General features: G+C 46.2%; 3 protein-coding genes across 7 annotated transcripts; 2 read left to right on the plus strand and 1 right to left on the minus strand.

Moving 5' to 3' along the window:
- The first annotated feature begins 133 nt into the window (after positions 1–133).
- Positions 134–9380, plus strand: ZNF551 (zinc finger protein 551). Of its 2 annotated transcripts, none has more exons than XM_086688472.1 (3): positions 134–357; positions 3130–3253; positions 4801–9380. In XM_086688472.1, the coding sequence occupies exons 1-3, from the start codon at positions 325–327 to the stop codon at positions 6468–6470; spliced, it is 1827 nt and encodes a 608-aa protein (XP_086544598.1). In that variant the 5' UTR covers positions 134–324; the 3' UTR covers positions 6471–9380. The 2 variants fall into 2 exon arrangements, with proteins under 2 accessions (XP_086544598.1, XP_086544599.1); XM_086688473.1 differs by lacking the exon at positions 4801–9380 and adding an exon at positions 4407–4765.
- Positions 9381–24817: 15437 nt separating this feature from the next.
- LOC147573902 (uncharacterized) lies at positions 24818–31376 on the minus strand. Of its 3 annotated transcripts, none has more exons than XM_086688500.1 (3): positions 31128–31376; positions 28365–28486; positions 24818–27041 (listed from the first exon to the last, which is right to left on the minus strand). In XM_086688500.1, the coding sequence occupies exons 2-3, from the start codon at positions 28396–28398 to the stop codon at positions 25654–25656; spliced, it is 1422 nt and encodes a 473-aa protein (XP_086544626.1). In that variant the 5' UTR covers positions 28399–28486; positions 31128–31376; the 3' UTR covers positions 24818–25653. The 3 variants fall into 3 exon arrangements, with proteins under 3 accessions (XP_086544626.1, XP_086544624.1, XP_086544623.1); XM_086688498.1 differs by having other exon boundaries at positions 28365–28491; XM_086688497.1 differs by lacking the exon at positions 31128–31376 and having other exon boundaries at positions 28365–29138.
- An 8833-nt stretch (positions 31377–40209) lies between these two features.
- LOC112851359 (uncharacterized) lies at positions 40210–49810 on the plus strand. Of its 2 annotated transcripts, XM_025914886.2 has the most exons (3): positions 40210–40458; positions 44336–44462; positions 45758–49810. In XM_025914886.2, the coding sequence occupies exons 1-3, from the start codon at positions 40426–40428 to the stop codon at positions 47239–47241; spliced, it is 1644 nt and encodes a 547-aa protein (XP_025770671.2). In that variant the 5' UTR covers positions 40210–40425; the 3' UTR covers positions 47242–49810. The 2 variants fall into 2 exon arrangements, with proteins under 2 accessions (XP_025770671.2, XP_086544611.1); XM_086688485.1 differs by lacking the exon at positions 40210–40458 and having other exon boundaries at positions 44104–44462.
- The last annotated feature ends 11138 nt before the right edge of the window (positions 49811–60948 follow it).

Below are 60948 nucleotides of genomic sequence, written 5' to 3' on the forward strand. Positions count from 1 at the left end.
AAACTCCATTACCCAAACGGCAATGCGCATAAGAGTTGCGGAGTTGACCCAATGAAAGCCCAGAACAGGTGCATTTCCGTGCGACGCATCAGATTAGGGCGGGACTTCCGGCGTCTGCCTCTTGGCGGTCATTTTGGCTTCCTTCGAGTCTGTTCACGCAGAGGCTCCGGAGAACTGGGTCGGCGCCTCATAAGGCAAGGAAGACGTTCTCCCGGCTGCAGAGACGCGGCTCTGAGCCTTGGAGGCGGCGGCCTCGGGGTGACCCGCAACGGCCTGGGATCGAGATCTCCGCGCCCCACAGCTGCGCTCCGCCTGCAGAGTCCGATGGCGGCGGCCGAGCGTAGGGACCCGGCTGAGGTAAACGCGCGACGCCCGGGCCCTCTCCGCCCTCCCCCACCGAGCGCTGGGCGCCTGGTGGCGTCCCAGCGGCCCAGGTCCCGGTGTCCGGGCCGGGAGGCTCTCGCGGGCGGGGATCCCGTGTCTGAGCGCCGGCGTGACGGGGTGCGGGAGCGGGCTGAAGGGGAGGGGCCGCTCGGTGCAGAGACTTAGAGGTGCGACCGGGCCGGGAGCACTGGGGAAGCCCAGGGTCTGTTTTGTGTCTTCAGGCAACAGAGTGTGAGGCGAAGGCCTTAGGAGTTGTACCTTCTTTCTCGGGACGCTGGGAGCCACGAAGAGTTGGGGACAATAGAGGGACGGTGTCCGAGATCGGGTTCTAACAGGTTTCCTGCAGCTGCTCACAGGAGGGACAGACGGGAAGAGGGGTGATGATAGGAGTAGGAAAGTTGAGTTCTGTAAAGATCGCCTAAGTGGCGACAGTGCGCTGAGAACAGGAGCCCAGAAGTAGCGCGTTCGTCTTGTCTCCGGATCCTGCGCTGGGCTAAGGTACTTAGCCGCCTGAGCCCGTGGATCCTGGCTTAGGGGTGCTGGGTTGTGGAGCTTATTCTAGGGCGTCCCTAGACCCCACCCCCGCACGTGCTTTGGGATAATGGTGTGCTGTGACTCTTCTGCCAGTCCTCCAGTCGCAGGGTCTGGGAACTTGGAGGAGACATCAAGCGCAGGGTCCTAACTCCAGGCCCAGAGTTACAGAGTGGTTCCTATTTTTGGCAACCAGTGCAGTGAGATATGGAAGGGGTCCCAGGCATAGGTACTAGGACGTGCAAAGGCTTGGAGAGTTCGGGAACCTGCGGGTAACCTTTGTTTCTCATGGGAGCTGGGAGGAGTCAGGTCTGGACACCCAGGTGTCCGGTGCTGTGGGAGGGATTGGAGCAGTGAAGGCAGGTGATCTCCCTGCGGCTGCAGCATGGAGAGGAGTGCAGTTGTGATGGTGGTGCTGGGAAGGTAAGGGAGGAGGCTACTGCAGTAGTCTGGGCCGGTGTGATGGTAGCCAGAGCAGGGTGGTGGCTGTGGAGGTGGGAGAAGTGGCTGGATTCTGTGTCAGTGTTTGAGGTGTGGCTGCCTGGGTTTTCTAATTTTGAGGTACGGACAGAGAGGTAGGGCTCAGAGGTGACGAAGTTTTGGCTTTGGCAGCTGGGAGAATGGAAGCTCCATCAGCTGAGATGGAGAAGCTAGTAAGAGTAATTTTCATTGGGGACATCAGAAGATTTCTTTTCGGTCTTTTAAGGGTATGAGATGTTTCAGGACAGGTCAGGATGTAGGCTTCTCCAAAAGGTGGTGGAGAGTGCGGACCAGGGAGGAGCTGTAGGTTACTTAATAGGAGGAATCCTGGGGCACCCGGGTGACTCAGTCGGTTAAGCACCTGATTTAGGCTCAGGTCATGATCTCGCAGTTCACGAGTTCCAGCCCCGCGTCAGGCTCTGTGCTGATGGCTCAGAGCCTGGAGCCTGCTTCGCATTCTGTGTCTCCCTCTCTCTCTGCCCCTCCCCCCCCCCCCCCCCCCCCCCCCAGCGCTCTGTCTCTCTCTCTCTCTCAAAAATAAATTTAAAAATCATTAAAAAAAATATGGGGATTCCTGGTCAGGATGACAGTGGTAATAGTAGCCCAGGAAGAAGAGGGTAGGCCTGAGGACCAGGTTTCCTGCCTGGCTCACTGGTTGTGGGATGTGGGTGCCACAACACAGATCGGGGAGAGAAGCGATCATAGAGAGGGCAGGGGAGACTGCATGGTTTGGGATGTGGCCAGGGACTCCAGGGGAAAAGTGGACATGAGATAGATGTGGAGGCATAGGAGTAATTCAAACAAAGTGACATTGAGATGGGGGCTGGTGCTTATTCACGTCTGCAGACTCACCAGGATTTCGTTGTGTCTGGTGGGGGCTTAGGTGTTCAGGTGAGGCTGGTGTATTTGCTTAGGAGCACAAGTGGTCATTTATGAGACTTACTGGGCAGCTGAGTCTTGAACGCAGGTTAGACGGAGAGAAGAAACATGTGACTGGAGAGGGGACATAAAGCGCATGCAGGACAAGTAGGGGAGAGCCATGGGTATCTGAAATCTGCTTTCATTTTTAGGTAGTGGGGTTGGAGCAAGGAACAGGGAGGGAGGCCTTCGCAGTAGGACTCAAGGCTGTGTCTGTCAGTGGGGACCATCAGAGTCTGGAGTAGTATTTGATCCTGTTTGAAACTGGGCCACATATGCTGAGTGACAAGTAGAGGCCAAGGAGATGACTATAGTGATGGGTAGGAGTTGTGGGAGTGCAGTTGTGAGAGGTGTGCCAAGAGTGACGTGCACATGGAGAGGGAGTGTGGACGCATGACCCCAGGGCCTGGAATTGAGGTCGTAAGGATGAAGGATAATGCCACAATTTTTCTGTCTTGGAGGGATGATCCAGAGGACTTCAGCGGTATTGCCAGATAAGACCAGAGTCACAGCATTCACACCCTCCTTGTATAGCCAACTTCTCTCCCTAACCTGTGTTCATTTGACACCAACTACTTTGACAAGAGGCAAGGTGGCTACCATGCCAGGTCCACAGTTCAGATATCCTCTCTCTGCCCATCTGCCTGTTGTCATGAGAAGACATAGTATCAGTGGGAACGTGAGCAGAGGCCTGATATTTCCTCTGAGGCGTGGAGTAGAGTGAGCCAAGGATGGATGTGGAGGGCGGGGGGCATGATGAACTAGGACTCCTAGGAGAGATGTTGATCATTGAGTGAACTGTCCACATTATGACAGGATGTGAACTTTGAGGATGTGGCCATTGACTTCTCCCAGGAGGAATGGGGGCTCCTTGACGAGACTCAGAGACTCCTGTACTGCGACGTGATGCTGGAGACCTTTGCACTTGTAGCATCTCTGGGTAAGACTGTTACATTGCTCCTGGTGTTCTGAGGTGATGTCGTGCCTCCCCCGCCCTCCGCCCCCCCCCCCCCCCCGAGTTAGCTCTGTCTTTCCCACAGCTGGATCATGGGATCTGATTTCCACACTTTCTTGTTATGTGTGTGGTGGGTGCCAGCGCTGAGCTGTGTATAGTGACCAGAGCAATGGACTCCCTAATCATCCCTCACACCTGTAGCCTCAGAAAGTGCAGAGGAGGGTCTGGGAGTCTGGAGTCTTGCAGTCAACTTAATGGATTCCACCTTGCTTGTCCTGTCCCTGGCAGGTGACTGTTTCCAGATCCATGGCCTCCAGTTTTGCCCCCTTTCTCTAGCTAACAGTTCTGTGTGACTGCCTGTGCCAGGTCATGGCCGTTACATGAACCATGGGCTATTCTTGGTTACATGAACCATGAGCTGAGACCCTCCTTCAGCTGTATTTTGTAGTATTTTTCTCCTGAATATTACTGCATGACAAGTTGCCTGGGGCCAGTGGTGGCCACTCACCGTGCGTCTTTCATTAAGACTTGCATCATTCAGGTTCTAAGGAATTACACAGTGGAGAGTGCAGGAAAAACACTGCTTGTTTCACAGGGTGGACATGGCAAGATGGTCTCACAAGACCCCTGGCCCTGGTGTGTGGCAACCGGGGGTGGGCATGACCTCAGGGCTGTGTTCAGATCATACCAGGAACCTGCCGTGTGTTCAATGGTATTTTGGTACAAGTACCACTAGCCACATATTGTTTCTACCTTTTCTTCTACATACTTAACACTTTGCTGACTTGTCATTTCATCTGAGACTTCTGGCTCCTGGCTCCTTCCACCTTTGTGGCCTCCATGGGCCACCAGTTCCTCTGCACTGCTCCCTCTACAATATTCTCCAACATTGACCTGCACATGGTGTCATGAGGTGTGCACATATCCTTACATAGTCCTTGAAACAGCTACTTCGTTCCAGTTGAATTTGGGGGGGGGGGGGGGGGGGGACAGGACACAACCAGCCTTCCCACACAGCATGCCCACGTCTCCAGCAGACAAGGTCCTACTGAAGGAGGAGTGAGGAGGCAGGAGTTTCTCCTCCATGTGGTGCACCCTGTGCTTCTGTGCTTTGTCTGTTGAGGTTTCTTCTGTTCAGGTTTCTTCAGAGGCCCAGTACTGTCAAGCCGCCCCTACCTCAGCCTGCCTCCAGCTCCCTTGTTCTCACAGCAATTTCATGGACCCATCTTGTGTCTGGTACACCTTGGTAATGGAGCTCTCTCCTCTTACCGAGTCAGCATCTCGTCAGCACCTCTGTGCTTTCAGGTTGTCGGCATGGGACGGAAGATGAAGGGGCCCCTTCTGAGCAGACTGTGTCTGTAGGAGAGTCCCAGTTCAGGGCTTCTCAGGCAGGTCCATCCACCCATCCACCTGTGAGATGTGTATCCCAGCCTCGAAGGATATCTTGCACCATGCTGAGCCCCAAGCAAGATGTCCTTGGCAGAAGCCATGCTTGGGTGGCACGTGTGTGAGATGTTTCTCTTTCCATGCAGACCTTCACCAGCAACAGAGGCATGGCAGTGGGGAGAAGCCCTGGAAAAGGGATGTGGACAGAGCCTCATGTTTGAAGAGCTGCAACATCTTTGTGTCAGGACAGCCTTTCACCTGTAGGAAGGTTGGCGAGGACTTCCCAGCCACCTCGGGACTTCTGCAGCACCAGACCACTCCCAACAGTGAGGAGCCACACAGGGGCAACCAGAGTGGGCAGGCCTTTCACAGTGGAAAAAGTCACTACAGCTGTTGTGAATGTGAAAAAGCTGTCCGCCACAACCATGCACTGGGTCAGCATCAGAGTGTCTGCTCTGGAGAAGGGCTGTATGAGTGTGGCAGATGTGGGAAAACCTTCAGCTGCAACTACAGATTGGTGTGGCATCAACAAATTGACAGTGGACAAAGGCCATATGAGTGTGGTGAATGTGGGAAATGCTTTAGCCAGACTTCTGACCTCGTTAAAGACTGGAGAATTCATAGTGGTACAAAGCCCTATGGATGCAGAGAATGTGGACAACTAATTACCCATAACTTCAGTCTCAGAAAACACTGGAGAATTCACACTGGAGAAAGGACTTATGAATGCAGTGAATGTGGAAAAGTCTTTATCCACAAATCCAAACTCATTCACCACCAGAGACTACACACTAGAGGAATACATTATGGGTGTGGTGAATGTGGGAAATCGTTTAGCTACAAATCCAACTTCATCGAGCACCATAGAGTTCACACTAGAGAAAGGCCTTATAAATGCAGTGAATGTGGGAAATCCTTTAGACAAAGCTCTAGCCTTTTCCGACACCAGAGAGTTCACACTGGAGAAAAGCCATATAATTGCAGCAAATGTGGGAAATCCTTTAGACAAATCTTTAACCTCATTCGGCATAGGAGAGTTCACACTAGAGAAATGCCTTATGAGTGTAGTGACTGTGGGAAATCTTTTAGCTGCAAATCTGAACTCGTTCAACATCAGAGAATTCACAGTGGAGAAAGACCTTATGAGTGCAGTGAATGTGGGAAGTCCTTTAGACAGTTTTCTAACCTCATTCGACACCGGAGTGTTCATACTGGAGAAAGGCCTTATGGGTGCAATGTTTGTGGGAAATACTTTAGCCGCAAATTTATCCTTATTCAACATCAGAGAGTTCACACTGGAGAAAGACCTTATGAGTGCAGTGAATGTGGAAAATCCTTTACCCGCAAATCTGACCTCATTCAACATCAGAGGATTCATACTGGCACAAGACCTTATGAGTGCAATGAATGTGAGAAATCTTTTAGGCAACGCTCTGGTCTTATTCAACACCGGAGAGTTCATTCTGGAGAAAAGCCATATGAGTGTGGGGAATGTGGGAAATCCTTTAGCCAAAGTGCAAGCCTTATTCAGCACCAGAGAGTTCACACTGGAGAGAAGCCTTATGTGTGTATCGAATGTGGGAAAACCTTTAGCCAAAGCTCTAGCCTCATTCAACACCAGAGAGGTCACACTGGTGAAAGGCCTTATGAGTGCAATGAATGTAGGAAACCCTTTACCCACAAATCTGACCTCATTCAACATCAGAGAGTTCACACTGGAGAAAGGCCTTATGAATGCAATGAATGTGGGAAATCATTTAGCCGCAAATCTAACCTCCTTAGACACCGGAGAGTGCATACTGGAGAAAACCCTTAATTGTGCTGGTTATGTTTTATTTCTCCATTCAGTGTACAACACTAAAGGAGACTGTGTGTGAGAGACATTTTCCTGAATTTAAACATCTTTTATCTCAACATAAACTTTGTGAGATTCCTCCTAAATCTGAGGTACATGCAAGACTTTAGGAGGATGCATTGTACGGTTTCACCTGTCCAGCGCTACTGCCGTATTTATGTCACCGCCAGCTTCTGTGGCCGAGGGCATTCACCTCTACTACCTGGCCCATCTGCACAATGTAGGTCAGTCATCATCCAGAGTACGCAGAGAAGCTAGCCTCTTCTGTTTTCCCATTTGCCTGAGGAAACTGTGAATAGCCTGAGCGCTTAGGGAGAGCCTCATTCCTTTCTCTCTGACTTTAAGGAGCGGACCTGACCCAGTTTTGGTCCAGAGGACCCATCCTCACCTTGCTAAGAAGGACCTATTTCTTTTCTGGAATGCTGTTCTCACATTATGCTTGTGATGAATTCTTCCCGGTTCTAATTCACCAGCATGGGAACTGCTTGCTACACATTGGGTTGGTTTATGTTCTTTTGGTCAAGGTCTTTGTTTCTGCACCTTTGATTTTGGTGGTTGTATTCACTGTGTGAGGTGATTTGAAAGCAGAATTGTGATCTATCAGCAGGTAGAGACCAGCAAATTTTGTGGGGATCCCATACTTCCTGTGTTTCAGGAAGGACGGTATGATGGTGGAAAATAGCAGTTGTCCAATATTGGTCTAGTTTGCATTGGTGCCCAGTGCTTTGAAAGAAAGACTGCAGGACTTTATGGTGCTTAGCAACTTGGTGCCAAGATTTGGGGGGAGGTCAGAGGTCACCCAAAAGAGGAGACCTTTGTGGTAACAACCTCCCTGTGCTTCTTTGAACAACGTAAATTATATTCTCTTGTTTGCTGTATATATCACATAATTCCCACCAATATTCAGGGGACTTCTTCCCCAGGTCCTGCAAAGGAGCCATGTGCCACGATGTACAAAATTTCAGTGTCATTTGCTGTAAGACTAGAAATACAGGTGGAACTGTAATTGGAACAAAAACATGGATTCATAGGGCATAAAGGAGACTGCAGTAAATTAGATGGAATGTGCCTTACCTAAAAGTTCATTTCTAAACATTCCAGAACTGTGACTTATATGATTGATGTATACAGAAATTCTCAGGACCTCCATAACTATTTCTTGTAGCCAAGGTCATTGATGAACTAAATATTCTAAAGGTTTTGTGGATTCTCATAGCCTCTCTGGGCTGTTCAACAGGTCATTGCTCTAGAGTCAGAAAAACAAGGATAGAGAGAAGGCTGAGCCTGCTGTCCAAGGATGTGTCTTTCGTGACCCAGCCATCATTCTTGTAGATTCAGGTGGGAGCAGTCTTCATGCTACCAATATTTGCTACCACTGAGGGAAGGCTGCCCCTCCCCGGGCATGAGGGTACAGATGGTGGAGTCCATATAGGGTTGCCAACCTAATTTCCTAAAAAAGGATATCTGGGCTTGTATTTTGGACCACTTCTTAAAGCTCTGTTAAGGTATAATTTGTATAGTTGACACTCAAAAAAATACACTTATCTAATGTTATCAATTTGGTAAACTCTGACATATGTATAAAGTAATGAAACCATATTACTCATGAAAATGCACATATTTGTCATGAGATATTTACTTTGTGCTCATATAGTGTCTCTCCCTGCCTTATCCAGCCTTCCAGGCAACCATCAATTCCCTTTCCTTTACATTAGGTTAGTTTGTATTTTCTATAATTTAAATAGGCATTATTAAGTATATGCATATTTTTTGTACTAGTTTCCTTCATTCTGCATACTTATTGAAATTCAACAATGATGCTTATTTCTTATTGCTGAGTAGCGTTCTGTTCTATGAATAATGACTTTATCCATTTATCTGTTCTGGACAGATAGGTTATTTCTGGGCGTGGGGTGTTTACAAAAAACGCTGCTATGAATATTTACATTCAGTTCTTTATGTGGATATATGTTTTATTTCTCTTGTTATAACTCTTGTTATAGTAACTAAAACTGTTACCGTGTAGGTGAACGCTTCGTGTTTTAAGAAATTGAAACCGTGATCTATAATGGTTACTCTCTTTTGCCTTCCCGCCAGTAGTACATGAGAATTCTAGTTCTCTGGGAACCTTGACACTAGATATGGTCTATCTTTTTAAATTTTAGCCCTTGAGATAAGTGTGTAGCCATAAACCACTTTGGTTTTAATTCCATTTCCCAAAGTATTTCATGATGTTGAACATTTGTCACGCATTCTTTTTATCATCTGTTTATCTTCTTTGGTAAAATGTGTGCTTGTAACCTCTTAATCTATTTTCTTTTCATGTACTTATGTATTTATTACATGGAACAATTGTTTTTGAATACCAGATTTTTCTCCCTCAACTTTTTGTCCTCATAATTGAAAAGCCACATGCACTAGATTTATACGTTTAGTCTGCATTAATACATCTCTGCTTTCTTAACTCAGTGACACATTAAATCAAGCCTAGGTTTTAGTCTTTGGCAATCCCTGGCGTAGACACTCCCGTTATGGTAAATGCAAATCGCCAAAGTGGTGTCACTGAACATGGAGTTGGTAAGATATTCCTAGTAACCTCTCATTATATTCTGTTCCCAAAGTACTGATACAGTACCCACTAATCTCTTCAGGAACATAGGTAATAAAACAATAAGAATGACTAGTAAGTGGCAAGTTTTAAACACATGTTTTGCAAAAAGAGTTTAAGTATGATTAACTTAAACTGCACATATTTTAAATGTACATTTTGATATTTTCATACATACTTACATCCCATTGTAAATGGCTGTTTACAATATGTCCATGGATAAGACTGTTAAGTCCCATTAAACCTGTCACAATCCTCCATCATTATTTATCATTTTCATGGTCGTTCTTCTATTTATCCCCATGCATACTAGTGGGTTATTTTACTTGTAATCCTAACAAGTCAGTGCATAACCTCTTAAGAATTTCCCAAATCTAAGGACTCTCATGACTCTGATAACTTGAATACACAAAACATATTTTTGAATATATATGTTAATGCTGAATTTTATTAATTGAGTTATTGAAGGCAGTTTGAATGCAGTTAGGATATTATGGCTCTTATTACATGTGTTTTTTTAAGTCTGTTCACTTAACCTCTTTTATTTTGTTTGCTGAAAAATTAGTCACGGTGTTAATATTTTTACATAGTTGAATATTACTTCCATAATTAAAAATCATGAGTTGCCCTTGAATAATCCAGATGTGTACAGTACAGACATGAATATAAACTATACTTCTTGATGCTTAACACAATTAGACTTCTCTAACTTCCATCTGTCAAAACATTGTTTCAAAGTTATTTCTTCAGCAGTTTACAAATTCACATGTCTCTGTTTTTAAAAATTTTAAACTTTTCTAATAGGAAGTTGAAATCTGCAAATCAAAAGCCTCAGTCTTCCCTTGTCAGTGTGTACATATATCAGATCATCACTTTAAATATAATTTTATTTGCCAGTTGTACTTCTATACAGGTAAAAAAAAAAAAAAAAAAAAGATTGAAATCATGCAAAAAGCCTTATGAACTAACTAAAAAGCCTCTGAACTAACATTGAGAAATAGAGCAATGGAAGAGGATCTTTTAATTCATCACATGGAACAAAAATACAGAATATGTTTATTAATTTTTCTCTGAAGACAACACACTTTGTGTTTGGAGACATAAAAGATTATTGTGAGTTTCTATATTCCTTTAGAATATAAGGGTCAGATCTTGCTGCCAGGGACCATCAGGAACACACTAATCTTACCAGCTCTTTTAACTATAGTCCAACCCTTTGGTGGCCTTAATTTGAAGTGTAGCCATTGTCTTTTTATAATTTTCATGACCATCAAAGAAAGTGGGCCGTTCATCTTGATGGGTTAAACTATTGCCAGTGTTATAATACAGCCTTTTGGATTTCCTGCTAACTCAGCTTCACCAATGAATACATTCACTGAAGTTATGCCAGTTCCTACTGGAATCCCAGTCACAAAATACAGAATGTCACTACATTAAAAAAGTGCATGTTGTAGGGACACCTGGGTGACTCAGTCGGCTAAGCCTCTGACTTCAGCTCAGGTCATGATCTCCTGGTTCATGAGTTCGAGCCCTGTGCCAGGCTCTGTGCTGACAGCTTGGAGCCTAGAGCCTGGAGCCTGTTTCGGATTCTGTCTCCCTCTCTTTCTGCCCCTCCCCCGCTCGCACTCTGTCTCTGTCTCTCAAAAGTAAATAAACATTAAAAAAAAAAAAAAAAGATAAGGGGCACTTGAGTGACTCAGTCGGTTAAGCGTCCAACTTTGGCCCAGGTCATGATCTCACAGTCCATGGGGTCAAGCCCCGTGTCAGGCTCTGTGCTGACAGCTCAGAGCCTCTAGCATGCTTTAGATTCTGTGTCTCCCTCTCTCTCTGCCCCTCCCCTGTTCGTTCTCTGTCACTCTCTCTCAAAAATAAATAAACGTTGGGGCGCCTGGGTGGCGCAGTCGGTTAAGCGTCCGACTTCAGCCAGGTCACAATCTCGCGGTCCGTGAGTTCGAGCCCCGCGTCAGGCTCTGGGCTGATGGCTCAGAGCCTGGAGCCTGTTTCCGATTCTGTGTCTCCCTCTCTCTCTGCCCCTCCCCCGTTCATGCTCTGTCTCTCTCTGTCCCAAAAATAAATAAAAAACGTTGAAAAAAAAATTAAAAAAAAATAAATAAATAAACGTTAAAAAATTTAAAAATCTATCCCAAATACATCGTAGCTTTGGCATAATTTTAAAAAATAGTTTATCTAGTACAGAGCCTATAAGCATACATCTATACAAATTATTACAAAATGTAAATTAATATAACTGCTGGAAGGTCGACTGGGTGAATATGATAAAGTACACCCAGTGGAAGACCAGGTCTCAAAGCTCAAGGAAACATTCCTTGAGAATATATTTTTATGTCTGGAATGAATACTGTGCAGTGACTTACTAAGTGTAGAGTGTTGGGAAGAATATTCCAAAGAGAAAGTAGGTGAGAAGGGATCATGCTTGTCTAGACCTAGAAGTCAAGGCCATGGTTCAGAATCACAGTTTAACAATTTTGGGGTTTTGTTTGTTTGTTGGTTTGTATTTGGTAAAACAACTATGAGCATGATTCTGTTTGTCAGGGTAAAGAGCTCATCCCTTGTAAAGCATGACAAAATTAATACTTCCCTTTCTGTTACGCTATGTTAAGACAAATCATTTCTTTTATATCCTATAGTATCAGTAAGCAGACTTTTGAAATGTATTATAGTCTTCATTTCTTCTTAAGCCTTAAATTTTCCATATTTTTATATCCTTTTCAGATCAGGTCTTTCAATTTATTCCAACCATGTTTTTGCATCTCTTGGTTCAATCAAAGATGGAGAGATTGATTCTGTAGTATGTGTGTAGAGCACAAGAATGAATGATTTACAAAGTTTTCCCACATGGTATTTGAGAAGTCATTGACAATGGCACAGATTTCTTTTAATTTTTTTTATTATTATTATTTTAAAATGTTTTATTTATTTTTGAGAGTAAGAGAGACACAGCACAAGCAGGGAAGGGGCAGAGAGAGAGGGAGACACAGAATCCGAAGTGGGCTCCAGGCTCTGAGCTGTTAGCACAGGGCTTGAACACATGAACACATGACCTGAGCTGATGTTGGCCACTTCCCAGGCACCCCTATTTATTTTTTATTCTCAAGTTAGTTAACATACAGTGTAGTTTTGGCTTCAGGAGTAGAAACCAGTGATTCAACACTTACATATAACACCCAGTGCTCATCCCAGCAAGTGCCCTTCTTAATGGTCATTACCCATTTAATCCAGTCCACCCACCCCATCACCCCTCAGTTTCTTCTCTGTATTTAAGAGTTTTATGGTTTGCCTCCCTGTGTTTTTATTTTTCTTTCTTTCCCTTCCCTTATGTTCATCTGTTAAGTTTCTCAAATTCTACATGAGTGAAGTCATATGATATTTGTCTTTCTCTGATTGACTTATTTCACTTAGCATAGTACCCTCCACTTCCATCCACATTGCAAATGGCAAGATTTCTTTCTTTTTTGTCACAGAGTAGACAAAACTGTCATCGGTTGATGGACAGTTGGGCTCTTTCCATACTTTGGCTGTTGTTGATACTGCTGCTATAAAGGATATAGTGTATGTGCCCCTTCAAATCAGCATTTTTATATCCTTTGGATAAATCCCTAGTAGCGCAGTTTCTGGGTTGTAGGATGGTTCTGGTTTTATTTTTTGAGGAACATCCACAGTTTTCCAGAGTGGCTGCACTAGTTTTCATTCCAACCAACACTTCAATAGGGTTCCCCTTTCTCCTAATGTTCGTTTATTTTGCAGGGGGGCGGGGGGAACAGAGGATCTGAAGCTGGCTCCACATTGACACCTTTGGTGCTGACAGCAGCGAGCCCAGTGTCAGGGTCGAACTTATGAACTGTGAGATCATGACCTGAGCCGAAGTCAGAGGCTCAACCGACTGAGCCACCCAGGCGCCCTGACAGTGCCACAGACTTTAACAAAGCCAGGTTGAATGTCTATTTTCCAGAAGTGTATCTCCTGCACAAAAATCTATAAACTCCAGGAACACTGAGGAATTTTAGCCAGCTTAGAATTCTGCCGATGGAAGAAAAAGTAAAGAAAGGAGGTCTACAAATAGGATACTGAGGGACAGGGTTGAGAAGGATATGCCAGGGAGGAAGTTTTAAGCTTATCATAAAGTACCTAATGTCAGAGTTCAAAGGGGACCTTTCAAAACTGTTTATATACAAGACAGAAAGGAAATAAAATATTGGTTAACGAATAACCTTTCTATACTTATTATGAACAAATATCCTAGTACTATTTAGACTCTTATGTTGCCTCCCTGAATGATTATTTAGGTACGGTATCTTTTTTAGGTAGATCCATCAGTTGCTAGAATGTCATCTATATTCTTGTGATTTCAGGTGTCTGAAATACAGATTAGATAGAAGAGGCGTAATTCTCCCTGTTGAAATTGTGGAGACACTCTCCCCTTCCCTTTTCTCATAGCATCTAGCTTAGAGAACTTGTAAGAACTACGTCATCCCAACAACCCATCCCTTTGAGGACCACACAGGCCTTTTACCACCTGGGCTCCCTCATACCTGCATTCCTGACTTATATTATTTAATTTCAAAAAGAACTTCCTGTCATACAAACAAGTTTGTTTTTCCTCTGGTGAAGTCAAGAAACAAACACAGATGTTTACCCCAACTACAAAGGTAAAGTTAGGACAAACTATATGTAACAAATGGTGCTGTCAAGTGCCCTTACGTGAAGATGAGTTCTATTTACCTTGAAAACATCTATGTAATGGGTTCTGTCTGCTTCTCTGTATGACATTGAGATTTTTTCTGCAAGTCTTTGCATATTTTGTAGCTGATTACTCCTGGTGCACATCACATTCCAGTTTAAAGTATTAAACACATTACTCAGTAATGTGGTATATGAAGAAATCTATTTGGTCTTGGTTCCCTGCGCACTGTTCCTGGCACAGAGCTCCTACAACACTTGTTATCTCCTTAGTAATAGAAGTATCTTGTGTCATTCATAACGAGCCCCCTTGTGAACACCCCTTAATTTATGCTAAAGACTTGTGTTGGGGTGGGGGCCCTAAATACAGTCAGAATGGGGAATGGTCATCAGAAACGAGAATTAGAGGGTTAGAATTTGCAGCCCCACCCACCAATCTCCAGGAGAGTGTGCTGGAGGATAAAAAAGATCTATACATCCTTTTTGATATAGAGGTCTGTAAAAACTCTTGAAAAGGAGACGCGAGGAGCCTCCAGGTCTGTAAACATGCCTGGAGGAGGGCACACCTCAGTTCCATGAGGACAAAAGCTCCTGCACTGGGGACCCTACTGCACCTCCCCTATGAGTCCCCCTAGAGCGACTATAGGATATCGGGATACGTTCTGGGTCCCCCTATGTACTTCATCTGCCTCTAAACATATTTCCCTGAGTTCTGTGAGCCACCCTGGCAAGACAATCCAGCAAGAGGAGGGTTCAGGGGACCTGCTCATTTACAGCCAGTCACTGTGAAGCACAGGTGACAACCTGGATTTGAGACTGGCATCTGAAAGGCACAGGCCTGTGGGATCTGGTAAAATCTTCAGCTAGATAGAGACAGAATTAATTCCTTGGCAGGGTTGATGAACACACATATCAAATACGAGTGCGGAGTGGATCTGTAGGCGGGGGAAGATTGTTGTATGTCCCCACCAGTCACCATCACACATGCCTGCAGGAGAAAAGCCTCATCACCTGTGTCACCACTATCTAGTGTGCAGGATTATGGGCCAGTGTGACCGGTTGGACAGCGTCAGAGACTCACTAGGCTGCACCCAGGAGATGGCAAACTCTAATGAAGAAACCCCTCAGCAACTTCAACAATTAATAAGAAGGCAAGTGGGACCTGTGGGTTAACATAACTTTTGAGAGAGCGACTGTAGGGCATCAGGATACGTTCTGGGTCCTAGCTGCAATAAATATGGCTTAAGAAACAACATTTGTGACACAATTGAGGAAATTGACCATTAGGAATATGTCAGATTTTTTAAAAAATGTTTTATTTATTTTTGAGAGAGACAGAGAGAGAGAGACCGAGTGTGAGCGGGGGAGGGGCAGGGAGAGAGACACACACACACAGAATCCAAAGCAGGCTCTGGCTCCGAGCTGTCAGCACAGAGCCCGATGTGGGGCTTGAACTCACGAACTGTGAGATCACGACCTGAGCCAAAGTCAGACGCTTAACTGACTGACCCACCCAGACGCCCCAAGAACATATTTGCCAGATTTAAAAAAATGTGTTGTCTGATGGCTATTGGGACTATGAACCTGTTGAAAATACATCCTCCATGAGTTCTTCTGCATTAAGTGTAATGTCTAAGTAACATACCGGTATATGTGAGGACAGATCATACAAAAATGGCTATGAAATGAGAAGTAATGGTGGAAGACTGGGGAAGCTTCATTTTGCTTCATTACACAGTGTTTTCCTGTTGGTGTATGGTTGCATATCGCCAGAAGAAATGATAAAATGCGGCTTGGTCTGTTCAGACTGCTGTAAGAAATTTTCACAGACGGGGTAGCTTATACACAACATAATTTATTTCTCACAGTCTTGGAGACTGGATGTTGGAGACCACGGTGCCAGCATGGTGGGGCCAGGGCTCTCCTTGGGGTGCTGACGTTTTGTGCGTCCTCAACATGGTGGAAGGGGCCATGGGTCTCTCTGCAGCCTCCCATAGAGCACTGATCCCATTCAGGAGGGCTCCACCCTCATGACTTAAGCACCTCCCAAAGGCCTCACCCCCTAAGACCATCACCTTTCTATGATGTAGGATTTCAGCATATGAGATTTGGGGGAACACAAAGATTCAAACCCATAGCAGTGCCACTGTGTCGGTAATTTTATCTTTTCAGAAGGAAGAAATCCACAGGGTAACAGGGTACTTGTGGATCTGGCCTAGCGTGTAAGAAACTGGAAGTCGCCTCTCCATCCTAACAAGGAAAAAGCTGAACAAACTAACAGACTCTTCTTCGATTCCAAAAATAGCTGTGGTCACAGGGAAAACTGCTGTGCCCCGGTTGAGACCAGCAGATACAGAGATCACAATATACTGAAGCAGAAATGCACATGTGGAATCAGTGGGAGCCCGTGCAGGGAGAGGGAGACTGAAATGTACTTGCCCAATTGCTGGAGTCTCAGTGGAAACGAGCCTGAGAGAGAAAACTTCCTGGGGAACCCAGCCCTGTGGAGAGCTCCCACACACTTGTAGAGTTCTACCTGATTCTCGCAGTGAGCATCCCGTGATGTTCTGTGATCTTCTGTGACAGGAGAAGATCCTGTGCTCCAACAGCAGAAAGGAAAAGAAACCATTTTCTTCTTCTTTTTCTTTGAATGTTACCTGTTTTCTTTGTTTGTTTGTTTGTTTGTTTGTTTGTTTTTTGTTTGTTTGCTTTTTTAAGTAAGCCCTGTGTCCCAGGTGGGGCTTGAGCTCATGAGCCTGAGATCGAGAGCCACGTGCTCTACTGACGAAGCCGGCCAGATTCCCCCAAAGAAACCATTTTCAAATATGCCAAAGCACGGTTCTCTGCAAAGTCTGCTTGCAGAAAAAACTGTTTGTTTTGATTTGAGGCAAATTAATGCTCTGAGACTGAATTTGTCTTTATTTAACAGAGGTTCACGGTGGGAATTTCACGAGCTAGTGACATACGAGGTAATCTCTTAATAAGCCAAGGAAGAAAATAACATATCCAAATCAATAGTCAATTAATCACACTATTGTAGCAGGCAGAAGGAGATGAAAGGAGTAACGTCCACATGGAGTGGAGGCAAAACTTGTTCTGAGTTAGTACTATGGAGAGACGGCAAACCCATAGCTGATGTCCGGCCGCCAGCGCAAAGGGAAGTCCCCTGTTCCTAGAACATGTTGCTAGGGAACGATGATGCCAGTGTTGATGGGCTAGTGGATCTCCTTCCAGGGCCACTGTGGTCTTCCCCACTGGTGTGAAAGAGTGGCCTTTACTATGGCAGGAGCTAATGCCCTAAGGTCTTTGGAGAGCTATTCAGATGAGCAGTTAGCCTTGCCCAACCCAGCACTCTGGGATGGTCTTCGCCAACTCTCCGGAGTTTTGGTCTAAATGGCCCTTAGCCATATTGCCCCTTCCTATGTTTTTATTGCGAAGTCCCGGCAGGAACCCTCAGCACCTGGGCTACTGAGTTGTTATTGGTGAGAACAGATGAGTTGATGACGTCTTGATGCAAGTAACCTCATTCTTTTGTCAAAACACATTACTTCTAAAGGCAGATTCATTTTCGTCATCAACGAATGGCTCTAAATCATACCAAACCAATATGCACACTATTTGAGCAGAGCCTAAGTTGCTCAGGATTTACCAGAGCCTAGGTGAACAGAGGGAAGGGAAATATACCTACCTCCAGGCCACTCGAGGTGTGGGGGGGTGTGGTTGGTGTCCCAACCAAGGTGTGGGGGGACACTGACAAGGCACAGTGCAGAAGCACAAACTCACTATAAGACTTGAGACCTCTATTTTATGTCAGTAAATTCATTCCATAAAAGAAAATAAATCTTTGGGGCACTTGGGTGGCTCAGTTGTTAAGCCTCTGACTTTGGCTCAGGTCAGTATCTCATGGCTTGTGAGTTCGAGCCCCACGTCAGGCTCTGGGCTGACAGCTCAGAGCCTGGAGACTGCTTCTACGCTCTCTCTGCTCACTCCATGCTCAAACTGTGTCTCTCTGTTTCTCAAAAATAAATAAACATTAAAAATTTTTTAAAAATAATAAAATAAATCTTTAACCTACAAACAAAACCTCTTAATCTCAGAAACTGTGACGATCCACTCATAAGGAACTCAAAGGTTAAAGAGGAAATTTCTGTGCCAAACAAATCATAACACTGTTCCAGGCATAAAACAAGACAAAACCAAACAGACCCCTGGTCACAGACGACGTAACAGTCCCCTTCTCCCCACACTAATGCCGCTCCTGTCTACACCAGTCCCGTTCATGGAGTACTTCACATATAGACCTCAAGACAATATCACAAGGCGTGATGAATGTAAAAAGTCTGCAGAGACCAAGCAAGCCTTCGAACCAGGCTCACACTAGACAGGGATGTGGAAGTGGGAGACTAGGAATTTAATGTTGTTGTTGTTGTTGTTGTTGTTGTTGTTGAGACAGAGAGAGACAGAGCATGAGCAGGGGAGGGGCAGAGAGAGAGGGACACACAGAATCCGAAGCAGGCTCCAGGCTCTGAGCTGTCAGCGCAGAGCCCGACGCGGGACCCAAACTCACAAACCGCGAGATCATGACCTGAGCCGAAGTCGGACACTTAACCGACTGAGCCACCCAGGCGCCCCAGGAGACTAGGAGTTTAAAACAATTGTGATTAAGATGCTAAGGGCTGTACTGGATAAATTAGACAGCATGCAAGAACAGACGGGTTATGTAAACTGAGATGGAAATTCCAAACGAACAACCCTCCCACCCCCACCCCAAAAAACAAATACTAGAGATCAAAAGTGTAACAGAAATGAAGAATGCTCTGGTGGGCTTATCAGTAGACTGCACGTAGCTAAGCAAAGAATCTGACTTGAAGATATCTCAGAAAAACCTCTAAAACTGGGAAAAAACAAACAGAAAAGCCTGGAAGAGAAAACAGATGACACAGCTGTAGGACAACCACAGAAGCTGTCAATTACCAGTTCCAGGAATAATAGAACAAAGAGATACAGGACAGAAGAAACTGAATCAAGAATTTCAATTGAATCCAAACTGCATCAGTCTTGAAACTGAATCAGTCTCTTTTTGGAATGCTTTCCAAAACAGAACGTAGCACCCTAAAATGGCTTCACTGATGCTCTCTCCTCAGTATTTAAAGAAGAAATTGTACCAATTCTCTACAATCTCTTCAGAGGGAGAGGCAGAGGGAATGAGCCCCAACTCCTAAGAGGCTAGCATTGCCCCAGTACCCAAACCAAACAAAGCCGTGACAACGAAGAAAACTATAGACCCAGTCTCTCATGAAGACAGATGCAAAAATCCTCACCGGGATGCCACCACACACCTGTTAAGAGTGAGGAACGGGAATGCTGACGACAGCACATGCCGGTGAGGATAGGGGACACCATGAACTCTCATTCCTTGCTGGTGACAACAGCACAGCCACTTTGCAAGACGCTTGGGGCGGTTTCTTTCAGAACTAAAGTTACTCTTACCGTACAACCTGGCAACTGTGCTCCTTCGTATTTACCCAATGGAGTTGAGAACAGGACCACTCGGGGCGCCTGGGTAGCTCAGTTGCTTGAGCTTCCGACTTCAGCTCAGGTCATGATCTCTCAGTCTGTGAGTTCGAGCCCCATGTGGGGCTCTGTGCTGACAGCTCAGAGCCTGGAGCTGCTTCGGATTCTGTGTCTCCCTCTCTCTCTGCCCCTCCCCCGTTCATGCTCTGTCTCTCTCGGTCTCAAAAATAAATAAACATTTAAATAAATTAAAGAAAAAAAAAAGAAAACAGGGCCACTCAAATATCTGCCAGTAATGGTTTCTAGCATCTTATTCAAAATTGCCAAAACTTGGAAGCAATCAAGATGTCTCCTTAGTGGGTGAATGGATCACATTGATATGTGCAGACAAGGATATTATCTAGTTATGAAAGGCAATAAACTATCATGCCATGAAAAGTCATGGAGGGATCTTAAAGTGCATATTAAGTGCGTAAATGAAAACAGACATCTGAAGAGGCTTCATACTGGGGGCGCCTGGGTGGCTGAGTTGATTGAGAGTCTGATTTCAGCTCAGGTCATGATCTCACAGTTCGTGGGTTCAAGCCCCACTGTGAGGCTCTGTGCTGACAGCTCGGAGCCTGGAGCCTGGAGCCTGCTTCAGATTCTGTGTCTCACTCTCTCTCTCTCTCTCTCTCTCTCTCTCTGCCCCTCCCCCGTTCTCTCTCTCTCTCTCGCGCTCTCTCTCTCTCTCTCTCCCAAAAATAAATTTAAAGAAAACATTAAAAATAATTAAAGAGGATTCATATTGTAGGATTCCAGCTATAAGGCATTCTGAAAAGGGCAACATTATTGAGACAATAAAGGATCAGTGGTTCCTGGGCAATGCGTGAGCAAGAGAGGGATGGATAGATGGAATCAGAGAATTTTTAGGGCAGTGAAAATATTCTATGTGATACTGTGTTATATATTATGAGTTGTTCGGACTCCAATGTACACACCAAGAGTGAACCCTCATATGCACAATGGACTCTGGGTGATAATGATAATCAAAGATAACAAATGTATCACTCTGGTGGGGGACCTTGATAATGGAGGAGGAAAGGCACTGCATGTGTGGGGGCAGGGGATATGCGGGAGATGCCTACCCTCCTCCTAATTTTCCTATAAACCTAGAAGCGCTCTAAATAAATTAAAGCTTTTTTTGAAGTTAGTCATGTTTTTAAGTAATCTCTACACTCCGTGTGAGGCTCAAATACAGGAACCTGAAATCTAGTCACGTGCTCTTCCACCTGAGCCAGCCAGGCACCAGCAAAATTACAGTTATGTGTTTGCATTTACTTATTTTGAGAGAAAGAGCACGTGAGCAGGGGAGAGGGACAGAGGGAGAGAATCTTAAGCAGGCTCCACCCCGAGCACGGAGCCGGACGCAAGGCTCAGTCTCACGACAGTGAGGTCATGACTGGAGCCGAAATCAAGAGTCAGACAGTTAACTGACTGAGCCACCCAGGTGCCCCTAAAGTTTTTAAATTAAAAACAGGAACAAGTAAACATGAAACAAAACATTGAAGCGAGAGTTAGTAGCCCTGGATTTTACTTCCCATCCTGCAAGTCGCTTCCGCTTCTTGGGCCCTAATTTAATTATCTGCAAAGGAGGAAGTGGGCCTTGTGTTTTGTAAGGCTTTTTTGCGTTCCCCCTTTGTGTGGTAATACTAATTGTTTCTACTTTAAAGCTACAAAGGGCTATCTCAATCTTTGTAGGATTTGTCTACTACATCAAATAAAATGGAATAACACACACATTAATAATGGCTACTTAAGAAGACAAGAAAGGGGGCGCCTGGGTGGCGCAGTCGGTTAAGCGTCCGACTTCAGCCAGGTCACGATCTCGCGGTCCGTGAGTTCGAGCCCCGCGTCGGGCTCTGGGCTGATGGCTCAGAGCCTGGAGCCTGTTTCCGATTCTGTGTCTCCCTCTCTCTCCGCCCCTCCCCCGTTCATGCTCTGTCTCTCTCTGTCCCAAAAATAAATAAACGTTGAAAAAAAAAAAAATTTAAAAAAAAAAAAAAAAAGAAGACAAGAAAGTTTTACGTTTTAAATATCTTTTAAACAATTTAATTCAGGCATAACTGTCCTCAACTTCTCATATCTTGAACGTATGTTTTGTCCTTTTCATGCTCACGGTATTAAAAGCTTCCTTCTGTCCTTTTGAGTTTATCCTCCTCACCATATGATATTACTCATAACGTGACATATTCTACCCATTATAATGGCATTTCCAAATAAATTCCCCAAACGGAGAAGGCTATCATTTTATGGTCATTCTTCACTCATCTACCCCCATCCACTTAGGAGTTTAAATTTGATCTCAGACGTGATGTCGTTACTCACCTAATCCCTTCAGAATGTGTTTCTAAGATGGAAATGCTCTTGTATGACTCCAAAAACTTTATTACACACAATCAAATGTACTTGAACCTAATTTGATTTGAATCAAATCAAAATATTTGAACCTCTGATATATCATTTTAAGTGCTGGGGTTTGTCAGTTGTTCTCCTTATTTACTGCAGGTTGGTTCCAATCAGGATGGAAAATTTAGCCTTAGGCAAGTATTAGGTAAATCTGCAAGGCTTCTAACCATATGTACCACCGACCACTTGTTAGCTTTTATTGTTCACTTGATAAAGTGCTCGGCCTTTTGTCTATTTGAATTTGCTACAGTATAGATGCGGCTTCTTGACTCCATGACCAGCCTCCTCCCGTATCTCGTATTTTGAGCCCGAGAGCTTTGCTCAACATCATGCAACATGAGGGAAACGCACCTATACCACGGTGAGATACTGCTACGCATGTACCAACTGGGTCACATTTAAAAAGACTAACCGTACCCACTCCTAGCAGAGATACCAGAGAAATGGAACTCTCATACACTGCTAGTGGGAATACAAGAGGAAGGGTCATTTTAGATGACAATCTGGGGTCCCTTAGAGGCCCTACATTCACCCACACGCTGACTCCAGGATTAACACAACAGAGAGGACCCTGTCAGTATGAAGAACTGAATCCAATTTCTGCAGCATTTTTACTTGCAGCAGCTGAACCTGGAAACAAATATCCATTAACAGGAATAAATAAGTAAATAGCGTCGTTTCGACAGGACACACTTCTCAGCGATATAAAAATGAACTGCTCGTACAGGCACCACTGATGAATTCCAAAATAAGTGCCACATGAGGACACCTGAGGAAATGGACTAAAGACTTTAAGACTTCAATCATACAAATTCTCGAAAATGCAAACTCATCTATTATAATGACAAGTCAATGGCTGCCTCGAGGATGGATTATCAGGGAACACAAATAAATATGGGGGTGTGGGAAGGTTTATGGTCATGATCGATGGCTTCATGGGTTACATGAATGTCATAACATCAAACTGCATAATTTAATGATGGAAACTGCATGTCATTTGTACCTGACTGAAGCTTTAACAATAAGGTTCACATTAAAAGTCTGGATTGCCATGAACTACTGAACTACTGGGACCTCATGAAAATAAAAAGCCTCTGCACAGTGAAGGAAACAGTCAGCAAAACTGAAAGGCAACCGACAGAATGGGAGAAGATATTTGGAAATGACATATCAGATAAAGGGTTAGTATCCAAAATCTACAAAGAACTTATCAAACTCAACACCCAAAAACCAAGTAATCCAGTGAAGAAATGGGCAAAAGACATGAATAGACACTTCTCCAAGGAAGACATCCAGATGGCCAACCGACACATGAAAAAATGCTCAACATCACTCATCATCAGGGAAATACAAAGCAAAACCACCATGAGATACCACCTCACACCTGTCAGAATGGCTAACATTAACAACTCAGGCAACGACAGATGTTGGCGAGGATGCAGAGAAAGAGGATCTCTTTTGCTCTGCTGGTGGGAATGCAAACGGGTGCAGCCACTCTGGAAAACAGTATGGAGGTTCCTCAAAAAAATAAAAATAGAACAACCCTACGACCCACAGCAATTGCCCTACTAGGCATTTATCCACGGGATGCAGGTGTGCTGTTTCGAAGGGGCACATACACCCCATGGTTTATAGCATCACTATCAACAATAGCCGAAGTATGGAAAGAGCCCAAATGTCCATCGATGGATGAATGGATAAAGAAGATGTGGTGTATATATACAATGGAGTATTACTTGGCAATCAAAAGGAATGAAATCTTGCCATTTGCAATTACGTGGATGAAACTGGAGGGTATTATGCTAAGTGAAATTAGTCAGAGAAAGACAAAAATCATATGCGTTCACTCATATGAGAACTTTAAGAGACAAAACACATGAACATAAGGGAAGGGAGACAAAAATAATATAAAGACAGGGAGGGGGGCAAAACAGAAGAGACTCCTAAATATGGAGAACAAACTGAGGGTTGCTGGAGAGGTTGTGGGAGGGGGGATGGGCTAGATGGTAAGGGGCACTAAGGAATCTACTCCTGAAATCATTGTTGCACAATGTGCTAACTAATTTGGATGTAAATTTTTAAAAATAAAAATAAAATTAAAAAAATAAAATAAAGTAGAGGAAAGAAAAGAAAAAAAAGGTCTGGATTGCCTACACTTCAGATATCACGTTGGGCCACCATACTGACTCCACCATGTGTGTCCTCATCAGAAGACATAGGTGTCAGCGGCAGGAAAATTAGGTGAGCAATGAAGGTGTTTCCGTGTCATTCAACAAAGACACTGGCTGGGTCAAAAAGGCCTCACTGTTGAGCTAAGAGCTCTCTCCTGTCTCTGTCCTCATTTTGCTGCATCTGTAACAGACTTTGGTGAACAGCCCAGAGGGGACACAGGAATCCACAAGACCTTGAGATTATTTTTCTGACAGGCCCTCAGCTACACAAGACAGACCCTTCTGGAGGTCCTGAGATTTTCTGTACCTGCTCATCCTTCAAGGTCATAGTGCCTAAATACTGTGGATGCCCTTTTCAGAGAGGATCACTCCAGTTTGTTGGTCTCCTGCACTCTCTATTAATCCAATCTGTGTCACAGTGATCATGCCCATGGCCCTTATAGTCTTAAAACCAGTGATGCTACCTACAGAATTCAGGACGTCAAGGCCTGTGGCTGTGCTGCCAGGCCTGGGGAATAGATTTCCTTCAAGAGCACCGGGCACTCACTATACCATCAATATCCCTTGTGAACAAGACAACAACTTTATGTTGCTTAGAAGCCCTGAAGGTTGTCCTAACAGCCAACAACTGCCGCTCTTCGGGTTGAAACTCTGACCCTACAACATATCCTGGCATCCAACTATAAATTAGGATCACAGAGCCTTTCAGCCTTCCCTTAAAGTCTTCAAGCAGCCATACAAACTAAACTGACTGGAGAGCTATCTTCTGCCGTCACACTGTCCCTTCTAAGGCACACGAATCTGTCCACATGCTCATGCTAGCAAACACAGTTAACTTCATACACGCACAGTGAATGGAATCCCCACGATTAACAGTGACTTAAACAGTAAGACCTTTATTATGGTACAAACAAGAGCAATGGGAGGGTGACTGCTGGGTTGGTGACTTGGGAGGCTGGGATTTCCATCTCTAGAGCCACGAGGACAATAACAGCCCTGAGACATGCAGTCCACCTTTTCAATGCACCAACAGTCCTCTAGGCCAAAACTGGGTGAGATCCATGCCCTACCTCCTCAGGGAGGAAAAGTGGGGAAGGAGCAATACTGGGGCTGCTCATGGTCATCTGGGACCTGCCCTGACACTGGGGAAGGAGCAAGTACTTGGGCTGTTCATGGTCATCTGGGACCTGCCCTGACACTGGAGCATGGCCCTGGGCAGGTTCACAAAGTGCATTGCAGCGGCCACATCCCTGGGGTTCCTGTGGATGTTTAGATGTATGAGGTTCAACACAGGCAAATGGCACCTTCCGAAAGGCTCTCCTCCAGCGCTGTCACACCGAACACCTAAATGCTGTATACCTGCACATTTCAGGTCGGTCTCCCATTTGAAATTTGTCATCTCCGATGAGGTAAGTCCTTTGGCTGAAGGCTTTCTCACAGTCACTGCATTTCTAAGGCCATTCTTCAGTGTGAGTTCTCTGGAGTGCACCGAGGCTAGACTTCAGTCAGCCCCTTCTCCCATCGGCCACATTCCCGGGCCTTCTTCTGATGTGACACTGTGGTGTTTTAGGAGCTTGGACACGGACGTAAATATTTCCCACCTTCAAATCTCATAAAGCCTTTTTTCTGGTGTGAATATTTGAACGGTCACTGAAATGGAAGACACGTGTAAACGTTTCCCAAATTCACCGTACTCCTCAAGCCCTTACCCGGTGTGCACTTTCCGGTGCTTAATGAGGCTGGAGCTATGGCTAAAGGACTTCCCACATTCGCTGCACTCATAAGGCCTTTCTCCAGTGTGAACTCTCCTGTGTTTAATGAGGCTAGAGTTCTGAGTAAAGGATTTTCCACATTCAGCGCACTCGTAAGGCCTCGATCCAGTGTGTACTCTCTGGTGTTTTAGGAGACTGGAACTGTAAGTAAAGAATTTCCCACATTCGCTGCACTCATAAGGCCTCTCTCCAGTGTGAACTCTCCGATGTTGAAGAAGCGCAGAGCTTTGGCTAAAGGATTTCTCACATTCGCTGCACTTATAAGGCCTTTCTCCGCTGTGGACTCTTCGGTGTTCGATGAGGCTGGAATTCTGAGTAAAGGATTTTCCGCATTCGCTGCACTCGTAGGGCCTTGATCCTGAGTGAACTCTCTGGTGTTTTATGAGGCTGGAGTGGTAGGTAAAGAACTTCCCGCATTCGCTGCACTCATAAGGCCTCTCTCCAGTGTGCACACTCCGGTGTTGAAGGAGCGCAGAGCTCTCGCTGAAGGACTTCCCGCATTCGCTGCACTCGTACAGCCGTTCTCCAGTGTGAATTCTCCGATGTTTAATGAGGTTGGACTTGTTGCTAAATAATTTCCCACATTCGTCACACTCGTGAGGCCTTGCTCCAGTGTGAACCCTCCGGTGTTGAATGAGGCTGGAGCTTTGCCTAAAGGACTTCCCACATTGCCCACACTCATAAGGCTTTTCCCCAGTGTGCACTCTCCAGTGGTCACTGAGGCTGTAGCTTTTGCTAAAAGATTTCCCACATTCACTGCACATGAAGCATCTCTCTCTGCTGAGGTGTCTCTGGTGACGAACAAGGGTGTGTCTGCAAGTGAGGTCCTTGGCGCCCTCTCCCGAGGTGCACGGAGTTCTCCTTCCGTGAGAGGCCGCCCCGCACTCAGCTCTCCTGTCTGACTTCTCCCTGGTGTGTGTGGCCCGGTCCTGGAGGAATCTCGAGCTCGCCAACAAGTCCCTCACAACCTCGCCACAGGAAAAGGGCTTCCCGGACACACAGAATGTGTAGTCCTTCCAAGAAGAGGCTCCGCCCCTGTTGCTCCCGAAGCATTTCTCTCCAGTGCGCTGCTGCTGGTGCGCAAGGCGTGTGTCGAAATACACCTGCTTGTCACACGCCCCCATCTTGTGCAGTTTCTGTCCACCAGGTGTCGCGTGGTGCTCGGTCGAATGTAAAAGTTCCCTCAAGTCCGGGACACACACCTCACGAGGGGGGGCCTTCTGGGAGGACACAGCCGCCTTGGAAGTCCTGCCCCGTGACACTCCTTGTAGAGAAACGCTCTGCTCGGGTGCGTCCTCGTCCCCTGCTCCATGCCAGCAGCCTGAAAGCAGGAAATGCTGGTGAAGCGTGGGCTGACTTTGACGGGAGGGAGGCTAGTACACGAGCTACAAATGTGTGGCCAACAAACCCGGGAACCCATGCACGGGCCTGTCTGCAGGACCACAGAGTTGGCTGAGGTTGAGGATGGGGCTGCTTAGCAGTAGTGGGGTACAAAGAACACTGACTGAGAGAGGCCTTCCGAGATGAAGGCCAAGCATGTGGCGGGACAGAGAGGAGGCAAAAGGTCTACAATTCGGTCCTCTGCAAACAACTTTCCAAAGGAACTTATCGTGGTGACACCAATGCCGTGCAGAAGGGTGTGTCAAGGCTCAAGGAAACAGGACTGTGACAGGGCAGGTGGTGTTCAGGGACGGCTTAAGAACACGGCCACACCTCATGACAGAATACACAGCGGCCACTGTGCAGAGTGCTGCAGGTGGAGTGGTGAGAAAAACCGGTGCCATATGGAGCCCAGAGCTGTGACGCTCACCCAGGGCTGGAAGTTCGAGTAGAACTGACAAGTAACAGGGATGACATTCGGCAAAGCGCCATAAAAGGGCAAGGAAGGACAGAAATGAAGTACGGCCACTGGCTTCAAAGTACTAGTCAAAGAGAATAGGCTTTGGGGGCAATTTGAACCCAACACTGACGTCGTCTTCCTCCCGGTGCCACTCTGCAGGGCCTGGCTGCCTCTGAGCCATCCTGTGGGTGGGTCACCGGACCTACTGTGAACCACCACAGGCTCCCCGATCCAGCCCCACTCCCACCACGAGCAAGGATATGGCACCTTCGTGATACAGGTACTAAGGAGAAGGAGCGGACCGATGAGTGGCCACCAGCAGCCTAGAACAGCCCAGCGCATGACAGCCTATGGGAAAGAGAACTAAAGAGTCCCCGGACAACTCTGGAAGGGGGTCTCGTGAGAACAGCCCATGGTCCGTGGAAGCAGTAACTCTGGCGGAGAAAGCAACTGCGGGCACAGGCAGGCACGGCGAAGCGTCAGCTAGAGAAGGCAGCTGACCTGGAGCATGCAGATGCCTTGCACGTGGACGAAGTCACCCAGGCAGGAAGAGGGTAGTGAAGCTGGTGTCCGTTAGGTCCACCGCGAGACTCCACCCTCTTCCCTGCACGTCAGCAGGAAAGCCGGTCCCACTCCAGGAAGGAGGGCAGTGCACAGACCCCAGCCTTACCTACTACAGCCCCCACCCAGGGAACTGGGGAAGGAAGCAGTGCTCGTGGTCCCAATGTAAAGACAGACTGCTGCTGGGGACATGGGGAGGGCAGAGACTAGCCCAGGGCACAGGAGTGGGTTTGAGGGTCTTACCCAAGGAGGTTATATGGGCCAAGGTCTCCAGCATCACATCCTGGTACAGACATCTCTGAGCCTCGTCCAGGAGACCCCATTCCTCCCCGGAGAAGTACACGGCCACGTCTTCGAAGGTCACCCTACCCTGGCATGATGGGGACAGATGAAACCACAAAAAGCCCCTGTCCCAAGATCCACAATCCCTTCCCCCACCCACCCGTAATCCATGCCCATCCTCCCCCATTCTCCCAACTCAGAGGAGGAACCAGGCCCCAGTGCTGGCAGCCAAGGCGCTCTGCCCTCCTCATGGGCCCACTGATCACAGGGTTCTGCCGACACAAGAGGCACGTGGACAAGTACGTATCCAAGTTGTGGACCTGGCACAGAGGTTCCACCCACTCATGCCAGGCTATTCTTCTGTGGTGGCCACGGTCACGTAAGTCTCAGTACCAGGTCCCCAGGCCATCAGGCATATTCCCTCTCTAACTACACACAATTCTGGAAACTGGATCTCACAACCACATTCCCATGGTCAACACCGCCTCAGTGTCCCACACTGCAGAAAGGTCTCCGGCCTCCCCATATGTGACTTGTATTGTAATCACTAACTCTTCATCGCACTGGTGAGGGCGGGCGTCCCATCTTAGGGCAATGGGATGACTAAACACACGGCACCCGACCCCGTACAGAGGAGACGGACAGTACTTTATTACCCACAGGTATTCACCACCTGGGAGAGGAGGACACTGCACCCAGACGGGCCCAGAGCGTGGTTGTTGTGTTCTGAAAGAGCGAGCAACCACGAGCTGAAGGATGCAGGTTTCATTGGATAGAGAGGGTGGGGTGCCTCCTGCTTTGTCAGAGGACGTGATTGGCCCATCTGAGTCACTCCACGGGCTGGCAGGGAACTGAAACCCACACGAAGGGCTAAGCAGCACACGCACCTTCGAGGAGAAGGCTATGTGGTCCGGAAGGCTGTGTGGCACACACAGAGATAGGGCATCACAGGGGTCTTCGCTCTTGGCCTCACACCACAGTGAGCACCAGCTTCCAGAGTGTGCTCGGTAGAGACAAACAGGATCCAACGCCACTCTAGACCTGTCGTGTTTTCCACTAGTGGTGGCAGCCCCAAGATCCTTCTGTGCAGGCCACCCTGCCTCAGACCGGCAGGACCTAGTGTCTGTCACAGGTGACCAGGTCAGCAGGTCACAGGCGACCTTACCCTCCAGCATGAACGAACCCTCCCCCCTCGCCCCGGCTGCACCAACGTCCTCACACATCCTGGCAGAGTTCGCAGAGTGGAGAAGCTCCACAGGCTCAGGCCTGACTGTCGTCCTCTTGCTCTTGTCACTCCTCAGCCTCTGCATCCCTCTCGCGTCTACTCTTCTGCCAGAAACCGCGGCCACCTGCCCGCGCATCCTGTCCCCACACACTCTCCCTTCATGGCCATTACATCCCTCATCTCTCAAGTCACGCCATCACCCAGGTATCGAGCCCGAACTCCCTTTCTCCCCCCTTCTTCCTGGCACCATAATCGCTCTACCGGCATAACCAGAAGACTGCTCCTCGCAGATGTGACTCCCAGCTCACTCGCCTGGGCCCACACGGCAGCCACGATATTTTTAGAGGTCTCCCTTCTGAACCCCTCCCCAGATTTCCGGAGCTGTGTGTCGGCTGCCTACTTAATGCGTCCACTCAGTGCTCCCCAAACATCTCCTGCCCACCCATCACTCAAACTACCAGCTTCCTCATCTCCGTTTGCTGAGCTTCCTCCCCGTGTCCATGTGAACAAAACCCTGGAAGTATCCCTGAATCCTCTGTTTCACCCCGTGACAGGGTGAAACATTAGAAAATAGAGTTGTCACTTCTTAAAACACACATCCCGACTCCAACGACCTGTAAGCCAGGGCCCTGGTCCAATAACCCTCACCGAGACTATGACAGTAGCCTCCTCCCTGAACCCGCAGTCTACACTTCATGCTATAGCGGGGTGGATCCCATGAGGCCCTTGGTAATGTCACGTCCCTGCTCACATCCAAGCTTCCCATTCCCACCACAAGAGACACCCAACTTCTCAGGCAGTCGTTCCGGTCCTGACTCCTGTGCCCCTGCTCCTTGTTCCCAACCGAAACAAAGGGACCGCCCGTTTCCTGAATAGTTCCGGCTGGGTGTTAACTCCAGCGTGTGCACACCTCGCTACCAGGTCCTGGGACAACCGTCCCCACACCGATTACCACAAACGGAAACACCTTCGTGTAACTCCTGGCACGGGCCTGGGGTTTCTCCAGGGTCTCCAGACCCCAAACTTGCGGAATGGCACTTAAGAGTCCCGGGGACACAACAATCCAGGACAAGGGGGTGGGGGTCGGGGCCAATGAGGGACTGGGGCCGCGCGCACCTGTTCGTGTCGGTTCCAAAAACGCCCCTGCAGCCCCGGGAAGTGGGGGCGTGTCCAGCCGTGGACGCGGGAGGCCACGGCGGGTTCCAGGGATCAAGGCTCCCCGAACTCTTGCCGGCCCTGAAGACTACGACTCCACTCGGCTGGCAGTTCAGGCCCTGTGCCTCAGTGCTCTGCATCGCCCCTCACCACGTGCCCCTCCCCTGCAGCCCGCTCCCGCACCCCGTCACGCTGACGCTGAGACACGGGGCCCCCGCCCGCGAGCGCCTTCCCGGCCCGGACACCGGACCTGGGCCGCAGGGACGCGAGCAGGCGCCCCGCGTTCGGGCCTCGAGGGTCTGGGTGGGGGAGGGCGGGGAGGGCCCTTGGGGCCGCGCGGTTACCTCAGCCGGGTCCCTGGGCGCGGCCACCGCCATCGGACTCTGTGGGTGGGCGGTGGTCACCCGGGCGGGCGGTCCCTGTCCCTCTCGGCTCGGGGTAGCCCGGGAGACGTGGCGACCCCGACCCCTAACGGTTCAGCAGGGTTGGCGCCTCCCCTCGCACCTTCTCGGTCCCGTTATGTCAGTGTGGAAGCGGAACTCCGGAACCTGTTACCAGGTGAGCAAAACTAAGAGCGCCAACATGGCCCCTCTCAGGAGACAGTCGCCACGTGCCGCCCCTCGGTATTGTCTACACGGAAGTCTGTCCTCTAGCTCTCACTGGAGGACGACGCAGCCCCTCGGCTCAGGGCTTTCTGGATCAAGCAGTCTCCACAATTCCGTTGCGGCGGACAGGGGCCTCTTGCATTAAGGAGCCAAGGTCTGCTTGGAGGGGCGAAGGGAAAAGGCACACACGGGCAGGCTCCCCTCCCGTTTGACAGAATGTAACCATGTCCGTGTGCATGGCTCTCTGCCGCTGATCACCCAAGTGCTTGGAGACTTATTTCAGACCCAGAAAAGGGCAGCATGCTCCCTGAGGCTGAGAATATTGTTGGTGATGCTCCCAAAGGCTACAAAGCGAAGAAACACATCGTTCTATTGAGTGTTTTAGACACAAAATGTGTCCACGCCTAGTGGAAGGTAATAAACAGTATCTTATTTCAGTTCAATTGTGTGCACTCCAGAGCATTAAGTTCCCTTGGTCAAGAGAGAAAATACCCCAGATTTTGCCACATTAGTAAAGATAAGAGGAAGGATGTTGAGCCGCCAGAATCCCAAGTACACAGATGTGACTGTCTCTCGTTGCATAGTATTTAGTTAAGACACTGTACACTTTTTTTTGACTAGATCCAGGCCTTGGCAGGAGTGAGAATCCTTTTCAGTTGGGTTGGCAAGAATCTCCCCTCCTGAATATCTGATCACCATTGATACCTGATTAAATGTCCTCAATCCTCGGCATCACACAGGTGATCTCTCATTATAGTGACCTGCTTACAGCTAGTATCTTTTAGGTCAGTTTAGGAGGAATTTCCCTAATCTAGTGATTTTTTTTTTAATGTTTATTTTATTTTTGAGATGGAGAGAGACAGAGCATGAACGGGGGAGGGTCAGAGAGAGAGGGAGACACAGAATATGAACAGGCTCCAGGCTCTGAGCTGTCAGCACAGAGCCCAACGCGGGGCTCAAACTCACGGACCATGAGATCATGACCTGAGCCAAAGTCGGGCGCTTAATCGACTGAGCCACCAAGGCGCCCCTTAATCTAGTGATTTTCTATCACTCACCCTCCCACACACACCTGAACCATGCTCTTTGGCATAAATACCAACTTTTAAAAAAATGTGAAGTTGAGTCTAATCTCTCTTGCCTTTACTGCAAGTTCCCATTGTCCCTACACCTGTGGGAATTGTCCTGACTGAAGTTTGTATTACTGTTTCAACAAGTGTCTGAATAATTCTTCTTTAACAGATCTGTGTATTCCCAAGAAAGCATCTCTCCTGCCTGTAGAATCAACTGTTCTGTCCCATTCACTGAGAAACACTTTTATCCACTTCATATGTCTTATCTGATATCCTGAATACATTTACTTCCTTTTAGGAGTCTAACATCAATCTCAAACAGAGATCCATGAGAGAAAATGCTATTTTGATTTGGTACAGGGGCTGCAGTGTTCCAAGCTGGAGCTTGTAGGCAAAGCTTGTATGCAAACCTGAAGATACTGGGAGTATCTTAAATCCATGATTTCACTGCTGAAAAGTGTTATATCTTTTGCGATGCGAGGACTGTTTTGTTTGAAGAATTGATATGATCTCAGGAGAACATTTATAAAATTCAAATTACAAAGAGCTATTATTAATGTGTGTGTAGTGACTCAACAGGGGTGGCAGAAATAGCCCTGTTGAAACATCCGTTGAAGGTCAGAAAAGGTAATGTCTCAGAGAAATTTTAGCAGTGATGTCTCAAAACCGAACGAATCAAGCTGAGCATGGGACCAGAATGGTCACTCTGAAATGTTGTCTCCAAAATACAAATCTCCACTCTTGAAAAATTTGAGCAGTTCCAAGCACGGAAAAAGTTAAAGGGGGGCATTTAGAGTAACCAGAACTGTAAGAAATATACAGGGAAATTGAGATGTCATGTTTATTCCTTTGTCTCCTTCATGATCTGTGAACAAATATTTGGTTTTAGGCACTTATTTCAGTTTCATGGGAGATATTACGTCGTAAGATAGATAAAGACCCTTGCAGTCACGGGAGCCGTGTTGTATTCAAGAACGAAAGACCAGGAACAAAACGAGTAACTTTGGAAATAGGTACTACGTTAGAATGTAGAATGTAATATTACTCAGCCCAGTAAGGGAGGCTTCCTTAATAAGAGGAGAAAACACTTGGAATTGTGAGGGATGAACTGTATGGATATGTTTGCGATAAGTTCTAGGCAGAATAAGCAGGTGTTGGATAATTCAGTCAGTGCAGGCTTCGTAGATCTCAGCAGTGGAGGGCCTGGGACTCATGCCCAGCTGGCCATTCCTTTACTTGGCTCACTACAGACACAATCAGGGCGTGTGGGTGAGAAATCTTGGCTCTCCCTCTCCGAACCTGCAAATCTCCATCGTGGTGGACTGGGGCCTGGAACCAGTCAATGCCACTTTTCCTAGACCTCTGGTTTTCAGAGTTTGATCCCTGGACTTCACCCACAGTGTCACCTACGATCTCGTTTGAAATGCACATTCTGAATCCTGAACCCACATCTACTGAATCAGGCACCCTGTGGATCAGGCTCAAGAATGTGTGTGTGTGTGTGTGTGTGTGCGTGCGTGCGTGCGTGCGTGTGTGTGTTGATGGGTTGTTGTTTTTTTTTTTAAGTTTATTTATTTATTTTGTGAGAAATAGCAAAACAGAAGTGGGGAGAATAGAGAGGGGGAGAGAGAGAGAATCCCAAGCAGCTGGGCTTGAACTCACGAAACCACGAGATCATGACCTGAGCGGAAACCAAGAGTTAGATGCTTTACCGACTGAGGCACCCAGGTGCCCCAGGAATGTGTGTTTTAACAAGCTTCCAAGTGATTCTGATACATATTGAAGACATTTCCACCATTCTGCTGTGTGTTCTGCCAGAATATGTACCTACATTTCTCCTCATTAACAGACATTCTGTTTACATCTGTAGGCCTTTTAAACTGAAGTTGGTGGGGTGCCTGGATGGCTCAATCAGTAAAGCATCTGACTTTGGCACAGGCCATGATCTCATGGTTCATGAATTCAAGCCCCACATCGGGCTCTGCGCTGACAGTGCAAAGAGCCTGCTTTGGATCCTCTGTGTCCCTCTCTCTGCCCCTCCCCCAGTCACGCACAGTCTCTCTCTGTCTTTCTCAAAATAAGTAAACATTACAAAAACTTAAAAAAAAGAAACTGAAGCTGGCAAAAACAAAGAGAAAAAAAAAAACAAAAAACCGGATATGTACATATTTGTTTTCCTAATACAAGAAAGCATAAAATATTTTCTATCTTTTATTGAAGGAGCCCTATACCATATATAATTATAAAGTAGTATGTCAAAAGTCTCAGATAATTAAATCTTCCGGAGCGAAAAATGTTTGAAGTATAGTATCCTTTTAGAATGGCCTGTGCACATGGATTCCTCTGTGTATGTCTGTATGTTAAAATATGTACAAGCTGCTTTCCTTAGTAAAAATAAAGTCATGTTTTGTGATAGATCAGTACTTTGTTGTCTCCCTTAACAATGTATCTTGGATTGGGGCGCCTGGGCTGCTTAGTCAGTGAAGGGTCCGACTTCAGCTCAGGTCATGATCTCACAGTCTGTGAATTTGAGTCCCGTGTCTGGCTCTGTGCTGACAGCTCAGAGCCTGGAGCCTGCTTTGCATTCTGTGTCTCCCTCTCTCTCTGCCCTTCACTTGCTCATGGTCTGTCTCTCTCAAAAATAAATAAACATTGGGCGCCTGGGTGGCGCAGTCGGTTAAGCGTCCGACTTCAGCCAGGTCACGATCTCGCGGTCCGTGAGTTCGAGCCCCGCGTCAGGCTCTGGGCTGATGGCTCAGAGCCTGGAGCCTGTTTCCGATTCTGTGTCTCCCTCTCTCTCTGCCCCTCCCCCGTTTATGCTCTGTCTCTCTCTATCCCAAAAATAAATAAACATTGAAAAAAAATTTTAAAAAAAATAAATAAACATTAAAAAAATAATTGCTTTTAGGGTGCCTGGGTGGCTTAGTCGGTTGAGCGTCTGACTTCAGCTCAGTTCATGATCTCACCCTCTGTGAGTTCGAGCCCTGCGTCGGGCTCTGTGCTGACAGCTCAGAGCCTGGAGCCCACTTCAGATTCTGTGTGTCTCCCCCTCTCTCTGCCCCTCCCCTGCTCATGCTCAGTCTCTCTCTGTCTCAAAAATAATAAAAACATTTAAAAAGTTTAAAAAAAATAATCGCTTAAAAAAAAAAAAAAAAAACAATGTATCTTGGACAACCTAAAGCTACTTCAGGCTTTTATACCTGATACCTCCTAAAGGCCACACTTAGTAGACCTGAAGCTGCCTCTTAAAAAACTGGTTGCCTTTCATTGTCTGCACGCTCCGTGGCTGGCCAGCTGCACTGGAGGAGCTGGGCCTACCTACTGATCGCCCCTCGGTCCTTCCAAAGTCCCTCCTCAAAGGCCATGGAAAACTTTGTGCAGGCACTTAGGGTCATTCCTTGTTGCTAGAGAAGTAGGATTTGTGAGAATAGCTCTGGCTCACAGAAACATGTGGTTTGGGGAAATCAAAGATGTAAGGGCAGAGGTCAGGAAACTGATTCCTAGGGGCCACCTGGTTACCCATGGTATGGAGCAGCAGCTGTGTTCTGTTCAATAACTAAGGGTAAAAGCTACCAGTGGAATTGACAAATGGATCCAACTCTAGGGGTGCCTGGGTGGCTCAGTCACTTAAGCGTCCAACTTTGGCTCAGGTCATGATCTCATAGTTTGTGAGTTCGAGCTCCATGTCGGGCTCTGTGCTGACGGCTCAGAGCCTGAAGGCTGCTTCGGGTTCTGTGTCTCCCTCTCTCTACACAGAGACTTGTGCTCTATCTCTGTCTCTCAAAATTATATAAATGTTTAAAAAAAATGGGTCCAACTCTTGGAAACTCGGTTTTGTAGATATATAAAAAAGTGGAAACAAATTTAAAAAAATAAAAATATGCAATCCCTTGTTTATTGCTGTGTGTAATAGCTAAAATGTAATTAAAAGAGAGGGCTCTGGCAGAGGGAAAGCATGGAACATGAGGTTGCACATCCTTCCATCTTCCTTTCAGGGCACTACCCAAAGCTACACATGGATATGGAGCCCAGAGAGCAGAGGGTGGAGGAAACAGAGATCTAGGCTGAAGGATATGAAGGCAACAGGAAATCCTGCTGCTTAGACCTTAGGGGAGGGGATCTCCCTGGACAAGGCTGATCTATGGCCTCAGTCTGGGCTCTTGAGGTCCCCGTCACCCCAGAAGCAGAGAGCATCACTCTTTCCCAGCAGAGGTCAGGTGCAGACAGGTGATACCATCCACTGAATCCCATGTTCCTCTTCCAGAGGCTGAGTCCTCACTTCTCACTCGAGTCTAACTCCCAACTTTTGCCACCTGGACAACGACCCTGCATGTAGGGGGACAATCTTGGTTGAAGTCAGCGTCCATCTTTCTGACAAAAGAAGGAATGGTGCAGCTCATATTGTCCCCATGCACAGCTGGACTGGCCATGAAACACATAGATGCAGGCCCAAGACATAGGAATGTCTGCTTACCATTCAAAGGAACACAAGGGGCTGCAACCGCACTAGCTTATGCACGTACAAGTAGTTAGTTCAGACAAGCATGAGCAGCTGATCAGCACTATCCTAAACACGTAATCACCTGATGTACCTGATGAAATCTGTAACGTAAGAAATGAATCCATTTTCTAGATTTTAAATCTCATGAGATAGAACAGGCCTCCGTGGGACCAGATGAAAGGGCACCGGAAGTAAGTCACCGCTGTTAACATGACTTCGTGGACTTTCAATCAATAGCATCCACCTTTTCCAGAGATCCCTTGCCCCATTAGGAAGTGCAGGACTTTGAGCAGTAGCTTCCTGTGTTTCTGGGCGCTGCCACACCAATAAATAGCCCATCTTTCTTCACTTTGAAAGCTGGGTGTTAGTCCTCTCTGGCTTGCTGTGCATCTGGCAGACGAACCCTCCCGTGGTTCAGCTACACCCTCTTACGGACAGGAGGCAGCCAGCATGATGTGGCCCTTGCTTCTGCCTTCTGGACTCTGAGGAGGGCGCCAAGACTCCACAGCACCCCAACCACAGGGATCTGGAACATAAGTCTGTGTCAGTGTCACCAGCCTCTTGGCCTTAATGCCCGGGACCAGTTCTCAGTACAGGGGACTCCTGAGAGTGGCCGGGTGGACGAGGGACTACCCTAGAAGTCTCTACAGTTTTCTGTGGGCTTGGAGGAAGGGCACTGGGGGCACATAGGAGAGATCTGTAGGATGGGCCAGCCAGTCAGCCATGGAGCAGGAGGACAATGAAGTGCACAGCAATCTTTAAAAAGAATCAGGAAGGGGCGCCTGGGTGGCTCAGTCGGTTGGGCGGCCGACTTCGGCTCAGGTCATGATCTCGTGGTCCGTGGGTTTGAGCCCCGCATCGGGCTCTGTGCTGACAGCTCAGAGCCTGGAGCCTGTTTCGGATTCTGTGTCTCCCTCTCGCTGACCCTCCCCTGTTCATGCTCTGTCTCTGTCTCAAAAATAAATAAAACATTAAAAAAAATAAAAAAAATAAAAAGAATCAGGTTTACAGGGCACCTGGGTGGCTCAGGTGGTTAAGCGTCTGACTTCAGCTTAGGGCATGACCTCACAGTTTGTGAGTTTGAGCCCCGAGTCGGGCTCTGTGCTGACAGCTGAGAGCCTGGGGCCTGCTTCGGGTTCTGTGTCTCCCACTCTCTCTGCCCCTCACCCACTCTGTGTGTGTGTGTGTGTGTGTGTGTGTGTGTGTGTGTGTCAAAAATAAAGAAACATTAAAAAAAAGAATCAGGCTTAGGTCTAGTAAATGTGGAAATAAGAAGCAGTGGGTGTCAAATGAGGAAGTGGCTTTAGGTTGTCCAAGATATTTAGTTAAGTGAGAAAAGCATAGTGCAAATGTGTATACAAAATATGTTTTTAGGGGGGTGTAGCTCAGGGGTAGAGCATTTGACTGTAAAATATATTTTTAGTTTTACCACAACACCTTTTATAGAAACCACTTGGAATCCACGGATGCCAACAGAATGACACACATATGAGCAGACACAATTCTAAAAGGATAACACTATACAGTAAGCCTCAGCTTTTCTGTTCATTTTTACAATTCTGTCTACTCTGTCTACATTGTTTCTTTCCTGCACTGATAATGTACAATGTTTTCAAGAATGAAGAAAGAGTTCATTTTGGAGAACCATCAGAGTGACCATTCTGGTTATGTTTTCAACCTAATTATTCCTGTTCTCAGACACAAATGCTGAATCTTCCCTAAGGTCTTGGGGCGCCTGAGTGGCTCAGATGGGTAAGCATCTGACTCTTGATTTTGGCTCAGGTCATGATCCCACAGTCGTGAGATGGATCTCCACATTGGGCTCCACACTGGGCATGGAGCCCGCTTGGAATTCTCGCTCTCTCTCTCTCTCTCTCCTCTGCCCCACTCATGTGCATGCTCTCTCTCTAATTAAAAAAAAAAAAATCTTCTCTGAGGGCTTAACTTTTTCCCCATCCACTGATGTTTCACCAGAGTTCTGTCTGCCACCACCCCTAATTACTACATAGTCATTGGTTAAAAACTTTTTGTAATTTGCATTTTGCAGCTATGATTCTGATATAATACCAAATCCCCATACAGAACAATCTCTGCAAGAGAAATGATAATCACTTCCCAACAATGAGGTGAAATCATGGTTTTAAGTACCCAGGTACCTCATGGTGGAGAACAGCCTTTGCCTACATGCTCCATCTTTGAGCACTGCAGCCACTGTCCCCTCCCAAAATAACATTTATTACATTGTCCTCTTTTGAAGATGTTAGATTCCTAAAAGGAACTGGGTTTATGCCAGGATATGAAGATATTAAATGGATAAAAGTATTGTTCAATGAATTGGACACAAAAAAATTAATGATCAGACTAGAGAGGTGTCTTCTATGGATGCATTAAAAACAAAAAACCAAACCAAACCAAAACAAAACAAAAAACTCTTATTTCAGGGCGCCTGGGTGGCTGATTCCGTTGAGCAACAGTCTCTTGATTTTGGCTCAGGTCATGACCTCATGGTTGTTCAGTGGATCCTGTGTGGGACTCCCTGCTGAGTGTGGAGCCTGCTTAAGGTTCTCTCTCTCCCTCTGCACCTCCCCTGCTCACTCCCGCTCAAGCTCTCTCTCTCTCTCTCAAAACAAAACAAAACAAAACAAAACAAATCTCTTACTTCACAGTGGCCTCACATCCATCCTGTGTCTTCTCTGTCATGGCCCTATATGGAATATTTTTACCTTGTCCATGACCAAACATACAGATTGACAAAACTGTCTATAATGGTTCCGGGTGTAAGTATTTGACTTGTAGGATGATAAGGTTTACTAGGTTCTGCTTCCAGCGACGTATTTTGTATCTAACTGACTCTAGGGAATATTACGTGCATTTGGATCTGTAGCCTTTGGGAACATATGAAATATTGTCTTTAGTTTTGGGACCATGCTGAGCATCAGGGAATCTGAAATAACGTCTCCAAACACTTGGGTGATCAGTTGCAGACGTCACTCTCCAGAAATCTGGGTATGGACCCTTTAAGAAGCAGCGGAGCCCCTCTGGCCTGGGACGTAAGACCCCGATTTCCTGAGCCCTCGACGGGGAGCGGCCTTTCCTCTGGGAGGTCCATAGGAGTGTTTTAATCCTGGCGCTGGGTGCCTGTGAACTACATTACCCAGAAGAGCGCGCGTCGATGGACGGCATCTCTGACCAATGAAGACAGAAAAGAGAGTCGTTTCTGGGTGTGCGCCTAACGTCGGGGCGGGACTTCTGGTTTCATCCCCCTGGCGGTATTTTTGCCTCTTTTCATTAGTCTTCACCCGCTAATGTTCGGGACCGAGGCGACTAGCTGACAAAGCCCGAGGAGAAGCGGTGTCCCCGCCTCGCAGACGGCTCCACGAGTCGGCGACGCCGTCCGGGCTGCCCCGTTCCGGGGTCGGGACAAGGACCGCGGGCCCGGGGGTTCGTTCTCCCAGGGGGTCCGATGGCGGCGGCCGCGCGCAGGGACCGGACTGAGGTAAACGCGCGCCCCCCGGGCCCTCTCCCCCCGCCCCAGACCCTCGAGGCCCGAGCGCGGGGCGCCTGCTCGCGTCCCTGCGGCCCAGGTCCGGTGTCCCGGCCGGGCAGGCGCTCGCGGGTGGGGACCCCGTATCTGAGCGCCGGCGTGACGGGGTGCGGGAGCGGGCTGCTGGGGCGGGGCCGGCTGGTGCAGGCCTGCAGGGGGCGTTCAAGGGGGTCGAATCGGGGATGTGGGGTTCGCCTTCTGCCCTCGGGGGACACAGGGTGTGCGGCGGGGTCACAGGGGCACTGGCGGGTTGTCCCTTCATGTGAGGACTCTAGACGCCGAGGAGAATTCTGGCCGAAGGAGGGACACAATCTCCGTTTGGGATTTAACAGTTTCCCAAAGGCGGTTCAAAGGAAGAGCGGGCCGGACGGGAGTGACGAGGACATCGAGGCATCGGGAGGTTGGATCTTAGTTCAGGTGACACAGCTGGCAAGAGGGGACACAGCATTGAGGCCCAGACGTTAGACAGCCAGCATGAAGTCAGTCGACTCCAGGGCCAGGGTGTACGGGAAGTGTGAGCCCATCGAACCCAGCCGTGGATTCTGTTTTTCTGTATTTCTCTTTCCTCTATTTCCAGCCTCTGCACAGTTTCCCGTTGCGGCAGAAGCGCTGTGGACCTTACGCAGGTCATTGGGGGGTATTTCAGCCCTTCGCTGGCCCTGACCCCCCCACCTCCATATTCTCTGGATGTGGTGTCCTGGGGCTCTCAAGTGTCATTCCCCCAGGCTTGGGTCTGGGGGCCCTGGGGAAACCCCCAGCAGAGGATCCTAAGTCCTTGTCGGCCTTTATGTAGAAGCGTTTCCATCTGTGGCAACTGACCTAAACAGGTGTGCAGAGTTCTGCCAGGAACCGGTTCTAAGATATGCAGGTGCTTAGGGGTCTAACCGGCTGAGGGTGTTCAGAAAACCACAGCTGTCCTTCTATGTGGGAACAGGAGCAGGGGGACAGGAGTCACGGCTGGAACAACGGAGAAGTTGGGTGTATATTCTGGAGGTGATGAGGAGGTGTGAATCAGAGGCAGAAAGCGATCTTAATAAGGCCTTCCCAGACTCCATCTGGCTGCAGAGTGGAGAGCGGACTGTGGGACCGAAGGAGCAGGAGGGAAGATGGGGCTGCAGGATATGCCAACGTCCAGGTGAAGGTTAACGGACCAGGGTTGTGGCTTGGGAAAGTGGTTGGACTCTGGATGCATGTTTGAAAAGGGGCCACTGAATTCTCTAATGAGGGAGAAGGAGTGAAATACAGGACTCGGGGATGACCCCAGTGTTGCAGGCCTTAGCAGCTGTAGGAGTGGAAGGTCCATGGTCTAAGATGAAGAATGCAGCAGAGGTAATATTCGCTGCGGGGAGGGGAGTATCAGGAAGTATTTGATTTAGGTATGTTGAGAGTCTGGGGTGTTTCAGAGCCCACCGAATGGATGTGTGATGTGGGCAGATGTGCGCATAGGTCTAAAAATCAGGGGAAGTGTTCAGGATGGAGGCATCCAAAATGAGGTGGGTACAGGTGTGTGAGCCATGGTCACATTTAAGTGATCTTCGGTCGACCTGGGTGGGTCAGTCGGTTGAGCGTCCAGCTCTTGATTTCAGCTCAGGTCATGGTCTCAGGGTCGTGGGATCGAGCCCCCTGTTGGGCTCTGTGCTGGGTGTGGAGCCTGCTTAGGGTTCTCTCTCTCTTTCTGCCCCTGCCCCGCCCCCCTCGTGCACATGCACGCATATGGCCCCCCCCCCTCAAAAAATAAGAAATAAAAGGACGGGTAATCTTCAGGTTATGACTGTAAAGCTGCTAGGGGACCAGGTAGAGGAGGGTGGGGGCCATGGGTGAGTCTCTTGCTTGGGTACCTGGGCGATAGGTTAAGGCTTCACAAACACAAATGAGGCAGGTAAGTGGTCCTGAGAGCAGTACATGTCGGGGACAGGATAGTCTGGCAGGTGGCTAAGGCTTCCAAGGCAATGGTGGACATGAGGTGGATGCAGAGACAAGGGATAGATAAGCGAGGCAAGATGTCACGCAGACTAGAAGCAGGTGTTCATTCACCACTCTGTGCACTCACCAGGGTTTTGTGAGGACTTTGTTGGGGCCTGGGGTGCTTCATTCAGCCCGGAGGATAAGGTCAAGGGCAAATGTGGTCATTTGTGAGAGTCAGTAAGGTGGGCCACTGATGGAGCTGGGCTTTGGATGAGGGTTAGGTGGACCCAGGAAGGTTATGGTTGCTTTGGGGACAGGAAGTGCAGCACCTAGTGGAATAGGGCTGCGGGTATCTGAGATCCCCAAGTCTGAGGCCAGGAACAGACCCAAGCAGTGAAGCCGTCACAGGAGGATTAGGGCCTGTGACTTTGTGCGAGTCCTGGGAAGTCAATAGCAGTATTCAGTCCTGTTTGAATTTGCAGAGCATCCCGTGGATGCTGTCGTCGGTTGTGGTGCAAGGCCTGAATCTAGGATCCAATACTGTGTGCTGCGCCCATGTCCGGGAACCATGGGGGCCTCAGACGGCCGCGTGCTGCTTCCCCTCCCCACTCTGCTCCCACAAGTAAGATCTCCCAACCAAACAGCGTTTTTATCGAGGGATCAGGAGCAGTTCCTGTGTAGCCCTCTAGTTGGTTTCAGTTCCCTACCTGCCCGTGGAGTCACTCAAATCAGTCAGTGACCTCTTCCCACAGGAAACAGGGCACCTCTTTCTACTGCTGTAACAAAGCTTGGATCTCACAACCACTGGCTGTTGGCTCTTTCCCAGAGTGCAGCCCCCGTGTGGCCCTGTGTCGCGTTGTTGCATCCACATGACTCCTGAAACAGAATGCTACGGGCACCAGTGACAGTCACAACAAAGTTTATTACAATGAGAGGCAAGGCCGACCGATCGGGACCAACACTCTTGATAAGAGTGCGCCCCGAACAGCCGGGGTACAGAGTTTTTATAACCGATCACATCGTTTTATCATCACCTGGGAACAGAACAAAGAAACAGTTTCCAGATGAGTTAGAAACAGTTGCCTAATGAGGTGTTTACTTTAGACTTTCTGCCTCTAAGTTGCAACCAGTGGATCTCCTTGACCCTGCCTCTGACGCTCTTTTCTTTGAACTTTTGTTTCCTTAATTGGTGAAGCCTAATTTACAAGAGTATGAGGCGTAGTTTACCAGAGCAAAGCAAGGCTGTTATCTCTTAACCTTCAGTGTCAACACAAAGCTGTTATTTTTCAAGCTAAGCATTAGCCCTACACTACAATTTAACCCTTACAGCGTGTGGCGTCTCCCTCTCCCAGACTGTGACTGTATATGGTTAGAACACTGTAGATGTCATCTGTCCGGTGGTAGGCGCCCTGTGTTTGCCATCCCCATAACCCTAGCACACAACCCCACTCTCACCAGTGGGGTGAGGAAGAGGTGGTGGAGATACCGTAATACACAGTAGTGAGGCCAAAGAGATGCCTAAGGTGTGTGGGGCAGCAAGCTGGTGGTGGCTGTGTCTGGGAATGTGAGGGATGTGCAGCCTCGAGAGTGATGTGTACTTGCAGAGCGTGTATGCCTGGTGCCCCAGGGCCCTGGTATTGAGAATTACATGATTTGTCCGTATCAGGGGACTGCTTAGCAGAAATGAGTGAATGCTTCTGTGCCAGACCCTTGTTTGCTACTTTTTTATCCTCATCTGCTCATCGCTGGTGCCTGTAATCATTGGGCCTGTGAGGAGACAGTGGCACCAGCGGTGCTGGGGCCTGGCTTCTCTTCTGTGTTGGATGCTCGGGAGGAAGATGGGTGAGGGGTAGATGTGTAGGGGATGGATTGCCATCTTTGGGGGAGAGGCTGTTCATGGTTTCATCTGTCTCCATCTTGCCAGGGCACTGTGACCTTTGAGGATGTGGCCGTGTACTTCTCCAGGGAGGAATGGGGTCTCCTTGAGGAGGCTCAGAGACGCCTGTACCAGGATGTGATGCTGGAGAACTTGGCACTTGTAACCTCCCTGGGTAAGGTCTGCACACGCACCTCTGCCCTGAGCTAGCCTCTCCCTTTCCCTTTTTCCCCCAAGGGCAGGTCTGCCCTCCCATCAGGACCATGACCGCTGCTTCCTTCCCCACTTTCTTGAGTAGGCAGTGTGGTTGGCTGGGCTGAGGTATGTGCACTGCCTACTCCTTGAGCAGCCCCAACACCTGCTACTGCTAAGCCTCTCAGGGAAAGAACCAGGGTCAGGAGTGTTCCAGTCACTTTGCTTGCCCTCTCCCTGCCAGGTGACTCTTCTAGTTACAAAGCACCTGAGAATCCCAGGTTCTGCTTTTTTCTTCTGGCTAACATTTCCTCATTCCTGCTTGGGCCAGAGGTTGCCATCACTGACCTCATCACTGTTACATAGAGCACGGTCTGTTCTTGCAGGACCCTCCTTGGAGGTTCTCTTTATGATACTTAACTTTTCTTTCCCTTGTGCTGCTGTGCACTGAGCTGTGCTTGGTCAGTGCTGGCTGCTCACCTCCTGTCTTCCCCTCAATCCTTGCATCATCCAGGTGCCACATAGTTGCCCATCTTAGGGGCGGGGGAGGGGCGGGAGAGCTACTGTTGTGGTTCACAGAAGAGATATGAACCCAACTAAAGCAGGATGGGCTCAGAGGGAGCCTGGCTGTGAACAGTGACACACCTGGGAAAGGACAGGACCCCAGGGCTGTGTACATGTCATACCAGAAACTTATTCCGTGGGACTGGTCTTTCGTTGGTAATGACAGTGGCACCCACACTTCATATGTGCCTTTCCTTCCCCATTCTTCACACTGAGGTGACTGGTCAACTGCTACTCAGCACTATGCTCTTGCTTCCCACCCTGGGCTCATCTGTACCTCTCTGGACTCCTCATCTTGACCGGTTTTGTCACTGCTCTATTTGGGGTGCTCTCCATATCGGTTCCTGTGTACCGTGTCCTGAGGTGCACATAGATTCTTCAACAGCCCTTGCATACCAGCTTCTCTTTCACTGTTGAATTTTCCTGGGCCTGAACACACCCTTTTGCCCAGCAGACTAGGTCCTGTTGAAAGTTATTTGTAGACCCTGCCTGTCCTCAGTGTTGTTTATTTCACCTCATGAGGCCCCCCACCCCCATTTTGTGATCATTAGTGGCCCGGTACTGCTAAGCGGCCTCATCCTCAGCCTGAACTTGAACCTCTTGTCCTATAAGCAATCTCATGGACTCGTGTCTGGGTTTGTTAGACACACACATGTGTGGGGCTGCCCACCCACAAAAGTCACTGTGCGCTTCACCAGCATTTCCTGCTTTCAGGTTGTCAGCATGGAGCAGAGAATGAGGAGGCACCTTCTGAGCAGAGCGTTTCTGTAGAAGGAGTGCCACATGTCAGGACTCCCAAGGCAGGTCTTTCTCCCCAGAAGGCCAGCCCCTGTGAGGTGTGTGCTCCAGTCTTGAAAGACAGTTTCCAGTTGGCTGAGCACCAGGAAACCCAGTTCGATGAGAAAGTGTACACTGGTGGGACACATGGGAAAAGAGTCCATTTCAGCGGAAACCTTCGGCAGCAGCAGAAGGAGCACACTGGAGATCAGCCCTTCAGAAGCAGCGCGAGTGGAGCTTCGGTGGCAAAGAGCTGCAGACGGCATGTGTCAGGGAAGCCCTTCATCTGTGCGGAGACTGAGAGGGACTTCCTGGTCAGCTCGGGATTCCTCCAGCAACAGGCCACACACACTGGGGAGAAGTCAAACAATGGAACTGAGTGTGGGGCAGCCTTCCACAAGGGAAAAACTCAACACCACTGGGGAGACTGCACAGAAGCTCTCAGCAACCAACACACATTTGTTCATCACCAGAGAGTTCTCCCCGGGGAAAGATGTTACATGTGCAGTGAGTGTGGGAAATCTTTTAGCCATAACTCTAGCCTCATTAAACACCAGAGAGTTCACACCGGAGAAAGGCCTTATGCGTGTGGGGAATGTGGGAAATCCTTTAGCCAAAGCTCCAACCTCTTTCAACATCGGAGAGTTCACACTGGAGAAAGGCCCTATGAGTGCAGTGAATGTGGGAAATCTTTTAGCCAAAGTTACAGCCTGAATAACCATCGGAAAGTTCATACCGGAGAAAGGCCTTTTGAGTGTGGAGAATGTGGCAAATCATTTAGTCAAAGATCCAACCTCATTCAGCATCGGAGAATTCACACTGGAGAAAAGCCTTATGAGTGCAGTGAATGTGGGAAGTCTTTTAATCAAAGCTCTGCACTCCTGCAACACCATACTGTTCACACTGGAGAAAGACCCTATGAGTGCAGTGAATGTGGGAAATCCTTTACCTACAGTTCCAGTCTCTTAAAACACCAGAAGGTCCACACTGGATCAAAGCCTTATGAGTGTAGTGAATGTAGGAAATCTTTTAGCCAAAATTGCAGCCTTGTTCTACATCTGAGAGTTCACACTGGAGAAAGGCCTTATGAGTGCAGCAAATGTGGGAAATCTTTTAGCCAAAGCTCTGCGCTCCTTAAACACCAGAGAGTTCACACTGGAGAAAGGCCATATGAGTGCCGTGAATGTGGGAAGTCCTTTAGGCGAAGCTCCAACTTCAGTGACCATCGAAGGGTTCACACTGGAGAAAGGCCATATAAGTGCAACCAGTGTGAGAAATCCTTTAGTAAAAGCTCTGGCCTCACTCGACACCAGAGAGTTCATACTGGATTGGGCCTTATGAATGTCTTGAATGAGAAAGCCATTAGCCAAAGGCCTTACCTCATTGATTACCACAAAGTGCACATGGCAAAAACAACTTAGTTGTGTAGCAAATGTGTTTCCTTGTTCAGTGTAACAGCACTCGAGGCGATCTCTTTTGAGGGTGCCATCTGCCTGTTGAGCCTCATGCATCCAGACATCAGAATAAATGGCAGGTATGTGGGAGCTGCATTGCATGTTTCAGCGTAGGCCCGTGTCAGGTTTTTATTACTGTTGATTCTGTAGCAGCAGCCATTCACCTCTGCCACATGGCAGGTGCCACACGTGTATCATTTCTCCATCTTGACATGTTCAGAGAAGTAAACCTTCCTGTTTTCCCATTTGTGGTAAATATGTGAGAAGCCAAAGTACTCATTCCTTTCTGTCTGATGACCCAGTTGTGGTCCAGAGGACTCCATCTGACTTTCCAAGTCACCTTTTTAGGGATGTTGTTGGTCTGGGGACTCTTGTGGAATTTTTAGCCTCCAAGTCACCAACCCAGGAACAGCCTGCCTCCGTCATTCTGGTTTGTGCTATAACAAAGGCCTTATTGTTTGAGTCGCCTTTATCTTGAGGGTTAGACTTACTCTTATGGGGTGGTTTCAGAACAGTGGAATGTTTGTGCACTTCAGGGGGATGGGATGATGGTAGTCCTCTCTCTAGTTTGGTCCTTGTTTGCATTGCTGCCCAAGGCCTGTAAGGAAATTATGTCAGGTTTTGTGGCTGAATTGTAGCCTAGATACAGGACATTTTGTGGTGTTGGAGCTCACCCTGAAGAGGGGGCAGTTGTGACAACCTCTGGTACTTCTTGGAACCACATAAAATTGTTCTCTGCTTTGCAGGGGATACTGTTTCGTGCTCAGCACTGGTGCAGGAATTCTGTACCTAGGTCCTGCAAACAAGTGATGTACCCTGATGTCCAGAATTCTGTGTGGTAGTGTCACTGGCTGAAAGACTATGAGGAAATTATCATTGTATACAAACAGTGGGTAAATAGAAGAGTGCAAGAGACTGCAACATCTGGTTGGAATGAGCCTCTTTTAAAAGGGCACCTGCCATTGTTCCAGGGGCGCCTGGGTGGCTCAGTCAGTTAAGCGTCTGACTCTTGATTTCGGCTCAGGTCACGATTTCATGGTTCATGAGATTGAGCCCCATGTCAGGCTGTGTGCTGACAGCAGGGAGCCTGCTTGGGATTCTCTCTCTCTCTCTTTCTCTCAAAAACAAAAACAAAAAGATGAAAAAAAAAAAGGTACCTGCCATCATTCCAGTTGGTAAGGCTGTGAAGGATGAACAGGAACAGAAATTCTCAGATCCTCCCTGGGTAGGAGCACCTGGGTGGCTCAGTCAGTTAAGCGTCCAACTCTTGGTTTCCACTTAGGTCATGATCTTGTGGTTCGTGGGTTCAAGCTCCGCACTGGGCTCTGTGTTGCTGGTGCAGAGCCTGTTTGAGAGTCTCTCTCCTCTCTCTCTCTCTGCCCTTCTGTGCTCTCTCAAAATAGATAAACTTAAAAAAAAAAAAAAAGAAGAAAAAAATTCTCAGATCCTCCTGAACTATGAGTCTTGTGTAGCTGAGGGCCTTGTCAGAAAATAATCTAATGGTTTTACAGATTCCTGTAGTTTGTCTGCATTGTTCACCTTAAGGCCATTGCTGCACAGGAGGGAAAACAAGAATAGAAAGAAGGAAGATCTCAGTCCAGCATTGTGGGCTTTGGTACCCAGCCTGCATTCCCGATCACTCAGGTGGAAATGGCTTTCATTGCTCACTTATATATGTTGCCACTGAGGCAAGGTGCTGATCCCAAGGCATTACAAGGGATATGATGGGGTCAATATAGGTTGGCCAAATTTTATTTTTGGAAAACAGAAAGAAATTTTTTTATTATACTGTTAATGCCTTTTAGGTATGGTTAATAAACAATTGTCCATATTTAAAGTGTACCATTTGGTAAGTTTTGATATTCATATAAACCCATGAAACCATCATCACAATCATAACATTGTACATATGCATCACCCCATATTCATTCATGTCCTTTAATTATCTCTCTCTCTCTCCTCCAGGCAAACATTGGTTTTTACTTTCTTTTACAATAGATTCATTTGTATTTTCTGTATTTTATGTGATTGAGAATAAAATGTTTAAATTTTTTCCTCTGGGTGTCCTCATTTAGTATATTTATTTTGAGATTTGTCAGTGGGTCTGTGTAATTAGTTTTTTCTTTTAAGGGTCAAGAAATGTAATGTTCAGTGGACAAACCACTATTTCTTTATTCATTCATCTGTTTTAGATATTTGAGTTGTTTCCAGTTTTTGGCTTTATCGGTTGTTATAGACATTTGTTTGATTCTTACAGTTATGATTCTTTATACAGTATGTTTCATTTCTCTTGTGATAATACCTCAGAATGCAATGTGTGAGTTACAGGGCTGTGGTTTTGGGGCTGTTAAATGTGGTCATTCTCAGGAGAACTCCTAAGTGTTAGCTCCCGATGAAAAGATGTGTTAGTTATGGGCTGAATTGTATGCTCCGAAGTTCATGTTGAAATCCTAACTTCCAATACCTCAGAATGTCATTGTATTTGGAAATAGGTCTTTTAAAAAAAGGTAAAATAAAGGCAATACGTGGACACTAATTCAGTGTGATGGTGTCATTAAGACTGGTGTAATTAGTACACAGGGGGAATACCATGTGAAGACACGGAGAAAATGCCACCTCTAAGCTAAGGAGAGAGGTCTCAGGAGACATCAGTGCTGCTGACACCTTGATCTCAGATATCTAGCCTCCAGATTTGTGAAAAAATACATTTCTATTGTTTAAGCCACTCAGTCTGAAGTAATGTGTTATGGAGGCTTTAGAAAAGTCTTATGGGGTCCATCAGCATCTCAGAAGGAAAGGGTCTGCAGGTCTGTGCCCTAAGGACAGAGAGAGGAGGTGGATTAGGATCCTTAGAGTAGTTGGAACCAGAGGGAGGGGTGTGCTTGGGTTGGAACTAGGCCAGGAAGCAAGGAGGGTGCTGGGGGCCAGACTTCCTGAGACGCTGTGCCATGGGCTGCGAATTCCTCCATCCCCGCCTTTCACTGGAGGTCATAAAGAGAAACTTTCTGTCCAGCCTCCCCCTAGGTTCAGTTTCCAGCCAGGTAAAATGGGGACAGTGAGCAGACCTGCCTCAGGGGCTATTTGAGGATGTAGAGAACTCATGGCCTAGGGAAGGGGCTCAGATGGAGAATCTGTTAGAGTGATGACTGTCCTAAGGGGTGGGGAGCAGAGGCAACAGTGCCTTTGGAGAGAGGGGCAGCAGACCACTGCGGGAGAAAGTTGGGCAATTTATAACTGAGGGGCCTTGCAGGGGCTGAGGTTGAGGTGAAGGAGTAGGTGAGGTTCCCACCTGGCTCTCCTTGAAGCTCTGATCCCTACTAGATGGTCCTAAGCCACTGGGGACAAATAGGGACATGCAAACATCACCGTGGGGTCCTAGATAAGTGGTAGCCACACCTGAAGGGCCCTTTGAACACCTTCAAGTGGATTTTAGTCAGCTTCTGCCCTCTGTGGGACTTGAATATGTTTTAGTTATTCTGTCTATTTGCAGGGTGGGTTAAAGCATTTCTTTGCTGAAAAGCTGATAGATTTTGTTTCCAACCCTGGGTTATCCCAATGTTTACATCTACATCAGATGATCATGTCACACACTTTACAGGAACCATTATACAAGAACTCTGTAAGGCGTCAACCCTGACTCAGAAACAACAGTCTTTATCACTCACAATCTGGAAAAGTTAAAGGACCACTAGCATTGTTAACGTCAGCAAAACTTTCAGAACCTTTGAGCTCCCTTGCCAAAGGTATTCCCTGTAGCCCTTAGGGCCATGTAGTCCGCTCACTCACTTATCTCCCTATGAATTACTAACTAGAAGACCCATATGTCTAGGGATTTCACTTCCATCACTGGTTGCTGCTGTGCTATTTGCAGACACGCCAAAATATTACCAGGGACTCAGGTACTATATCCAGTCTTATCACCAACTCATTAAGGCCACCATCTGAAGATATGTTTTAAACAGCTTTTTCATGATCTTCAACTAATAGATTCCATCTATTGGAATAGACCTCAGAGAGTAACAGTTCTTGAACCTCATTGGAAGGAAACTATCAGGTGCTGTTAGCAACAAATACAGCAATTAGGGGTGATTGGATGGCTCAGTCCATTAAGCATCTGACTCTTGGTTTCAGTTCAGGTCATGATCTTACAGTTTGTGGGTTCAAGCCCTGGGTCGGGCTCCATGCTGACAGCATAGTGCCTGCTTGGGATTCTCTCTCCCTCTCTTTCTGCCCTTCCCATACACACACACATGCACATTCTCTCTCTTTCTCTCTCAAATAAATAAACTTAAAAAAAAAATAGAGCAGTGAAACTCCAGGGAGTCACTCTGGTTTAAGTTTCACAACTAAAGAAGAAATCCAGAATTCCACACAATTGGAAGGCTACTACAATCTGTGACCTCAAACAGGATTTTAAGCTGATCTTCAGAAGCAGACAGGTGACCCAAGACCTTCAGAACAAACAAATGACATCTTCCACTCAAGACCTCAGAGCAAGATATCTGCCAAATTCCTGTTTTGTTTTTTTAATCTGCTTGCCTATAATTGTTCCACTTCTCATTTTCTACAGACCCTTGTTGTCATCACCATTAATGGCCCTTTTACTCATTTCTTCCTTCCTATTATAAGCGTTAGGCCAGAACATACTCATTCTAACACCGATAATAGATTATCCCTAAAAGTAGCTACTGTCCTCAGTTTTACTGCTGGATTTGGCATTCATCACCATCCCACCATGATAAAACCTCTGGGCCATGCTGAAGTCTTAACTTTTTAGACTGTAAGCCTTTACAACTCCTCTGCCTGCCTTTGAGAATATGCCAAAATGTGAGTGATGGTGTCTGACAACCTTGTTGCAGCAAGATCTGAATAGACCACCTTTGAGTATTCTCGTTTGGCTGGTCTTCATCTATTTCCACAGCTCTTAGGATGTCTTCTTTAAACTGCTGTGTTTTAAATTGATTTGAAATAATTTTGTGTGATTTTACAAGGATTTATTAGTTCTAGTGTTAAGTTTACTTGTTGCATTTCATTTCCCATCTTAGGTTATTGACATTACAGCAATTGATGGATTTGCCTAAGAAGATACCCATATCTAAACATCTCTCAGGGAAGCAAGTTCCAGTCTAAATCACTTTAGAGCCTCTCCATATCAAGTATAGAAAGAGGGTCATTGGTAAATCAGAACTGTACTTCCTTTTTGTCTTGCAAATAAACAGTATTGCAGGGTCCCCTTAAGAACTCTGGCATTGGGTAATTTATGATAAGCTTAAAACTTCCTCACTGGTGAATCCTCCTTAACCCTGTCCCTCTTTGCCCTTTTTAGCCCTTCTTTCCTTTCTTTTCCTCCCCTCCACAGTATTCTGAGTTGGCTGAAATGCCTTTGTATCCCTGGAGTTTGTAACTTCCTTGTAGAGGAGAGACGTTTCTGGAAAATGAACATTCGACCTGGTTGTGTTGAAATCTGTGGCATTGGCAAAGACTTCCCAAATCCCAGATGGGAAAAGAGAAGTTTCTAAGTCATTTATTCTTCTCCTGTGTAAACATTCTCCAGGAATCAGACTATCTTTTGATTGAGCCAAGAGATGCAAAAACTGGTTGGAAAGAGTCCAGTAGACCTGAGTTAAAAATATTTCAAGATTAATGAAATTTTATTGTTTAAAAAACAAAAGAGGGGCGCCTGGGTGGCGCAGTCGGTTAAGCGTCCGACTTCAGCCAGGTCACGATCTCGCGGTCCCTGAGTTCGAGCCCCGCGTCAGGCTCTGGGCTGATGGCTCGGAGCCTGGAGCCTGTTTCCGATTCTGTGTCTCCCTCTCTCTCTGCCCCTCCCCCGTTCATGCTCTGTTTCTCTCTGTCCCAAAAATAAATAAACGTTGAAAAAAAAAATTTAAAAAACAAAAGAACTGAAAATGTTTTGAAACCTTTACAAAGGATACTTGATAATGTAAGAGAACATTATTGTGCAAATGTAGCATACAGGAAAGATAAATATTAATCTTCTAATGTTTTGAAAATCGTTGGCTCTTTATATTACTAAACATAACCATGCTCAAAGCAGTTTTTTAAAAAAAATTGCTAAATTGTGATTTTGAATAATGACCTTGACCCCTAGGTTACCAAATAAGAAACAGGAGATCCTCAGAGCCTTTGTATAATATCAAGTGATTTTATACATTGGTTAATGTATGTAGATGTTTACAAATTATATATTTTTAAAAGTTCAGGGGCGCCTGGGTGGCTCAGTTGGTTAAGCGACCAACTTCGGCTCAGGTCATGATCTCACGGTTCCTAAGTTCGAGCCCTGCGTCGGGCTCTGTGCTGACAGCTCAGAGCCTGGAGTCTGCTTTCGATTCTGGGTCTCCCCCTCTCTCTGCCCCTCCCCTGCTCGTGCTCTCTCTCTGTCTCTCAAAAAATAAATAAATGTTAAAAATTTTTTTTTAAAGTTCATATATCCATATCAATTTGACTTTTTGAATCAATTAAACTGATTAAAAATTTTTATTTTTAGAAAAGGAACTACATGGGGCGCCTAGATGGCTCAGTCGGTTAAGCATCCGACTTTGGCTTGGGTCATGATCTCACGGTTCATGAATTCAAGCCCCACATTGGGCTCTGTGCTGACAATGGAGGTTGCTTGGGGTTCTCTCATTCTCTCTGCTTCTCCCCCATGTTCTCTCTCTTTAAAAATAAATAAATAAACTTAAAAAAAAAAAGGAACTACATCTTTTCACTAATTTTTACCAGGCAAAAAGTGTCACTGTATTGCAATCTATAATAAGATAAAGTTTAATTCCTAATGATTTCAAATATATAAATTACATCCACTGGGTTTAGGAGTCAATAAGTTATCATTTTCACAAAGTATTCTATCCTTCCAGTTCAGTGTCTGCAGATGAAGTATACTTCATTCTGTTCAGGCTTTTCTGTTTCCTGAATGGAAAACATGGAAAACATTTCCTCACATGGATTCCCAGGACCATTCCTGGTCAGACACTCCTGGAATACTCTTCCCAACACTCTACACTTAGTAAATCACTGCATAATAGTCATTCCAGTCATAAAAATATATCCTCAAGGAATGTTTCCTTGAGCCCTCAGACTAAGTCAAGTACACTGGTTGTACTTTATCATATTCACCTAGTTGACCTTCCAGCATTCATAGTAATTTACATTTTGTATCGATGTATGCATATAGACTGTGTACTAGCTAAACTATCTTTTTTGTTTGTTTTATTTTTTAATTTACATCCAAATTAGTTAGCATATAGTGCTATAATGATTTCAGGAGTACATACCAGTGATTCATCCCCTATGTATAATACTCAGTGCTCATCCCAACAAGTGTCCTCCCTAAGGCCCTTACCCATTTAGCCAATCCCCCACTGAAAACCCCTCCAGCAACCCTCACTTTGTTCTCTGTATTTAAGAGTCTCTTATGTTTTGTCCCCCTCCCTGTTTTTATATTATTTTTGCTTCACTTCCCTTATGTTCATCTGTTTTGTATCCTAAATTCCTCATATGAGTGAAGACATATGACATTGTCTTTCTCTAATTTCGTTAGCATAATACCCTCTAGTTCCATCCATGTAGTTGCAAATGGCAAGCTTTCATTCCTTTCGATTGCCGAGTAATACTCCATTGTATATATATATACCACATCTTCTTTATCCATTCATCCATTGATGGACATTTGGGCTCTTTCCATACTTTGGCTATTGTTGATAGTGATGCTATAAACCATGGGGTGTATGTGCCCCTTCGAAACAGCACACCTGTATCCCGTGGATAAATGCCTAGTACGGCAATTGCTGGGTCGTAGGGTAGTTCTATTTTTATTTTTTTGAGGAACCTCCATACTGTTTTCCAGAGTGGCTGCACCCATTTGCATTCCCACCAGCAGTGCAAAAGAGATCCTCTTTCTCTGCATCCTCACCAACATCTGTTGTTGCCTGAGTTGTTAATGTTAGCCATTCTGACAGGTGTGAGGTGATATCTCACTGTGGTTTTGATTTGTATTTCCCTGATGATGAGTAATGTTGAGCATTTTTTCATGTGTCGGTTGGCCATATGGATGTCTTCTTTGGAGAAGTGTCTATTCATGTCTTTAGCCCATTTCGTCACTGGATTACTTGGTTTTTGGGTGTTGAGTTTGATAAATTCTTTATAGATTTTGGATACTAACCCTTTATCTGATATGCCATTTGTAAATATCTTCTCCCACTCTATTGGTTGCCTTTTAGTTTTGCTGATTGTTTCCTTCACTGTGCAGAAGCTTTTTGTCTTGATGAGGTCCCAATAGTTAATTTTTGCTTTTGTTTCCCTTGTCTCAGGAAATGTGTTGAGTAAGAAGTTGCTGCAGCCGAGGTCATTGAGGTTGTTGCCTGTTTTCTCCTCTAGGATTTTGATGGCTTCCTGTCTTCCATTTAGGTCTTTCATCCATTTTGAGTTTATTTTTGTGTATGGTGTAAGAAAGTGGTCCAGGTTCATTCTTCTGCATGTCGCTGTCCAGTTTTCCCAGCACCACTTGCTGAAGGGACTGTCTTTATTCCACTGGATATTCTTTCCTGTTTTGTCAAAGATGAGTTGGCCATATGTCTGTGGGTCCATTTCTGGGTTCTCTATTCTGTTCCACTGATCTGAGTGCCTGTTCTTGTGCCAGTACCATACCGTCTTGATGATTACAGCTTTGTAGTATAGCTTGAAGTCCAGGACTGTGATGCCTCCTGCTTTGGTTTTCTTTTTCAAGATTGCTTTGGCTATTTGGGGTCATTTCTGGTTCTATACAAATTTTCAGATTATTTGTTCTAGCTCTGTAAAGAATGCTGGTGTTATTTTGATAGGGAGTGCATTGAATATGTAGATTGCTTTGGGTAGTATCAACATTTTAACAATATTTGTTCTTCGCATCCATGAGGATGGGATATTTTTCCATTTTTTTGTGTCTTCTTCAATTTCTTTCATAAGCTTCTGTAGTTTTCAGTATATACATTTTTCACCTCTTTGGTTAGGTTCACTCCTAGGTATTTTGTGGTTTTTGGTGCAATTGTAAATGCGATCAATTCCTTGATTTCTTTTTCTGTTGCTTCATTACTGGTGTATAGGAATGCAACTGATTTCTGTGCATTGACTCGATATCCTGTGACTTTGCTGAGTTCATGGATCAGTTCTAGGAGTTGTTTGGGATGAATGTTTTGGGTTTTCCATATAAAGTATCATGTTGTCTGCAAAGAGTCAAAGTTTGCCTTTCAACTTGACAATTTGGATGCCTTTTATTCCCTTGTGTTCTCTGATTGCTGAGGCTAGGACTTCCAATACTATGTTAAACAACAGTGGTGAGAGTGGACATCCCTGTCGTCTTCCTGAACTAGGAGGAAAGCTCTCAGTTTTTCCCCCTTGAGGATGATATGAGCGGTGGGTCTTTCATATATGGCTTTTATCATCTTGAGCTACGATCCTTCTATGCCTACTTTCTTGAGGGTTTTTAACCAAAAACGATGCTGTATTTTGTCAAATGATTTCTCTCATCTATTGAGAGGATCTTGTGATTCTTTTCCTTTCTTTTATTGATGTGATGTATCACATTGATTATTTTATGTATATTGAACCAACCCTGCATCCTGGGTATAAATCCCACTTGGTCGTGGTGAATAATTCTTTTAATGTATTGTTGGATTCGGTTGGCTAGTATCTTGTTGAGGATTTTTACACCCATGTTCATCAGGGAAATTGGTCTGTAGTTCTCTTTTTCAGTGGGGTCTTTGTCTAGTTTTGGAATCAAGGTTAGGCTGGCCTCATAGAATGAGTTTGTAAATTTTCCTTCCATTTCTATTTTTTGGAACAGCTTCAAAACATAGGTGTTAAATCTTCTTTAAATGTCTGGTAGAATTCCCCCAGAAAGCCATCCAACCCTGGATTCTTGTTTTTTGGGAGATTTTTTCATTACTAATTTGATTTCTTTACTGGTTATGGGTCTGTTCAAATTTTCTATGTCTTATTGTTTCAGTTCTGGTAGTTTATATGTTTCTAAGAATTTGTCCATTTCTTCCAGATTGCCCAATTTATTGGCATGTAATTGCTCATAATATTCTCTTATTATTGTTTGTATTTCTGCAGTGTTGGTTGTGATCTCTCCACTTTCATTCTTGATTTTATTTATTTGGGTCCTCTCCTTCTTCTTTTTGATCAAACTGGCTAGGGGGGTTATCAATTTTGTTAATTCTTTCAAAGAACCAGCTCCTGGTTTCATTGATATGTCATACTGTTCTTGTTTTTGTTTGTTTGTTTGTTTGTTTGCTTGCTTGCTTGCTTATTTTCAATCGCATTGATTTCTGCTCTAATCTTTATTATTTCCTGTCTTCTGCTGGTTTGGGTTTTATTTGCTGTTTTTTTTCCAGTTCTTTAAGATGTAAGGTTGGGTTGTGTATCTGAGATCTTTTTTCTTTGTTTAGGAAGGCCTGGATTGCTATATACTTCCGTCTTATGACTGCCTTTGCTGTGTCCCAGAGGTTTGGGGCTGTGGTGTTATCATTTTCATTAGCTTCCATGGACTTTTTAATTTCCTCTTTAACTCTTGGTTAGCCCATTCATTTTCTAATAGGATGTTCTTTAGTCTCCAAGTACTTGTTATCTTTGCAAAATTTTTCTTCTGGTTAATTCTGAGTTTCATAGAATTGTGGTCTGAAAACGTGCACAGTATGATCTCATTCTTTTTGTACTTGTTGAGGGCCACTCACTCAATTTGTGTCCCACTATGTGATCTGTTCTGGAGAATGTTCCATATGCACTGGAGAAGAATGTGTATTCTGCTGCTTTAGGATGAAATGTTCTGAATGTATCTATTAAGTCCATCCGGTCCAGTGTGTCATTCAAGGCCGTTGTTTCCTTGTCGGTTTTCTGTTTAGATGATCTGTCTATTGCTGTAAGTGGGGTGTTGAAGTCCCTCACTATCATGATATTATTGTCAATGAGTTTCTGTATGTTTGTGATTAATTGATTTATATATTTGGGTGTTTACACGTTTGGAGCATAAATGTTTACAGTTGTTAGATCTTTTTGGTGGATAGACCCCTTAAGTGTGATATAATGCCATTCTTCATCTCTTGTTACAGTCTATATTTTAACATCTAGATTGTCTGATATGTCTACTCCAGCTTTCTTTGATGACTATTAGCATGATAGATGGTCCTCCATCCCCTTACTTTCAATCTGAAGGTGTCTTTAGGTCTAAAATAGGTCTCTTGTAAACAGCATATAGCTGGGTCTTGTTTTCTTGTCCATTCTGTTATGCTGTGTCTTTTTATTAGAGTGTTTAGTCCATTAACACATATAGTGAGTACTGAAAGATAAGAATTTATTGCCATTATGATCTTGTAGAGTTGGAGTTTCTGGTGGTGTTTTCTGGTTCTTTCTAGTCTTTGTTGCTTTTGGTCTTTTAATTTTTTTTCTTTTCTCCCCTCTGAGAGTTCCCCTTAACATTTCTTGCAGGGCTGGTTTAGTGGTCATGAACTCCTTTAGTTTTTGTTTGGGAAAATTTTAATCTCTCCTATTTTGAATAACAGCCTTGCTGGATAAAGAATTCTTGACTGCATATTTTTCCAATTCAACACATTTAATATATCCTGCCACTCCCTTTCTGGCCTGCCAAGTGTCTGTGGGTATGTCTGCTCTGAACCTGTTCTGTCTTCCCTTGTAGTTTAAGGACTTTTTTTTCCCTTGCTGCTTTCATGATTCTTTCCTTGCCTGAGTATTTTGTGAATTTGACTATGATATGCCTTGTTGGTGGTTGGGTTTTGTTGAATCTAATGGGAGTTGTCTGTGCTTCCTGGATTTTGATGTCTGTGTCTTTCCCCAGGTTAGGAAAGTTTTCTGCTATGATTTGCTCACATAAACCTTCTACCCCTTTTTCTCTCTTTTCATCTGGGACCCCTATGATTCAGATGTTATTCCTTTTTTAATGAGTCACCGAGTTCTCTAATTCTTATATTGTGCTCTTTTGCCTCTTCTTTCTGCTTCATTATTCTCCATAATTTTGTCCTCTATGTCACTGATTGACTGCCCTGCTTCATCGATCAAGCCGCCATGCCATTATAGTATTTTTAATTTTATCCTGAGTAGATTTTACTTCTCATATATCCACAGAGAGGGATTCTATGCTTTTTTTCAACCCCAGCTAGTATTCTTATTATCATGATTCTAAATTCTGGTTCAGACACCTTGCATGTATCTGTTTTGATTAAGTCCCTGGCTGTGATTTCTTCCTGTTGTTTCTTTTGGGGTGAATTCCATCATTTCATCATTTTGAAGGAATATAAAGAATTTTTAAAAAATGAAAGTTAAAAACAAAACACAAAAAATCAAATAAAGGGTACTAGCTCCCAGGTGTGTTTTGGTCTGGTTGTTGAAGGAAGCTTGATAGAGTAGAGAAAAAAGGGAAAGAAAAGAAAAGGGGGGAAAAGAGGAAAAAAAGGAAAAGGTTTGAAAATTTTTAAAAATGAATACAATAAAAACAATAAAATGTGGGGCGCCTGGGTGGCACAGTCGGTTAAGCGTCCGACTTCAGCCAGGTCACGATCTCGCGGTCTGTGAGTTCGAGCCCCGCATCAGGCTCTGGGCTGATGGCTCAGAGCCTGGAGCCTGTTTCCGATTCTGTGTCTCCCTCTCTCTCTGCCCCTCCCCCGTTCATGCTCTGTCTCTCTCTGTCCCAAAAATAAATAAACGTTGAAAAAAAAAATTAAAAAAAAAAAACAATAAAATGTAATTATGAAACTAAAATAGAATTTAAAACATTTACAAAAAAGTTTAAAAATATAGTAGGAAAAATTATGTCTTTTAAATAAAAACAGACGATGAAAATAAAATTTTTCTCTTTATGTATTCAAGAATAAGAAAAGGAAAAGAAAAAAATTGAATAGATGGACCAGTGAACAGACTGAAATACCATTGAAATTACATCGATTTCTCCTAGAAGTCAAACTGTGAAGCACTTTATAGTCCCTAAACTAAGCAGGTGGAGAGACTCCTGTTCTTGAAGAGCTCAGTTGGCCCAATTGGGTGGGGCTGAGTGTAACAGCTTCATTCTCCCCACTAGATGGCGCTGCTTAGCTGATTTTTGTGGCGGACGTAGGCGTGTGCGTACCCGCGCGCATGCCCGGGAGGGGCGAAAATGGCGTCACCCAGATTTCCAGTCTCTAGTGTCAGAAGTCTGTGCTTTCGCCTCCTGGCAATTAAGTACTCCTTTGTTTCCTGCATCCTTCCGCTGCCCGCTTTTACGTTGTCCGTGACCAAGCCATCAGGCTGCCAGGCGGTACTTCCCTCCTGAATTTTATCTCAGATGCAGCTTTTTCCCGACCCCTCACTTCTGAGGGACTGTGGCTTTGACCCGCTCAAACCTTCTGGGGGAGCGTCTCACCGAGCAATGGCCAGTGCCGCCAAACCCAAGAACATTCGTGGGACCGTGCCACTGCCAATGCCCAGAGACTGTGGCCTGGTGCCAGGCCGCCCCAGAAAAAGTTCCCGTGCTTGTGCAGCAGCAACGTTTCAGGGACTATGGGAACTTACAACACACACCTGGCACCGGGCTTCATTCACCCCTAACGGCCTCGTTGCAGCACCAGCAAATGTGGCTGTTCTCCCGGGTCTGCAGGCACCTTCGCCTGTGGGGAGTGCTTCCAGCAG

The sequence above is a fragment of the Puma concolor genome, chromosome E2 (assembly GCF_028749965.1).
Source record: "Puma concolor isolate L17-30 chromosome E2, mPumCon1.1.hap2, whole genome shotgun sequence".
Lineage (NCBI taxonomy): Eukaryota > Metazoa > Chordata > Mammalia > Carnivora > Felidae > Puma > Puma concolor.

Coding starts and splice junctions, on each gene's coding strand:
- LOC112851359 (XM_086688485.1), top strand. CDS start 44,276: ATGGATTGCCATCTTTGGGGGAGAGGCTGTTCATGGTTTCATCTGTCT. Junction 44,463..45,757: donor GGCACTTGTAACCTCCCTGG/GTAAGGTCTGCA, acceptor TCCTGCTTTCAG/GTTGTCAGCATGGAGCAGAG.
- ZNF551 (XM_086688472.1), top strand. CDS start 325: ATGGCGGCGGCCGAGCGTAGGGACCCGGCTGAG. Junction 358..3,129: donor AGCGTAGGGACCCGGCTGAG/GTAAACGCGCGA, acceptor ACATTATGACAG/GATGTGAACTTTGAGGATGT. Junction 3,254..4,800: donor TGCACTTGTAGCATCTCTGG/GTAAGACTGTTA, acceptor CTTTCCATGCAG/ACCTTCACCAGCAACAGAGG.
- LOC147573902 (XM_086688497.1), bottom strand. CDS start 28,590: ATGGGGGAGGATGGGCATGGATTACGGGTGGGTGGGGGAAGGGATTGT. Junction 27,042..28,364: donor GGCCCATATAACCTCCTTGG/GTAAGACCCTCA, acceptor TCCTGCTTTCAG/GCTGCTGGCATGGAGCAGGG.